The 72,089-nt window shown below is 47.2% G+C and overlaps 1 protein-coding gene across 1 annotated transcript; it reads left to right on the forward strand.

Annotated features, from left to right (window-relative positions):
• The first annotated feature begins 8,644 nt into the window (after positions 1–8,644).
• LOC140721612 (NACHT, LRR and PYD domains-containing protein 3-like) lies at positions 8,645–31,446 on the forward strand. The gene is made up of 5 exons (XM_073036423.1): positions 8,645–8,720; positions 8,830–8,895; positions 22,379–24,116; positions 29,867–29,953; positions 31,416–31,446. Exons 1-5 carry the CDS (start codon positions 8,645–8,647, stop codon positions 31,444–31,446), a joined length of 1,998 nt encoding a protein of 665 aa, XP_072892524.1.
• The last annotated feature ends 40,643 nt before the right edge of the window (positions 31,447–72,089 follow it).

A 72,089-nucleotide genomic window follows, 5' to 3' on the forward strand; every position in this document is an offset into this window, starting at 1 on the left:
GACCCCTGTATAAAGGCGATTGAGGCCTGATGCCCGGCCTCATTCTCCAGGATGTAGTGTTGTTCATTCTTCCAGTCAATAAAAGCCGATATCTCGCTTCTTACGTCTCAGAGTGAGTTATTGATGGTGCATCACTTGTAGAACCTGCAATTCATTATTTATTTCATGTTGAAAATTGAAACTAGTATGGAAAGTACTGAAGAGGACTTTACCAGGCGAATCATCGAGGGAAGATGATCGGGACACGGGAAGCAAGGTACCAAAGCAGGGTCAGATTGAGAGTGATGTCCCAATGGAATGCGGGCCGGCCGCAGAGGAGGAGGAGCAAATTCAGCCCAGAGACAGTGACGTCAGAGACACCGATCAGGACCCTGGAACCAGCACAAGTGAGGAGACTGCCTGTCGGCCCAGAGACAGTGACGTCAGAGACACCGATCAGGACCCTGGAACCAGCTCAAGTGAGGCGACTGCCTGTCAGCCCAGAGACAGTGACGTCAGAGACACTGATCAGGACCCTGGAACCAGCACAAGGGAGGCGACTGCCTGTCGGCTCGGAAGCTCATTGAACACAGAACTGTCAAGTCCCCAAGAAGGAACGGGTGAGTGAAATATGAGGGTGATGCGCTCACAGAATGCGGCAGGGTGGAGGGTAAAGGTGAGGCCTTGTTGGAGGGTTGGTCAGAGGAGAGGGAAAATGTGTGGGTGTGGTACATGTGGTGCACTGGGCAGCCGTTACCCCACTACAGGAAATGTACTACCTGTTCTGAGGATTTCCAGGATGTGAATTGGAGGAAATGCAGCTGTCCAGATGAGGAGAGTGTTTCCGGGATGTGAATCAGGGGAAATGTATTCGCCAGGATGGAGAGAGTAACTCCGGGAAGCGAATATTACCAACAGTCCCAACATTTATGCCCATCCAAATTTAAATAGGTGAATGGGTCTGATGGGGGATGGACTGGTTTATATTAAATGTGGTCCTTCTATTACGTAATGCCTAGAACATTGTTGGGTAGGCTTTAAGGCAAGTGTTACATTCAAGTCAAGTCAAGTCACTTTTTTATTGCCATTTCGACCATAACTGCTGATACAGTACATAGTAAAAATGAGTCGTTTTTCAGGACCATGGTGTTACATGACACATTACAAAAACTAGACTGAACTACGTAAAAAACAACAGAGGAAAAGAAAAAAAATACACACAACAACTACACTAAACTACACACCTATCTAGGACAGCATAAAGTGCACAAAACAGTGCAGACATTACAATAAATAAAAAACGTGACAATAGGGCAATAAGGTGTCATGCCAGGCGCTGGGTATTGAGGTTTCTGATAGCTTGGGGGAAGAAACTGTTACATAGTCTAGCCGTGAGATCCCGAATGCTTCGGTGCATTTTCCCAGATGACAGGAGGGAGAAGAGATTGTATGAGGGGTGCATGGATCCTTTATAATGCTGCTGGCTTTACGGATGCAGTGTGTGGTGTAAATGTCCGTAATGGTGGGAAGAGAGACCCCAATGGTCTTCTCAGCTGACCTCACTATACGCTGCAGGGTCTTGCGATCTGAGATGGTGCAATTTCCGAAACAGGCAGTGGTGCAGCTGCTCAGGATGCTCTCAATACAACCACATTAGAATGTGATGAGGATGGGGGGTGGGAGATGGACTCTTCTCAACCTTCGCAGAAAGTGGAGACGCTGCTGGGCTTTCTTTGCTATGGAGCTGCTGTTGAGGGGCCAGGTGAGATTCTCCGCTAGATGAACACCATGAAATTTGTTTTGTTCACATTCAGAGACAGGCTGCTGGCTCTGCACCAGTCCGTTAGCTGCTGCACCTCCTCTCTGTAAGCTGACTCGTCGTTCTTGCTGTGTGTTGCAGCACAGTCGTGGGTCAACAGAGTGAACAGCAGTGGTCTGTGCACACAGCCGTAGGGGGACTCCTTGCTCAGTGTGATGGTGTTGGAGATGGAGAATTAATCCAATTTTGTATCTGGAGGCAGGTTCAAGACACGGTTTTTTTGTTGAGTTGGGTGAGAGCGGTAGAGACGAGGGATATCTGAGTTCAAGCCTACATTTTCCTTTTTATATTCACAGAGCCAGAGTTTACAATCTCCGACCTCCTGGCACAGGGGGAGGAATATCGACTGTACCAACTGACAAAGTTCTACAGAGACAGACTCAAACAAGCAATTGAAGAAAAGGTTGAGGGACTGGGTTTGATGTTGGCAAAGGAGGGACATTTCAGCAGAGAAGAAAATGAGGTGAGTGCAGTTCGTGTATTGTCACAGATCTGCTGGTATCAGAGGGAATAGTGATCAACATTAATCTCCTGCATGTTTTAGGAGATCGACTTGGGAATGGAGACTTTGATCTCTGACTTGTCTCTCGCAGATCTGGTTTCAGTTTTTAAGGTGGGGAGCACTGGGAACTGCAGGTTTAGCATCACCTTTTCTTGTATCACCTGCTGTATTTATCAGTGTGAAGTAAGAGCAGTGGCTGCATATCTGGACTTCCAAAAGGCATTCGGTCTGAAACTAATTTCAAATCTTGGCTGAACCGTCGGGTAGCTTCACCTCATCTCATTAATCCAGGATGAGTATTAAACTGTCAATTGGGCCAACCGGCTTCACTGCGGTACCTGAGGCAAGGAAACCAGCTAACCACAGCTTGTCTTGGTTCCGTGAGTTCCCAAACTTGTCATAGTCACAGCAAAGTACAGTGCAGAAACAGGCCTTTTGGCCCATCTATTCCATGCCAGACTACAGAATCTACTTATTCCCATTGACCTGCACCGGGCCATGGCGCTCTATACGCTCATTACGCATGCATCTATTCAGAATTCTCTTAACCACTTGCATTACTTGCCCTGCTAGCTAGTTTCGCACTCTTACCACCCTCTGAGTAAACCGGTTTCACCTTTGTACCCTTTGAACTTTTCACCTTTCACCCTTTAGTGATAACCTCTTGTTGTAGTACCTCTTTACCTCAGTAAAAAATGCCTGCTTGCATTTATCCTATCTATATCCCAATGTAATTGTGTACACTTGACTGTTGGTTGATTGGGTGACTGTAGGTCTGACACGGTGGTCAGCAGCACAGGAGCGCCGCAGGGGACCGTGCTCTCTCCGGTCCTGTTCACCCGGTACACATCAGACTTCCAATATAACTCGGAGTCCTGCCATGTGCAGAAGTTCGCTGATGACACGGCCATCGTGGGGTATGTCAGGAATGGACAGGAGGAAGAGTATAGGAAACTGATACAGGACCTTGTGATATGGTGCAACTCAAACTACCTGCGTCTCAATATCACCAAGACCAAGGAGATGGTGGTGGACTTTAGGAGACCTACGCCTCATATGTGTGGAGCAGGTTAAGACCTACAATTATCTGGGAGTGCAGTTAGACGAGAAGCTAGACTGGACTGCCAACACAGATGCCTTGTGCAGGAAGGCACAGAGTCGACTGTACTTCCTTAGAAAGTTGGCGTCATTCAATGTTTGTAGTGAGATGCTGAAGATGTTCTATAGATCAGTTGTGGAGAGCGCTCTCTTCATTGTAGTGGCGTGTTGGGGAGGCAGCATTAAGAAGAGGGACGCCTCACGTCTTAATAAGCTGGTAAGGAAGGCGGGCTCTGTCGTGGGCACAGAACTGGAGAGTATAACATCGGTACTACGGTCAATCATGGAAAACCCTGAACATTCTCTGCATAGCACCATCCAGAGACAAAGAAGCAGTTTCAGCGACAGGTTGCTATCGATGCAATGCTCCTCGGACAGGATGAAAAGATCACTACTCCCCAATGCCATTCGGCTTTACAATTCAACCGCCAGGAGTAAGATATGTTAAAGTGCCGGAGTTAGGAATGAGCTTAAGTTACCATTCAATGTATTTAAATAGTTAAGTATTGTATGTAATTAGCTTTGCTACAATAAGTGTATGGGACATTGGAAAAAATGTTGAATTTCCCCATGGGGATGAATAAAGTATCTATCTATCTATCTATCTATCTATCATCTATCTATCTATCTATCTATCTATCTATCTATCTTCTATCAAATTTCCGCTCAGTCTTTCATGTCCCAATGAATAAAGTCCGAATCAGTTCTCTCTTTTCTTATAACTTAGGTCTTCCAGTCCAGGTAACATCCTTGTAATGTTTTTTTCTGTACTCTTCCGAACTTATTTCCATCTGTCCTGCAGGTAGGTGTGCAGAACTGCACATAGTATCCAAATTAGGCCTCTCCGACGTCTTATACAACATCATATCATACACGATATTTTCATTTACCAAGGTTAATGCGCTAAGAAACTTTCTTTCAGAGCCTATCAACATTTGCTGCCACTTTCAATGGCTTATGTACCTGTATTCCCGTTCACTTTGTTCTACCGGTCTCTCAGTAAGATCTACCCTGATTGGTCCATCCAAAGTGCTACATCTTGTACCTGTCTGCATTAAATTGCATCGGCCCCTTTTAAGCCCATTCTCCAGTTGGTCCAGATCTCACTGCAAGCTCTTGTAATCTACCTCTTTGTCCACTGCGCCTTCCCATTGTTGAAGTCAGCAGCAAATTTGCTGATGCTCTTAACCGTAATTTTATCCAGATCATTGATATAGATGACAAACAACAACAGGCACAGCACCGATTCCCGTGACACTGCACGAGCTACAGGCGCCAAACAGAAATGCAACAGTCTATAGTGACACTCCGGATTCTTTCCAAAAAGTTAGTGTCTAATCCAGTTTACTACTTTGTCTTGAATGCTAAGCAACTGAATCTTCTAGACCGACCTCCTATACGGGACCTTGTCAAATACCGTGCTGAAGTCCATGTAGATAATATCCACAACCTTGCGTTCATCAACTTTCCTGGTATCTTCCTCGAAAAACTCTGAGATTCATTAGATGTGAAAGATCACGCACAAAGCTGATATCTTATGACCACAAACATCAGTAGTTTGATCTAAAAGGGCAGACGAAAGCACAAAACATAAAATAAATCTGGTGACCAGCTGATATCTCATGATGCCAAAAAATCAACAGGTTGTCCTGAAAGGGAAGAAGATCAATAGGATTTCCTGAAAGGGAAGTGGCAAACAAACAAAAAATCTGCTAACTTGCTGAATATCTGACTAATGAGAGACAGGGTCACACCATTTCAGGTCACTCTCCTTGGAGCTCACAAACAGTGATTGTCTTGTCCTAGATCTGACCTATTCAGCAATGAGTGGTATTAGAAAACCAAGTGCGTTACACCCGCCAGCGACTCTTTTCTCGTTGGGATTCGTTGGCGCTGTCTGTAATGAATCACACAGGCATTATCCAAAGGCAAGAGGTAATCTGCCAATATGATGCTGATCTATAAATTCATCATCTGGAGACGTCTGCTTTACTGGTTAAATTTCTTTCACAACTGTAACTCCTCAGACCTGGCAGCAGTGAAACTGAGGGATTATTTTACAGTGCAGTGGACCATCAGGGAATTATGCCGATTTATTTCATAATTGTTGTCCATTATTCCCTACTGATATCAGTTCTAGGAGATCAATCATTCAAATCCGGGACACAGAACATAGAACATAGAACAGTACAGCACTGTACAGGCCCTTCGGCCCACAATGTTGTGCTTACCCTTAAACGCTGCCTCTCTTATTTCTCAGAGCGATGTCCTAAGCCCATCCATATTCAGTTAACTTAATTCCATCATAGGTGTATGTTGCTTGAAGACTAATCAATGTTTAATTCATAATTCATCTGTTAATCAGGAAACCCATGCCTGCATTCAGGAAGTCATTACCATTTTACGGTATGAGTGCCAGGCAGTAACCATCTCCATTATAAGATAGCCGCACTGACAATCTTCTTTTGTCTTTATACATCATGAGACCATAAGGCATCAGAACACAATTGGCCATTAGGCCCATCGATTCTGCTCCGCCATTACATCATGGGTGATGTACTATCCCTCTCAATCCCATTCTCCTGCCTTCTCCCAGCGAACTTTGCTGACCAGACTAGTCAAGAAGATACCAACCTCTGTTTTAAATATACTCAATGACCTGGTCTCCGCAGCTGTCAGTGCCAATGGATTCTGCAGTTTCACTACTCCTCGGCTAAATAATCTCCTCATTTCTGTTCCAAATGGACGTCCCTCTAATCTGAGGCTGTTCCGTCTGGTTCTAGACTCCCCCACTTAGAAACATCATCTCCACGTCCTCTCAATGCCTTTCGATATTCCACAGGTTACAATTAGATTCCCCCTCATCCTTCCACACTCCAGCCAGTACAGGTGCATCCAGGATCCATTCCCATCAAAATCTGGTTTAGTATCACAGGTTCTGTTAGTTTATATTCCTCTCTGGATTTTTCACAATGCCATCACATATTTTCTCTGATCAGGGGATCAAAATATGCGAGTGCGGTCTGGCCAGTGCTTGTTCTTATATTCTGATCCTCTCGAAATGAATGCCAGCTTTGTATTTGTCTTTCTGAACACCGACTCAACCTGCACGGAATCCTGCACCAGGTCTCCAGAGACTCTTTACAACTCCGATTTCTGAATTTTCTCCCAGATTCAAAAATAGTCTACGTCTTCATTATTTCTGCTAAAGTATATGGCCACGTACCTCACTATACTACATTCCAATTGCCACTGATGTGTCCATTTTTTCATCGGTCCATGTGGGACACCTGGTCAAAGGTCCTCGGGAAGTCCAAGTAAACAACTTGCACTGACTCTCTGTTGTCGACCCAGCATGCTGTTCTCTCAAAAAATTCCAACAGTTCTGTCAGGCAAGATTCCCTTCCATGGATGTTGGCCTTTTTCTTATCATGTGCGTCCAAATGCCCGGAAACCTTATCCTCAGTTATCGACTGCTGACATCTTCCCAAACGCTGATCAGGCTAACTGGCCTATAGTTTAAAATGATCAGTCCTCCGGAACCATTCCAAAATCTAGTGATTCTTGAGTGATCATTACTAATGTCTCCACAATCTCTTCAGCCTCCTCTTTCAGAAGCAATCGGGTGAGTTGATCTGGACTCATCTATCTTCAGAACTTTCAGCTTCCCAAGCGCCTTCTCCGCAATAATTGCAAATACACTCACTTCTGCCACCGGACATTCTCAAATATCTGGCACGTTCTAGTGTTTTTACAGTGAGGACTGACGCAAAATGCCGACCAATACCTTGCGGCATTTCCTTGTCCTCTGACAGTACCTCTCCACTGTCATTTTCCGGTGGTCCAATATCCACTCTCCTCTCTTTCAATCTTCATATACAGACGTACGTTTTGGTAAGCTATTTTACATCATTCTCCAGCCTGCCTTCCTATTTCATTTTTTCTCTATTTATGGCTTTTTAATTGCCTTCTGTTGATTTGTAAAAACATCCCAGTCCTCCAGCTTTCTACTATATTTTGTAATATTCTGTGCCCTCTCCTTTGCTTTTGTGCTGCTTTGACTACCTCGTCAGCCACGGTTGATCATCCTCTCTTTAGAATAATTCTTCATCATTATGATTGTTTGTCCTCCGAGAAACTTCAGCCATTCCTGCTCTGCCATTGTCCCTGTTAGTGTCATTTTCAAATTTATTATTGCCCAGCTCCTCTCTCATTCCGAGGTAATTCCTTTATTCTACTGTAGCACTGATACCTCTAACTTTACTTTCTCCCTTTCAACCTGCTGGCTGAGTTCTGCTATTTTATGATCACTGCCTCTTAAGGGTTTATTTAGCTGAAGCTCCCTAATCAAATCTGGTTCAATACACAACACAGAATCCAGATCCGTCTTTCCTATAGTGGGCTCAACCATAGGCTTCTCTCAAAAGCCATCTCATTGGCATTCTATAAATTCCCTCACTTGGGATTCAGCACCAACCTGATTTTCCAAAGCTACCTGGATATTGAAACTCCCCGTGACAATTTTAGCAGTGACCTTTTTCCATGTCTCTTCTCTCCTCCGTTGTAATTTGTAGCCCACATCCTGGCTACTGTTAACATGCCTGTATATAATTTCCTTCAGGGTCATTTTACCTACGCAGTTTCTTAACATCCACATCGTCTAATCCGACATCACCTCTTTCTCAGGACTTTTCATTTTTAATGACAGCAGTTTCAACCCAACACTTTCACCTACCTGCGTATCCTTTCGATTCAATATTTGTCGTTGGATTTAAGCACCCAACTATAAACTTTTGTCAGCCACGATTCAGTGATGCCCACCATCCATTTGTTTTTGCTCTCTCTCTCCCCTCTCTTCCGTTCTTGTTGTCACATCTTGTTGATGTAATGCTGCACATTGACAGATCAAGGAAATTAATCACATTGCATCTACTGTAGGGTGTCAGTAAATCCTTATTCTTACACACTATTGATTTAGAATTTCCTTCAGTTACTGTTTCTCTGTTAATGACTGAACCCAGAGAGGATGAGGCAACAGCCCAGTGACTGCATCTGTTCTGAAGCTACCGGGGCCATGAACAGATACTTTCCTGCACATTCTCCATGTCTGTCTGTCTGCTCCACAATAAGTCCATTGTTTCCTTTTGTAGAAAGTCACTGAACTGACAGAGAAGGGAAACCGGACAGAGAGTTCTAGACTCTTCCTCAGTTTGGTGAATGGCAAAGGCTCCCGGGCCCGGAAGGCGATGTGGGAATCCTTTGAGATATGGAGGACTGAGTTACCGAAGTTGGACAGAATACTGAAGGAAATACAGGAACTCGGTATGTTAAAACCACGCACTGAACACAAAGGCACATTGAGATAAACATTTTAGTTGTTTTAATTATTTTAGCTCTGTCTCCATGGATTTTTTTTTAAATATTTAAACAGGTCCTGATCCACAGGAATACATGAACATCGGCCAAGGTTTATCTGAATTACCCACTCAGCTGATAGGTGAGTGATGAAATGCACAGTTCAAACCACATCTCAAGTGTTAGTCTGTGACTTGGCAAAACCTGGGAATCAAAATTCGTCATTAATCATTCGCTGATCTCTGGATTCAAGTAACAATTCAAAGAATCTCTCTTTGCAACCTGAATATTCTACAATATATTTTTCTGTTAATCCAGCTGTTGGTTCTGATGAAGCCTTCACTCCAGGTCCTAACGCTCCGGGAATCCCAACACACCCCAGGCAGGCTCCTGATACACTGTATGACCCAGTCCAGGTGACTTTTCTATCTTCAGACCTTTCATCTTCCAAGCCCCTTTTCCTTTGTAATAGCACTACACGCAATTCTGTTTGCTGATGTTCTTTACCTTTTGCTATTCTGCCAGTGACTTGCACAGAGTTTGTCTGACATTTCCTTTTCACCCGTTACTGCAACTACAACAGCAGTTTCTAGTGGTCCGATATCGACCCTCTCCCTTTTTTTCACTCTTTATATATCTGGGGAAGAAAAAAAAGAACTTTGGTATCCTTTCTTATATTATTGACCATTTCCTTGCATTTCCTGCACATTCATGTATAACTAGGAGCATCTATAACATAGTTGCCTCCGACATGACCCTAGTCACTAGACTCTAGACACTAGAATACTACAGCACAGTACAGGCTCTTCCGCCCTGGATGTTGTGCTAACCCATGTATTCCTTTAAAAAGAGTACCAAACCCACACTACCCTGTGACCCTCTATTTTTCTTTCATCCATGTGTCTGTCCAAGAGGTTCTTAAATACCTTTAATGTTTTAGCCTCCACCACCATCCCTGGCAAGTTGTTCCAGGCACCCACAACCCCTTGTAAAAAACTTACCCCTGATGTCTACCCTAAACTTCCCTCCCTTAACTTTGTACATATGCCCTCTAGTGTTTGCTATTGGTGACCTGAGAAACAGGTACTAGCAATCCACCCTATCTATGCCTCTCATAATTTTTTAGACCTCTATCAAGTGCCCTCTCATCCTTCTACGCTCCAAAGAGAAAAGTCCCAGGTCTGCTAACCTTGCTTCACATGACTTGTTCTCCAAACCAGGCAATATCCTGGTAAATCTCCTCAGCACCCTCTCCATAGCTTCCACATCCTTCCTATAATGAGGTGACCGGAATTGAACACAATACTCTAAGTGCGGTCTCACCAGAGATTTGTAGATTTGCAACTTGGCCTCTCTACTCTTGAAATCAATACCCCTATTAATGAAGCCTAGCATCCCATAGGAGTTCTTAACTATCCTATCAACCCGTGCAGCGACCTTAAGGGATGTATGGATTTGAACCCCAAGATGCCTCTGTTCATTCACACTCTTAAGTAACCAACGATTAAACTTGTACTCAGCAGTCTGGTTTGTCCTTCCAAAATGCATCACCTCACACTTATCCGGATTGAACCCCATCTGCCACTTTTCTGCCCAAAGTTGCACCCTGTCTATATCCTCTTGTAACCTTCGACAACCTACAGCTCCATCCACAACTCCTCCAATCTTCATGTCATCCACAAATTTACTCACCCATTCTTCCACTTCAACATCCAGGTCATTTATAAAAAATCACAAATAGCAGGGGTACCAGGACAGATCACTGCGGCACTCCGCTAGTCACCGACCTCCAGGCAGAATACTTTCCTTCCATTACTACCCTCTGCTTTCTTCCTTTAAGCCAATTATTTATCCAAACAGCCAAGGTTCCACTTATCTCGTGCCTCATGATTTTCTGGATGAGTCTCTCGTGAGGGACCTTGTCAAATGCCTTGCTAAAATCCATGTAGACCACATCTACTACCGTACCTTCATCAATTGCTTTTTGTTACCTCTTCAAAAAACTCAATTAGCCTCATGAGGCACGACCTTCCTTTCACAAAGCCATGTTGACCCAGACAGTAAATTCCAGGCACCCACAACTCTGTTAAAAAACTACCCACAATTGCTGTAAATTTACCCCATCTCACCTTAACCAAATGCCCTCTGGTATCAGACAACAGTCATATGTAAAATAAGTAACAAACAAAATACAGGCTGTCGACCCAGACTCATATCTCTCAAACTTGTACACCTCAGTCAGATCTCTATTCTAACTCCAGAGTAAACAAACCAAGTTTATCAAACCTCTACTTGTAGCACATGTCACCGAACCCAGGCAACATCCTGATGAACCTGTTCTGCACCCTCTCCAATCCTTCCAAGACCTGGACAATCAGAAGTGAACACAATACTCCAGATGCTCCTTAAAACCATAAGACCTAGTAGCAGAATTAAGCCATTCGGCTCAGTGAATTTGCTCTTCAATTCCTCTCTACCCCATTATCCCAGTAAACGTTGACGCTCTTCCTAATCAGGAACATATCGACCTGCAATTTAAATATATCCAATGAAGTGTCTTCCTCAGCCGTCTATGACAATAATTTCACAGATTAACCACCCGCCAGCCAAGACATTTCTCCCAGTTTGTGTCCCCGGCAGCCAGGACAGTTCCCCACAGTTCTCAAGCATGTTAATATTCTGTATGAGCCTCCCATGTGGGACTTTGTCAAACACTCTACCAATATACAAGTAGACAATATCCATGTGTAACTGCATCCATCACCTTTGTCACCTTCTGGAGGAACTCAATCAAGCTGGCAAGATACAAACCCGACACAAAGAATTGCTACTGAACCCCAAACCACCTCATACATCTTCTCCGTCCTACTCCCATGGGGCAGAACATATAAAAGGCAGAAGGTATGTACCACCAGTCTCAACGACAACTTTATTCTGCATTTATAAGACTACTAAATGGTCACCTACTATGTTATTATTGGCTCTTAATAATAATAAGACAATTTTATATCTAAAATTATAGCATCGTACATCTCGTAACTAATAACAACTCAGGTAACAACTTAGATAACCACAATATACTCACAGCAGAGCAGACAGTATACCATTCGGGTTTGAACAACAGATAACAGATTATGTAATTCTATTTCAAACCCTGTGGAAAGCAGAAAACTTTCAGTGTTATATTGTCAATCAAAACAAAAACCACATCTGATTCTGTTCCTCGTGTGTTTAAGAGAAGTTCTAAATATATATAAAATTCATACAATATTTGTGAAATTTCTACAACTGATGAAGAATTCGCGTAAAATAATCATCCTATTAACAACCACAGAGGAACAACGACCACTATCAAAATAAATGGAGGGATTTTCCAAAGCGACTCACTAAGCCCACTATGGTTTTGTCTAGCTTTAAGCCCACTCATAATTTACTGAAACAGACAAAAATCAGGTATCTAATCAGAAAAAAATACGAATTATACCTTGACACAGCTATACATTGATGATTTGAAATTATTTGCTCTTGCATCAGTAAAGCTGAAACAAATAATTCAAATAATGGAACTAATTTCCAAATATATAAGCTTGAACTTTAGACTAAGAAAGTACAGAACATGATTAAACATAAAGAAAGGTGCAATAGAGCCGGTAGAATATCAAACAGAGCATCGGGATGCAATGCAACAGAATATGAAACGGATATTTAGGATATCAATAAGCAAAGAAAATAGATAATAGTGTGATAAAGGAAAACCTTCCAACAAAATTTACTTCAAGGCTGAAGAAAATCTGAATTTACTGCAAGGCTGAACAAACTTTGAATTTACATCAAGGATCAAGAAAATCTGCCAAGCAGAGCTGAACAGTAAAAATATAACGAAGGTAGTAAACACTCACTGTGCCCATATTGATGTATAATTTTGGTAAAATACCCTGGTCTGAAACAGATCTGGAAAATATGCAAAACAATAAGAACAAATAGCAATTTCTGGAAAACCCCATGTGCACTGAAGCGCACTTGGATTGATATCAACGAGGACAGTATGAGGATGATGAATAACAGATCTAAAAAATGAGACAACAGCCAGATAAAAAATTTCAGGATCAGGGTTAAAATCATGGACACATGCCGTGAAAATTGTTTTTCTGCGCCAGCAGCACGATTACAGTAAAGTGTGTGCAGTGAGTCTGTATTTATGTATACAATTGTGGAAATAGAATTGTATCAGCGTGAATTAATCAGTCTGATGGCCTGGTGGAAGAGGCTGTCACGGAGCCTGTTGGTCCTGGCTTTTACGCTGCGGTACCGTTTCCCGGATGGTAGCAGCTGGAACAGTTTGTGCTTGGTGACACTTGGGTCCAGAATGATCCTTCGGGCACTTTTTACCCCCTGTCTCTGAAATGACCTTAGTAGTAGGAAGTTCACATCTACAGATGCACTGGGCTGTCCGCACCACTCTCTGCAGAGTCCTGCGATTGAGAGAAGTACAGTTCCCATACCAGGCAGTGATGCAGCCAGTCAGGATGCACAAAATTGTGCCCCTATAGAAAATTGTCAGCATTTAGGAGCCCATCCCAACCGTTCTCAGCTATCTCAACCATCTGTTTTTCTGTTTTTCTTTTTTTTTTGTTCAGACTAGAGAATATGCCAGGCAGGATGTTGGAATGCTCCTCTTGCAGGATGTGGGAAGACAGGGAGACTTCTGGTGTCCCTGACAACGATACCTGCAAGAAGTGCATCCAGCTGCAGCTCCTAACAGACCGTGTCAGGGAACTGGAGCAGGAGCTGGATGACCTCCGTATCATTCGAAAGACTGAGCAGATTATAGATAGTAGCTTCCGGGAGGTAGTTACACCTAAGGAACAGGGCACAGGTAATTGGGTTACCATCAGGCGAGCGAAGGGGAAAGGGAAGTTAATGCAGGGTTCTTCTGTGATAGAGACAGAGGGATGAAGGGTGGGTGGTGGCTTTGCTAGTCAGGGAAAATATTACAGCAGTGTTTCGGCAGGACAGATTAGATGGCTTGTCTACTGAGGCCATATGGGTGGAGCTGAGAAACAGGAAGGTATGACCACATTAATAGGGTTGTATTATGGACTACCCAATAGTCAGCGAGAATTGGAGGAGCAAATCTGCAAAGAGATAACAGACAACTGCAGGAGACAGAAATCTGTGATTGTAGAGGATTTTAATTTTCCACACATTGATTGGGACTCCCATACTTTTAAACGTCTAGATGGGTTAGAGTTTGTAAAATGTGTTCAGGAAAGTTTTCTAAATCAATATATAGATGTACCAACTAGGGAGGTTGCAATATTAGATCTCCTATTAGGAAATGAGTTAGGGCAGGTGACGGAAGTGTGTAGGGGATCACTTTGGTTCCAGTGATCATAACATCATTAGTTTCAACTTGATCTTGGATAAAGATAGATCTGGTCCTCGGGTTGACGTTCTAAACCTGAAAAGGGCCAAATTTGAAGAAATGAGAAGGGATCTAAAAATCGTAGATTGGGACAGGTTGTTCTCTGGCAAGGATGTGATTGGTAAGTGGGAGACCTTCAAAGGAGAAATTTTGAGAGTGCAGATTTTGTATGTTCCTGTCAGAGTTAAAGGCAAAATGAATAAGAATAAGGAGCCTTGGCTATCGAGGGATATTGAAACTCTGATGAAGAAGAAGAGAGAGATGTATAACATGTATAGCAACAGGGAGGAAATAAGATGCTTGAGGAGTATAAAAAGAGTAAGAAAATACTTAAGAAAGAAATCAGGAGGGCTAAAAGAAGACATGAGGTTGCTTTGGCAGTCAGGGTGAACGATAATTTTAAGAGCTTCTAAAGGTATGTTAAGAGCAAAATGATAATAAGGGATAAAATTGGTCCTCTTGAAGATCAGAGTGGTCGGTTAGGTATGGAACCAAAAGAAATGGGGGAGATCTTAAATGGGTTTTTTGCATCTGTACTTACTGGAGAAACTGGAAACAAGGCAAAAAAGTAGGGAGGTCATGGAACTTATACTGATTAAAGAGGAGGAGGTGCTTGCTGTCTTGAGACAAATCAGAGTAGATAAATCCCCGGGACCTGACAGGGTACTCCCTCGGACCTTGAAGGAAACTAATGTTGAAATTGCAGTGGCCCTGGCATAAATATTATGTCGATATCCACGGATCGGGTGCCAGAGGATTGGAGAATAGCTCATGTAGTTCCGTTGTTTAAAAAAGGCTCAAAAAGTAAGTCGTGAAATTATAGGCCGGTATGTTTGACATCGGTAGTAGGTAAATTATTGGAAGGAATACTAAGAGATAGGATCTCCAGGTATTTGGATAGACAGGAACTTATTAGAAAAAGTCAATATGGCTTTGTGCGTGGTAGGTCATGTTTAACCAATCTATTAGAGTTTATCGAGGAAATTACCAGGAAAGTGGATGAAGGGAAGGCAGTGGATGTTGTATACATGGACTTCAGTAAGGCCTTTGACAAGGTCTCACATGGGAGGTTAGTTAGGAAGATTCAGTCGCTAGGTATACATGGAGAGGTAGTAAATTGGATTTGACATTGGCTCAATGGAAGAAGCCAGAGAGTGGTAGTGGAGGATTGCTACTCTGAGTGGAGGCCTGTGACTAGTGATGTGCCACAGGGATCAGTGCTGGGTCCATTGTTATTTGTCATCTATGACAAATGATCTGGATGATCATCTATGACAAATGATATGACAATGATCTGGATGAGAATGTGGCAAATTGGATCAGCAAATTTGCTGATGATACAAAGATTGGAGGTGTAGTGGACAGTGAGGAAGGTTTTCAAAGCTTGCAGAGGGATTTGGACCAGTTGGAGGAATGGGCTGAAAAATGGCAGATAGAGTTTAATGCGGACACGTGTGAGGTATTGCACTTCGGAAGGTCAAACCAAGTTAGAACATACAAGGTAAATGGTAGGATGAGGAGGGCAGTAGAACGGAGGGATCGGGGAGTATAGATACATAATACCCTAACAGTGGCGTCACAAGTAGATAGGGTCGTAAAGAGAGCTTTTGGTAAATTGGCCTTTATAAATCAAAGTACTGAGTATAAGAGTTGGAATGTAATGGTGAGGTTGTATAAGACATTGGTGAGACCGAATTTGGAGTATTGTATGCAGTTTTGGTCACCTAATTACAGGAAGGATATTAATAAGGTTGAAATAAGGTGCAGAGAAGGTTTACAAAGATGTTGCCGGGACTTGAGAAACTGAGTTACAGGGAAAGTTTGAATAGGTTAGGACTTTATTCCCTGGCATGTAGGAGAATGGGAGGTGATTTGATAGAGGTGGATAAAATTATGATGGGTATAGATAGAGGGAATACGAGCAGGCTTTTTCCGCTGAGGCAAGGGGAAATAAAAAACAGGTAATGGGTAAAGGGTGAAGGGGGAAACGTTTAAAGGGAACATTGGGGAAGGTGCTTCTTCACGCAGAGAGTGGTGGGAGTGTGGAATGAGCTGCCAGATGAAGTGGTGAATGCGGTCTCACTTTTGACATTTAAGAAAAACTTGGACAGGTACATGGATGAGAGGGGTTTGGAGGGATATGGGCCAGGTGCATGTCAGTGGGACTAAGCAGAAAAATGGTTCGGCACAGCCAAGAAGGGCCAAAAGGCCTGTTTCTGTGCTGGAATGTTCTATGGTACTGTCTGAGGTGAAAGAGGTGCTGTTGTGCCTTTTTTCACCACACAATTGATGTGTACAGACCACGTGAGATCCTCAGTGATGTGAATGCCGAGGAACTTAAAGCTGTTCACTCTCTCAACCCCAGATCCAATGATGTCAATAGGGGTTAGCCCGTCTCCATTCCTCTTGTCTTTGCAACATTGCATCCAGCTCCTTTGTTTTTGCGACATTGAGGGAGAAGTTGTTTTCTTGTCACCACTGTGTCTGTGTGGTGACTTCTTCTGTGTAGGCTGCCTCGTTATTATTTGAGATTTGGCCAATAAATATAGTATCCTCAGCAAATTTAATCAGCAGATTGGAGCTGTGGGTAGCGAAACAGTCATGCACATACAGAGAGTAAAGGAGGGAGCTTAGGACACAGCCCTGAGGGGCTCCTGTGTTGAGGGTCAGAGGGGTAGAGGTGAGGGAGCCCACTCTTACCACTTGCTGGTGATCTGACAGGAAATCCGGGACCCAGCTGCACAAGGCAGGGTGAAGGCCGAGGTCTCTGAGCTTCTTGTCAAGCCTGGAGGGAATGATGGTATTGAATGCTGAACTGTAGTCTAATAACATCATTCTCACATAAGCATCCCTCTTCTCCAGATGTTTAAGGAGGTGTGCAGAGCAGTGGCTATTGTGTCATCTGTTGATCGGTTGTGTCGGTAGGTGAATTGTAGGGGGTCCAGTGTGGGTGGTAACAAGCTGCAGATGCAGTCCTTCACCAGTCTCTCAAAACATTTGCTTATTATTGAGGTGAGTGCGACAGGACGCCAGACGTTCAGGCATGTTGCCTTAGTCGTTTTAGGTACAGGAACAATGGTGGATGATTTGAAGCAGGAGGGAACTCTACATTGGGAGAGGGTGAGATTAAAAATATCCGTAAATACACCTGCCAGTTGTGCCTCGCGCATCCTGAGTACCCGCCCTGGGACGCCGTCCGGTCCCGCAGGCTTGCGACTGTCCACTCGTTGGAAACACCTGCGAACTTCAGCCTCAGAGATGACCAATGTGCAGGTCGCTTTGTCGGCTCTCCTCGGGGTCTCAGTGTTGGCGATATCGAACCGAGCGTAAAGAGACTTCGATCCTCTGGGAGACAGGCAGCGATGTTGGCAGCACCACTGCACTTAGCTCTGAAGTCTGCATTGGGGTGCAGAGCTTGCCATAAGCTGTGTGTGTTGTTGGTGGAGAGCTGTGCCTGAATACGATCTCGGTATTGTCGTTTCGCTGCCTGGATGACTTTGCACAGATCGGAGCTGAATTTCTTGAGCTCCTGCTGATCACCGGCAATGTAAGCAGTCGGTCACATGGCAAGTGCTGTTCACACGGAACTGTTGATACAAATTGTGTGGTTTGGGAAGTCCTGATCGATTTCTGAAGGAAATCATCTCCCCTCTGTGACAATAACACACAACTGGGGGATGTTGTTATTACACAGCTGTGATAATAACAGCCGGGAACTCCCTTGGCAGCCGGAAAGGTTTACACAGCAGCACCAGGTACTCCAGATCTGGGGAGCAAAAGGGTTTGAGGGCATGGACATTCCGGGGTTCCACCAAGCATTAATGATCATGAAACATACCCTAAATCCTGTTCTCTTCCCAAATAGGGGTGTGTGTGTGTGTGTGTGTGTGTGTGTGTGTGTGTGTGTGTGTGTGTGTGTGTGTGTGTGTGTGTGTGTGTGTGTGTGTGTGTGTGTGTGGGGGGGGGGGGGTGGGGGGGGGTACTGGATGACGACACGATTGTTGGTGACGGTAGGGGCCAATTCTGGATCTGCAGACCCGGGAGCAGTTGGGACAGAGGGACAGCTGGGATGTAGGCGCTTGGGTAGTTGGATCCTTCTTGCATCCCCTCTTCTTTTCAGCAGTCGCTCTTCTGGGTTCCTCAAAATTCCTGGCTTTTCCGTGGATCAGCGGCTGCCATTCGTTGACCTCCATATTTACCTGAGAGAGCCTCTGCTTAATTTGGTCCTTGTACCTCCTGCGCGGGGCACCACGATCTCTCTTGCCCTGAGAGAGTTCTCCGTAGAGTACCGCTTTCGGTAACCTGGAGTTATCCTTGCGAGACATGTGTCCTGTCAGACGGTGGATCTGGCTGAGCAGCGAAGTGGCTTCAGGGCCTGGAAGTTGAACATATATAGCTGTGCGTGTCTGTGTGATTATATGAAATATTAAAATAAATTATTGTAGAAATAGAAATTTAAAAAGAGATTAGTGAGTCACTATCGATGGGTTCAATGTCCATTCAGAAACTGGATGGCAGAGATGAAGTTGATCTGAATCGTTGAGTGTGCGCCTTAATCCGATCCTGTACAGTAGTCCCCATGAAGCAGACGGTGATGCAGCCAGTTACAATGCTCTGCAAGTCACACCTGTAGAAATATTCGAGTGATGTTGGAAACTCCTGATGAACTATAGCCACTGTTGTGCCTTCTTTGTAGCTGCATCGATATATTGGGTCCAGGTTAGATACTCGGAGACATTGACAGCCAGGAATTTGGAATTGCTCACTCTTTCCACATCCGATCCCTCTGTGAGGACTGGTGTGTCGTGTTCCCTCAGCTTGCCTTTGCTGAAATCCACAATTAGCTCTTTTGACATACTTTCATAACGCAAGCAGGATTCAGCACTCCATACACGCATATGCAAATCTAATAAGGGGTACACATCACTGAACGTAAATGAAAACATAACCCATAAAAGAGAAGAAACTATCATAATAGTAGAAAACGTTAACCAATGGAAGAGTCTGACTCCCCACGGAGGACATCCACACGATCTGAGCCGATCAGATGTCGACAAGGAAGCGTCGAGCTCCTGGCTCAGAGTTGGAGACCTCTTCCCAGAAACAGAAGGGATCATTGTAGCAATACAGGACAAGGTTGTTGACACATGTAGTTATCAATAATACAGAATAAACGACCAATAGATTCAGGACGATAAATGCTGAAAATTACAAGAAAACTAGAAACAATCCAACACTTTACAACATCCTGCAGTAATTTAACTGAATCTCATGACTTGCACAAGCACAATCAAGTGGTGGACAACATTCCCAAAAAGCTTGCTTGAACTACAACTGATGAAAAACACGATAACTTACAATAAGTACAAGCCTGCTCCACTTTTAGGTTAGAGTCCTTCATATCATACTGCGTCTGATCATTATTTCAGATAGGATAATACATGATATGCGTTCCGATGTAATTTTACAGGATAAACAAGCAAAAGCAACTTTTGAAATATATATAGCCATTCCAAATACACATAACTTACAGAAATGAATTAGTAAAAAAAATACCAGAAATATGTTGAATTGAAAGGGCAAAATGAAAGACTATGGAACACGAACAGGGTATTATTTATCCCAATCGTAATATCAATAACTGGTATCATCCTAAAGGCTTTACAGAATAGTATTAATAAATTAGGCCCACACGGTGATACTTACGTAAATCTTCGAAAACCCGTAACACTATACACCACGAGAATAGTCTGAAATCTCCTATCAATTGAGACATGAGTATGCTTGGCTATGCCTGTACCTCAAGTTTTACCAGTTTAGGCTAAGATGATGATAATAATAATAATAATAATAATAATAATAATAATCATAATCATCATCATCATCATCATAATAATAATGACTTATTTATAAAGCACCTTTCATCCAGACGATGCCGTTCAAACCGCATCACAACGGGATAAAGTGCAAACTAGAAAATAAAAGACAAAATGTGTCAGTCCTAATATACACTTCAGACTTCTGCACAGTACTGTAGTTTGAGGTGTTGAATTCTACAGTTTAGGAACATAGTCCCAAAAAAACTCAAAGCTGACCTCCCAATGATCCTTTGGCCTTCTACCTTATCGTCTGCCTGCACTGCATTTTCTCGGCAACTGAAACACTGTTTCCCTGAACTATTCTGTTCCATTTTTCCTTGTACAACCTCATTGCACCGATGTGACGTAATGATCTATTTGGATCGCATGCAGAAAAGTTTTCCATTTTACAGTGGTGCATGTCACAATAATAAACCAATTTACCGATTCATTGTCAATAATACAGCGCCCCTTGGTTGCTTAAGATTGTTATAACCGGGGGGAGGGGGGGGGGTGACAGTGCGAATGAGCTGCCGCGACCTATTAAATGCTCCCAGTGGCGAGTAGCCTCTGTCCAGCTCTTGGCCTTCACGTGCGGTTTAGCCACTAATCCCGGTGGAAGCGTTTCTTCCCACAGGAGAAGGGGCAGAGGTGGGTTACTGGTGCCTTACAACCAGTCGCTTTGGGCAGATGGGGCTTGTCGGCCGTGATTGGCAGCTCACCCAGGAACAAGAAAACTCTGATCTCAAAACTCCACTGCCTTGTAACTGTAACCCCTCATGGGGAAGAGTTTGGGAGTAAACCCAATGGGAAAAGCCTGGAGCTGGAGTCCCTGAGTCAGTGTTAAATGGTGTTCAACGCAGACTGGCATCTCCTGCGACACCTCTGGTGCCAAGCTGTGTCAGTCTCTGCCGTTCCTTTGTGTACATCAGATGCATGGAGAGAGGAGCTTGCTACATCGGCAGAAGCTTCCTCTCCATATCGGAGTGTCCCGGCTTGCAGGGGCAGGACATCCATGGTCGACTCTGACAGACGGAGGCCTCATTAGACAGAGCCCCACACCCCCACAGCAAGACTGATGAGTAGCAGTTGCCAAGACCTCACCACCCTCTCCCACAGACACGATGTACATCACTGAGACAGACGCTTGTGGCTTCTTCCATTAACACAGATTCCATCTTTCCACCAATCCTCCATCACTGCGATTGAAAACTACCCATTTTCATTCTGTCATTCCGATGGGTTATCGATCCGCAACTTCACTGTGATTCTCCCCCAGACGCTGCCCGACTTGAGTATTTCCCGCGTATTCTGCTCCTGTTTTGATGCAAGAGCAGTGCACACCTGTGACTCCCCAGTGGCCAAAATGCACAGTGTCCTGCTCTCCATAGTTCCACACCAGATCAACATTAACATCGTCTGTTAATGAGGCAAACAATGCTTTAAGTATAGTGAAATGTTGTTGTAACGGGAGTGCAGTCAGGACTGCAATAGGATATTCAAGAATCAAAAACTTTATTGTCATTCCAACCGTACATCAGCTCTGCAGGGTAGAATGAGACAGCGTTTCCCAGGAGCAGAGCAACCATAACATTACAAACGCAACACTAAATAATAAACACAACAATAAATAATAAAACACAACAGCCACATGTCGCTTTAAATCAAGTTGTAAGTGTCCGGTGCAAGTTAAAAGTGTCCAAAGCAGAGTCAGGTAGAGCAACTATTTAGCAGTCTGACTGCCTGTGGGAGGAAGCTGTTTAGTAGCCTTGTGGTTTTAGTTTTGATGCTCCTGTAACGTTTACCTGATGGCAGAAGAACAAACAGTTCATGGAGAGGGTGTGAGGGTTTGTTAATGATGTACAGTGTCTTCTGGAGGCATCGACTCTGAAAGAGGTCTTGGACAGAAGGTAGGGAGACCCCAATAACCTTCTCTGCTCCCCTAACCACCCCCTGCAAGGCTTTTTTGTCAGCAGCACTGCAGCTGGAGTACCAGGTTGTGATGCAAAAGGTCAGCACACTCTCAACCATGCCTCTGTAGAATGTAGTTAAGATGTTAGTGGGGAGTGATGCTTGTTTAAGCTTCCTCACAAAGTGCAATCAGGGGAATGTTCACCTTCACAAATAACTAGAACCAGAACATGAGGATTGGACATTTTCAGGGACATCCATTGCTGTCAATTCTGTGTCTGTGAACAGAATTTTACTTTCTGTGCTAATATCCATGGAAGCATTGAATTTATCCATGTAATCTCAAACACTGAATGCTGAAATACCGTTATAAAGTTCTTTGTCAGATGAGCCATTTAACGTTTTGAATATGTTCTCTGTTCCCATGGAAGATGTTCAACAGAAACACAAGGAGACTCTGCGGGCACAAACTGAAACCCTGAGAGTGAACACGATCCTGATGACGGAGAAGGTGAAGGTTTTCCAGCTGGCTGATCGATACGCTGAGCTCACGGTCATTTCTACTGTTCGAGATCGGACACTGGTGGAACATGAGCTGCTGGCAAGAGGCAGAGACCATGAGGATTATAGAGAGAAACAACTCCGCAGACAGCTGGAAAAAATCCGTACTGATCAGTTATTCCAGAGCAGCTTTTCCCGGAGTAAATCCAAATCTAGGAATTCAGCAGCAGTGGCCGGAGTCCCGGGGATCGGGAAAACAACGATGGTACAAAAGATTGTTTATGACTGGGCCATGGGGAAAATATACCAACAGTTCCAGTTTGTCTTCAGTTTCAAATTCCGAGATTTAAACACCATTACTTGTAGAATAAACCTGAGGGAACTGATTCTGGATCAGTATCCTTACTTTGGGAATATCCTGAGAGAAGTCTGGAAGAACCCAGAGGGATTACTGTTTATATTCGATGGTTTAGATGAATTCAAACACAAAATCGATTTTGCGGACAGTCGGAGAGATACAGAACCCAAGCACCAGTGTCCAGATCCCGAGTGGAAGTGTGAAGTGTCTGACATTGTGTACAGTTTAATCCAGGGCAAGCTGCTCCCAGGGTGTTCAGTGCTGGTGACCACCCGTCCCACTGCGTTACATTTATTGGAAAAGGCGGATATCAGTGTCTGGGCTGAAATCCTGGGATTTGTTGATGAGGAACGGAAGGAATATTTCATCAGACATTTTGAAGATCAGACGGTGGCGGAAGCTGTTTTCAATTATGTGAAGGAGAACGAGATCCTGTACACCATGAGCTACAACCCCTCCTACTGCTGGATCCTCGCTCTGGCACTGGGCCCCTTCTTCACACAAAGAGTCAGGGACCCACAGCGAGTTCCCAAGACCATCACCCAACTGTACTCCTACTATATTTACAACATCCTGAAAAACCACGGCCGAGAGATTGAGAACCCCCGTGATGTGTTACTCAGGGTTGGTCAGATGGCCTTCAAAGGAGTGTCCGAGAAGAAGATTGTGTTTACAGATGGAGATTTGATCAACTACAATCTGCAGCCTTCCCAGTTCCTGTCCGGGTTCCTGATGGAGCTTTTGGAGAGAGAGGATTCTGCCCAGAGCGTGGTGTACACATTCCCACACCTCACCATCCAAGAGTTTGTAGCTGCAGTCGCACAATTCCTGACTATACATCCCGGGGAAATTCTGAAATTCCTCACTGATGCCCACAACACGACAGATGGAAAATTTGAGGTATTTCTCCGTTTTGTTGCTGGTCTCTCCAACCCAATGACAGCTCGGGGCCTGGTGGAGTTTCTGGGTCCATTTCATCATGAAACAACCTGCCGGGTGATTGACTGGGTGAAGGAGGAGTTTAAACAACAGAGTGGAAACACAGGGAGTGAAGCTGGTAAAAGGAGCCTCCTGAACACATTGCACTACCTGTTTGAGTCTCAGAATCGTGGACTGGCTCAGGCCGCACTGGGATCTGTGAAAACACTTTCATTCAGTGGAATGACACTGACCCCGATTGACTGCGCGGTCCTGTCTCATGTCATCGGACTCTGTGATACAATAAAACACCTCGACCTGGGGAACTGCCACATTCAGTGTGAAGGAATCAAGCGGCTGGGACCCAGGCTGCACAAGTGCCAGGAGTTGAGGTAACATGATTCATCTCTCACTCGGAACTGTGAAACTGTTTTATTATGTCATTTCAATGTAAAGGGATTTGGGTTAAACTGTGATAAATCAGATTGTGAAGAATTGTGACAAATGCCCAGGGGATCGGTCAGTAATTCCCCAAGGACGGGAGGGTTCTGTGGTTGCTTGTGAAGGGATGTTGGAGACTTCATCAGATCAGTGAACAACGACCATTGGTTTAATGGTAGTAAATCACAGGAATGGTCGTGTTTCCTGCTGCCTGTGACACGTCCATTGACAATGTTCCTTCTCACTGTTACTGACACCCAGACCGACTCTGACTGCAGCAGGTGGGTCAGAGATTCACACCCCCTTCCCGGTGAGGGATGAGAGACCGTCAGCAGACTGTCCCAGTGAGAAGGAAAGAAATACCATTGTGTGATTGTCCTCCCCTGCCCTTGATAGTGTGTGACTTTGCTCACTACCAGATACACAGAGAGCGAGGCCGCATCTCCTCTGGGTCTCTGTTCAGACCCAACACACACGTACAAAAATTTTCTGCATCCTCTCGTCTTGTAGGATTATCGTTTCCCCTTGGAATCCTCCTGTGGGAACTCTTATCCCAATCCCCCTTCGATTCTTAGGGATCTCGTCCCATCCCCATTCCTCCTGTCGGCTCTCTATTACACTTTCCTCATCCTCCAGTGGAATGTCTTTTCCCCACCCCCCTTCCTGCGGGATCTTTCTTCCCCATGCCCTTTCTTCCCGTGGGATCTCTCTTCCCCATTTCCCCCTCCTGTGGGATCTCTCTTCCCCATTCCCCTTCCTCCTGTGGGATCTCCCTCCCCCATCCCCGTTCCTCCTGTGGGTTCTCTCTCCCTCATCCCGCTTCCTCTTGTGAGATCCCTCTCCCCCATCCCCCTTCCTCCTGCGGGATCTTGCTCTCCCATCCCCCTTCCTCCTGCGCGATCTCTCTACCCCATTCCAATTCCTTCTGCGGGATCTCTCTAACCCATCCCCCTTCCACTTATGGGATCTCTCTCCCCCATCCCCCTTCCTCCTGTGGGATCTATCTACCCCATCCCCCTTCCTCCTGTGGGATCTCTCATCCCCCCTCCCCCTTCCTCCTGTGGGATCTCTCTCCCCTTGTGGGATCACTCTCCCCCATCCCCCTTCCTCCTGTAGGATCTGCCCCCCATCCCCCTTCCTCCTGTGGGATCTCTCTCCCCCTGTGTGATCACTCTCCCCCATCCCCCTTCCTCCTGTGGGATCTCTGTCCCCCATCCCCCTTCCACCTGTGGGATCTCTCACCCCCATCCCCCTTCCTCATGTGGGTTCTCTCTCCCCCATCCCCCTACCTCCTGTGGGATCTCTCTACCCCATCCACCTGCCCCCTGTGGGATCACTCTCCCCCATCCCCCTTCCTACTGTGGGATCTCTGTCCCCCATCCCCCTTCCACCTGTGGGATCTCTCACCCCCATCCCCCTTCCTCCTGTGGGATCTCTCTCCCCCTGTGGGATCACTGGATCACTCTCCCCCATCCCCCTTCCTCCTGTGGGATCTCTCACCACCATCCCCCTTCCTCCTGTGGGTTCTCTCTCCCCCATCCCCCTTCCTCATGTGGGTTATCTCTCCCCCATCCCCCTTCCTCCTGTGGGATATCTCTCCCCCATCCCCCTTCTTCCCGTGGGATCTCTCTTCCCCATCCCCCTTCCTCCTGTGGGATATCTCTCCCACATCCCCCTTCCTCCGGTGGGATCTCTCTTCCACATCTCCCTTCCCCTTGTGGGATCTCTCTTCTCCATCCACCTTCCTCCTGTGGGATCTCTCTCCACCATCCCCCTTGCTCCCGTGGGATCTCTCTCCCCTATCCCCCTTCCTCCTGTGTGATCATACTCCCCCATCCCACTTCCTCCTGTGGGATCTCTCTCCCCCATCCCCCTTCCTCCTGTGGGATCTCTCTCAACCTGTGTGATAACTCTCCCCCATCCCCCTTCCTCCTGTGGGATCTCTGTCCCCCATCCCCCTTCCACCTGTGGGATCTCTCACCCCCATCCCCCTTCCTCCTGTGGGATCTCTCTCCCCCTGTGTGATCACTCTCCCCCATCCCCCTTCCTCCTGTGGGATCTCTGTCCCCCATCCCCCTTCCACCTGTGGGATCTCTCACCCCCATCCCCCTTCCTCATGTGGGTTCTCTCTCCCCCATCCCCCTACCTCCTGTGGGATCTCTCTACCCCATCCACCTGCCCCCTGTGGGATCACTCTCCCCCATCCCCCTTCCTACTGTGGGATCTCTGTCCCCCATCCCCCTTCCACCTGTGGGATCTCTCACCCCCATCCCCCTTCCTCCTGTGGGATCTCTCTCCCCCTGTGGGATCACTGGATCACTCTCCCCCATCCCCCTTCCTCCTGTGGGATCTCTCACCCCCATCCCCCTTCCTCCTGTGGGTTCTCTCTCCCCCATCCCCCTTCCTCATGTGGGTTATCTCTCCCCCATCCCCCTTCCTCCTGTGGGATATCTCTCCCCCATCCCCCTTCTTCCCGTGGGATCTCTCTTCCCCATCCCCCTTCCTCCTGTGGGATATCTCTCCCACATCCCCCTTCCTCCGGTGGGATCTCTCTTCCACATCTCCCTTCCCCTTGTGGGATCTCTCTTCTCCATCCACCTTCCTCCTGTGGGATCTCTCTCCACCATCCCCCTTGCTCCCGTGGGATCTCTCTCCCCTATCCCCCTTCCTCCTGTGTGATCATACTCCCCCATCCCACTTCCTCCTGTGGGATCTCTCTCCCCCATCCCCCTTCCTCCTGTGGGATCTCTCTCAACCTGTGTGATAACTCTCCCCCATCCCCCTTCCTCCTGTGGGATCTCTGTCCCCCATCCCCCTTCCACCTGTGGGATCTCTCACCCCATCCCCCTTCCTCCTGTGGGTTCTCTCTCCCCCATCCCCCTTCCTCATGTGGGTTCTTCCTCCCCCATCCCCCTTCCTCCTGTGGGATCTCTCTCCCCCATCCCCCTTCCTCCCGTGGGATCTCTCTCCCCCAACCCCTTCCTCCTGTGTGATCACAATCCCCCATCCTCCTGTGGGATCTCTCTCCCCCATCCCCCTTCCTCCTGTGGGATCTCTCTCCCCAATCCCCCTTCCTCCTGTGGGTTCTCTCTCCCTCATCCCGCTTCCTCTTGTGGGATCCCTCTACCCCATCCCCCTTCCTCCTGCGGGATTTCGCTCCCCCATCCCCCTTCCTCCTGTGGGATCTCTGTCCCCCATCCCCCTTCCACCTGTGGGATCTCTCACCCCCATCCCCCTTCCTCCTGTGGGTTCTCTCTCCCCCATCCCCCTTCCTGATGTGGGATGTCGCTGACCCATCCCCCTTCCTCTTGTGGGATCTCGCTCCCCCATCCCCCTTCCTCTTGCGGGATCTCTCATCCCCATCCACCTTCCTCCTGTGGGATCTCTCTTCCCCATCCACCTTGCTCCTGTGAGATCTGTCCCCCATCCCCCTTCCTCCTGTGTGATCTCTCTCCCCCATCCCCGTTCCTCCTGTGGGTTCTCTCTCCCTCATCAAGCTTCCTCTTGTGAGATCCCTCTCCCCCATCCCCCTTCCTCCTGCGGGATCTTGCTCTCCCATCCCCCTTCCTCCTGCGCGACCTCTCTCCCCCATCCCCCTTCCACTTATGGGATCTCTCTCCCCCATCCCCCTTCCTCCTGTGGGATCTATCTACCCCATCCCGCTTCCTCCTGTGGGATCTCTCTTCCCCCCTCCCTCTTCCTCCTGTGGGATCTCTCTCCCCTTGTGGGATCACTCTCCCCCATCCCCCTTCCTCCTGTGGGATCTCTGTCCCCCATACCCCTTCCACCTGTGGGATCTCTCACCCCCATCCCCCTTCCTCCTGTGGGATCTCTCTCCCCCATCCCCCTTCCACCTGTGGGATCTCTCACCCCCATCCCCCTTCCTCCTGTGGGATCTCTCTCCCCCTGTGTGATCACTCTCCCCCATCCCCCTTCCTCCTGTGGGATCTCTGTCCCCCATCCCCCTTCCACCTGTGGGATCTCTCACCCCCATCCCCCTTCCTCATGTGGGTTCTCTCTCCCCCATCCCCCTTCCTCCTGTGGGATCTCTCTCCCCCATCCACCTGCCCCCTGTGGGATCACTCTCCCCCATCCCCCTTCCTCCTGTGGGATCTCTGTCCCCCATCCCCCTTCCACCTGTGGGATCTCTCTCCCCTTGTGGGATCACTCTCCCCCATCCCCCTTCCTCCTGTGGGATCTCTGTCCCCCATACCCCTTCCACCTGTGGGATCTCTCACCCCCATCCCCCTTCCTCCTGTGGGATCTCTCTCCCCCATTCCCCTTCCACCTGTGGGATCTCTCACCCCCATCCCCCTTCCTCCTGTGGGATCTCTCTCCCCCTGTGTGATCACTCTCCCCCATCCCCCTTCCTCCTGTGGGATCTCTGTCCCCCATCCCCCTTCCACCTGTGGGATCTCTCACCCCCATCCCCCTTCCTCATGTGGGTTCTCTCTCCCCCATCCCCCTTCCTCCTGTGGGATCTTTCTCCCCCATCCACCTGCCCCCTGTGGGATCACTCTCCCCCATCCCCCTTCCTCCTGTGGGATCTCTGTCCCCCATCCCCCTTCCACCTGTGGGATCTCACCCCCATCCCCCTTCCTCCTGTGGGATCTCTCTCCCCCTGTGGGATCACTGGATCACTCTCCCCCATCCCCCTTCCTCCTGTGGGATCTCTCACCCCCATCCCCCTTCCTCCTGTGGGTTCTCTCTCCCCCATCCCCCTTCCTCATGTGGGTTATCTCTCCCCCATCCCCCTTCCTCCTGTGGGATCTCTCTCCCCCATCCCCCTTCTTCCCGTGGGATCTCTCTCCCCCATCCCCCTTCCTCCTGTGAGATCTCTCTCCCCCATCCCCCTTCCTCCTGTAGGATCTCTCTCCCCCATCCCCCTTCCTCCTGTGGGATCACTCTCCCCAATCTCCCTTCCTCCTGTGGAATCTCTCTGCCCCATTCCACTTCCTCCTGTGTGATATCGCTCCCCCATCCCCCTTCCTCCTGTGGGATCTCTCTCCCCCATCCCCCTTCCTCCTGTGGGATCACTCTTCCCAATCTCCCTTCCTCCTGTGGGATCTCTCTCCCCCATTCCACTTCCTCCTGTGTGATATCGCTCCCCCATCCCCCTTCCTCCTTTGGGATCACTCACCTCCATCCCCATTCCTCTTGTGGGATCTCGCTCCCCCATCCCCCTTCCTCCTGTGGGATCTCTCTCCCCCATCCTCCTTTCTCCTGTGGGATCTCTCTCCCCCATCCCCCTTCTTGTGGGATCTCTCTCCCCCATCCCCCTTCCTCCTGTGGGATCTCTCTTAAATATCCGCTTCCTTCTTTGTCTTTCCATCCTTTACCTGAGGTGTCGTCTCTTCCTCCATCTCCCATCGACATTCCCCGATTCTCAAATCTTCCTCACTGTTTGACTTTCTCCCCTTCACCCCTGCCCTTTCCAACAGTTTCACGTCAGGAACACTTTTCTAACCATCAGGGAATGAGAGAGAATATGTGGAGTTTACAGGGTCACACCGACAGACGAAATTACTGACATTCGGTGAATTCATTGGAGCTGGGCAGTGAGGGACATTGACAGTGATGGGAATTATGATCAGTGAATTAATAAAGGGTTTAATGTTTCCTGAAATATCCGAGTGAGAGAAATTGCCTCAGACCCACGGTTTTAATCATTATGTTCATCAATCTGTCTATTTGTGTTTAGTCTCGGGGGGAATGACCTGGGAGATTCAGGAGTGAAACTGGTGTCTGCGGCTCTGAAGAACCCGGAGTGTAAAATACAGAAACTGTGGTAAGTACCAGTCTGTGGGAGATTGCGATTACAGTCACTGGGTGTCTGACACTGAACATTAATGTGATCAGTAATTGTGTTGCTGATAAACACTGGGGATTTGTACCGTCTCCTGTCTCTCTGTGTCCTTCACCCTCACTCTCTCTCATCTCCAGGCTGTGGGATGTCGGTCTCACAGATTCTGATGCCGAGGATCTCGTCTCCGTTCTCAGTACAAACCCATCACTGACGGGGCTGGACCTGATATCAAACTTGCTGACAGACTAGCCTTATAATCTTCCAGATTCATATCATTACCTAATTTTTGAACCTTTTGGAAGCTCTTCTTTTCTTCTTCACTAGATTCACAACGGCCTTTGGGCACCACGGATCTTGTACCCTACCATCCTTTCCATGTCTCATTGGAACGTATCTACTCAGAACCCCACGCAAATATCCCTTGAACATTTTCTACATTTCTTTGGTCCGTTTCCCTGAGGACATCAATTTCCAATTTATGCTTACAAGTTCCAGCCTGATAGGCTCATAGTTCTCCTTACTCCAGTTAGAGGTTTCCCTAACTTGCCTGTTCCTATCCCTCTCTAATGCTATGGTAAAAGAGATAGAATTGTGATCACTATCTCCAAAATGCTCTCCCACTGAGAGACCTGACACCTGGCCAGGTTCATTTCCCAATACCGGATCAAGTACAGCCTCTCCTCTTGTAGGCTTATATACATATTGTGTCAGGAAACCTTCCTGAACACACCTAACAAACTCCACCCCGTCAAAACCCCTCACTCTAGGGAGATGCCAATCAATATTTGGGAAATTAAAATCTCCCACCTCAACAACCCTGTTATTGTTACTCCTTTCCAGTATCTCTCCCTATCTGCTCCTCGATGTCCCTGTTCCTGTTGGATGGTCTATACAAAACACCCAGTAGAGTTATTGACCCCTTCCTGTTCCTAACCTCCACCCACAGAGACTGTAGACAACCCCTCCATGACGTCCTCCTTTTCTGCAGCCGTGACACTATCTCTGATCAACAATGCCATGCCCCCACCTCTGTGGCCTCCCTCCCTGTCCTTTCTGAAACATCTAAAGCCGGGCACTCGAAATAAACATTCCTGTCCCTGCACCATTCAAGTCTCTCTAATGGCCACCACATCATATCTCCAAGTACTGATCCACGCTCTAAGCTCATCTGCTTTGTTCACAACACTCCTTGTATTAAAATAGACACACCTCAAACCATCGGTCTGTGAGCGTCCCTTCTCTATCACCTGCCTATCCTCCCTCTCGCACTGTCTCCAAATTTTCTCTATTTGTGAGCCAACCTCCCTTTCCGCCATCAATTCATTTCAGTTCTCACCCCCTCCCAGCAATTCGAGTTTAAATTCTCCCCAATAGCCTTAGCAAACCTTTCCACCAGGATATCGGTTTCCCTGGCGTTCAAGTGCAACCCGTCCTTTTTGTGCAGGTCACAGCTGCTCCAAAGGAGGTCCCAGTGATCCAGAAATCTGAATCCCTGCCTCCTGCTCCAATCCCTCAGCCACGCATTCATCCTCCACCTCATTCTATTCCTGTACTCACTGTCGCGTGGCACAGGCAGTAATCCCGAGATTACTGCCTTTGCCGGCCCTGCTTCTCAACTTCCTTCCTAAATCCCTGTAGTCTGTTTTCAGGACCTCTTCCCTTTTCCTACCTATGTCACTGGTACCAATATGTACCAGGACCTCTGGCTGTTCTCCCTCCCACCGCAGGATATCTTGGACGTGTTCTGAAACATCCCGGACCCTGGCACCTGGGAGGCAAACGACCATCCGCGTTTCTTTCCTGCGTCCACAGAATCGTCTCTCTGGCCCTCAAATGACAGAGTCACCTATCACTACTGCCTTCCTCTTCCTTTCCCTGCCTTTCGGAGCCATAGGGCCACTGTTGCCTCCACCAGGTAGGCTGTGCCCACCCCTCTCCAGCAGTGCTTGAACAGGGGTACTTATCGTCAAGGGGAATAGCCACAGGGGTACTCTCTAGTACCTGCTTCTTGCCCTTCCCTCTCCTGACTGTGACCCACTTCTTCAGTCTCCCGTGGCCCCGGTGTGACCACCTGCCTGTAACTCCACTCTATCACCTCCTCGCTCTCCCTGACCAGACGAAGGTCATCGAGCTGCATCTCCAGTTCCCTAACTCGGTCCCTAAGGAGCTGCAACTCGACACACCGGGTGCAGATGTTGCCGTCCAGGAGGCTGGGAGTCTCCAGGATCTCCCACATCTGACACCGAGCACAGAAAACCAGCCTCACACACATACTCTCTGTCTGTATTGTAAACAGATAACCTACCTCTCCTCGACCCTTTATCGCCGAAGCCCCGTCGAGCCAAAGCCTTCCCACTCTGTCTCCCGCTCCTCTGACACTCGCTCCGTAAATCTGTCTTCCTTTTAAACTCTTCTCGCTCTTCTCACTGGCCGACCTGCACAGTCGTGCTGAAGGAAAAAATCAGTAATTGTGTTACTGATAAACACTGGGGATTTGTACCGTCTCCTGTCTCTCTGTGTCCTTCACCCTCACTCTCTCTCATCTCCAGGCTGTTCAATGTCGGTGTCACAGATTCTGGTGCCGAGGATCTCGTCTCCGCTCTCAGTAAAAACCCAGCACTGACGGAGCTGGACCTGAGTGTTAATAAACTGGGGGATTCAGGAGTGAAACTGGTGTCTGCGGCTCTGAGGAACCCGGAGTGTAAAATACAGAGACTGTGGTAAGTACCAGACTGTGGGAGATTGTGTTTACAGTCACTGGGTGTCTGACACTGAACATTAATGTGATCAGTAATTGTGTTACTGATAAACACTGGGGATTTGTACCGTCTCCTGTCTCTCTGTGTCCTTCACCCTCACTCTCTCTCATCTCCAGGCTGAGGGATGTCGGTCTCACAGATTCTGGTGCCGAGGATCTCGTCTCCGCTCTCAGTACAAACCCATCACTGACGGAGCTGGACCTGAGATCAAACTCCCTGACAGACCGATCTGTCCCCGCTCTCCGCCGCCTCATACGGACCCTCCCGAGTCTGAAGCGGATCCGGTGAGTGTTTGTGTTAATGTTCAATGTGATAAAATATCAGCGGATCCGCGGGTTTTCTGGTGATATTTGTCAGTGAGTGTTGTTGAAACATTAACCCCGGTCCCCTGTTACTGACACTGTTGTGTAATCTGTTCATTTCATCTTTATTCTCCCATCTGTTTCAGGCTGGTGGGGAATGAGTTCAGTTGGACCGGGGAGAAGGAACTGAGATCTCTGCAGGAACTCAGACCCGGACTGAGAGTGACCGAGTGAACATCTGAATGTGTGAACATCCCCGCCCGCGGGATGGGGACATTTGGCCGACTCCCCGCCCTCCCCTTTAACTCCCGCCCTTACCTTTAACGGCCGCGCGCCGGGGCTGATTCGCAACGGTTTTAACGGAACCGGCTCGGGCCCCGCGCTGTGTGCGTCGCTCGCAGCGGTCCCGCAGTGACGTGTTTCCGCCTGCTGTCCGGCGGGGCAGCTTCCGCCGGATGTGCGTGTGCGAGACTCCCCACGTGACACCCCGGGGAATTACCCGGACAGGAAGAGCCCGGGAGTCCGCGGCTCAGTCTGGGACACCGGAGTCCCGGGGTGGGGGGGATGATCCCGGGAGAGAATCCTTTTGCCCCCTTTGCTGAGGACGGTGCATTCGGCAGCCAGGCCGATATAATGATGTTAAATGGACAAATCCCTCGGCAGTGACCCTGGATCTGCAGCGATCCCGGACACGGCACTGAAGTGTGATTTTATAATCATCGGTTCCCCGATGCAGAGTGACGGTGAGAAACGGGACTGATTATTCAACCGGTGTGAGATTCAAAATTAAGATGTGCGTTTCTGAAAGAGTTCTGGGTTAAAGTCAGAGGACAAATGTGATTTAATTATGTCTGGGTTAAAGTCAGAGGACAAATGTGATTTAATTATGTCTGGGTAAAAGTCAGAGAACAAATGTGATTTAATTATGAATGCAGAAGCCCTGACAAGATTAACTGTTTGTGGAATCATTGAAGTCCTGAGATATGGACTATTGTTTTACAGAAATGTGTAAAAAAACAACTCCAAATATGGAATGGGAAAACACTGTGTACCTCCCGAGTCAGGGAGGGGAGGGGTAAGGAAGAAGGATAAAACCTGCTGCCCTGTAAGGTTCGGGGTTCCCTTCTCTGAGGGGGCCCAGCTCTGCAGAACTGTTAATAAACTTTGTTTCCTTGAATTTGTCTTGAAGCCATTATTCGGGAGCGTGGCTCGTTTCTGACAACTGGTCACTCCTTGTCGCCGGTCAGTTAATTGTGTGTGACTGTGAGCAGATTATTTATTCCCGCACGTTAGCAGCTCACACATTGTTTCATTTATATTTCTCATAAAAAATCAATAAACCACTATCTTCCTGACTTGTGTCGGACTCGAGTTTTATTTGAGGTTTCTGTTGCCCTCCACACCCTGTGCACTGCAACAGTGGGTCGGAGCTCCTCACACTGACACAGTAGCGTCTCAGCTCCAGGCTGAGGGAGGTCGGACAAGCAGAGACTAGGAGCCCAGGATCTCATCTCCACCAGATAAATAGATAGATACTTTATTCATCCCCATGGGGAAATTCAACATTTTTTCCAATGTCCCATACACTTATTGTAGCAAAACTAATTACATAAAAATAATTAACAGTAAACATATGATATGCATCTAAAATCACCCTCTCAAAAAGCATTAATAAATAGCTTTTAAAAAGTTCTTAAGTAGTTTACTTAATACATTGAGTCCTAATCCCGGCACTTTAACATATCCTACTCCTGGCGGTTGAATTGTAAAGCCGAATGGCATTGGGGAGTATTGATCTCTTCATCCTGTCTGAGGAGCATTGCATCGATAGCAACCTGTCGCTGAAACTGCTTCTCTGTCTCTGGATGGTGCTATGTAGAGGATGTTCAGGGTTTTCCATAATTGACCGTAGCCTACTCAGCGCCCTTCGCTCTGCTACCGATGTCATACTCTCCAGTTCTGTGCCCACGACAGAGCCCGCCTTCCTTACCAGCTTATTAAGACGTGAGGCGTCCCTCTTCTTAATGCTGCCTCCCCAACACGCCACCACAAAGAAGAGGGCGCTCTCCACAACTGACCTATAGAACATCTTCAGCATCTCACTACAAACATTGAATGACGCCAACCTTCTAAGGAAGTACAGTCGACTCTGTGCCCTCCTGCACAAGGCATCTGTGTTGGCAGTCCAGTCTAGCTTCTCGTCTAACTGCACTCCCAGATACTTGTAGGTCTTAACCTGCTCCACACATTCTCCATTAATGATCACTGGCTCCATATGAGGCCTAGGTCTCCTAAAGTCACCACCATCTCCTTGGTCTTGGTGATATTGAGACGCAGGTAGTTTGAGTTGCACCATATCACAAAGTCCTGTATCAGTTTCCTATACTCTTCCTCCTGTCCATTCCTGACACACCCCACTATGGCCGTGTCGTCAGCGAACTTCTGCACATGGCAGGACTCCGAGTTATATTGGAAGTCTGATGTGTACAGGGTGAACAGGACCGGAGAGAGCACGGTCCCCTGCGGCGCTCCTGTGCTGCTGACCACCGTGTCAGACCTACAGTCTCCCAACCGCACATACTGAGGTCTATCTGTCAAGTAGTCCATGTTAATGGGTTTCACGGCCTCACATCAGACCTCCCGGCTCCGGACCTGCTTCAATACTCACCGAAAGGAAACTCTTGGTGTCGCCCCGCAGAGAATGATCCGTCCCCGGCTCCCCGCCCCAAGGGGCGAGGGTGAGGACCCCCTCCCGATCCCGCTTCAACAAAGAACGAAAAACACCACCACCCTTCCCGGACTGAGCATGCGCGATGTCGTCAGCTCGTCGCCGGGTAAGTGGGCGGGGCCTCGGAACGAAGCTGCTGATCCATGGCTCTCCTGTGCTTTCAACCCCAGTGTTACCCCCCTCCCGCCATCCCCAACTCAATTTGACAGAATTAGAGAAAATGTATCAATTTTGATTCCTTTCAATGAGGCTGGTGACATGACTTCTATTATTCTTTATGTAAATAAGTGCCATTGGGCATCACCCCTGAATGGACTTGTTCCACCATCCTCGTGTTAAGACTCTTCCATCTGAGTAGCTCGCCCACCTCTTCCATTTTCAAACACATCACCCTGAAAGTCTTCTGTATACAAAGGAATCAATGTTCCACTCTACGAAACTAGTCCTTGGAATGTAACAGTTGGTCCAGATGTGATCTGATTCAAACAAATTATCATTTTGTTTGCTCAATCCTCTTAACCTTCTGTTACTGAAATCTAACTTGCTTACTCTGTTTCATAGTTTTGACAAAGGACATGGACATTAACTCCAATTCTCCTTGCAACACGGAAAATGCTGGAGGAATTCAGTGGGTCAATTAACATCATAGAGGGAAACAGACAGTCGATGCTTCAGGTCGAGACCCTTCAGCCTTTAAATTTCTGCAGCACTAAGGATGCTTTACAGAATACCTTTCTAGGCAAAATTAATGTTTATCTGGATAGTCAGCTTACCCTGTGATTTCCTCATCTCCTTTGTAGCTAAAGCACGACTCCCATGCTGAATGCTGCTTACATCAGTGGTCACATTGTTAACCCTCAGCTCTTGCCCCAGCGACTTCCGACCATAAGCGTTTTCACCAAGTCCTCCATTGACATCGTCTCTGCCTGTAAAGAAAATCACATTGCTCAGATAAGAAAAAAAGCAGCAACCTTCTTTCTACTGATTCTTGCCATTAAAATTATAGTTGTGCCAAATTGAGACGTACAATACAGCACTCGAAAACTATTCAATTGAACATTAACCTTATGGCTTGTAAATCAATCCCACTACCATTCTGGGAGAGAAAAGTATATCTGCACACATTGGAGTATGTTTTTTCCCTAAGAAAGGGATACTCATTGCTGGCACCAGGAACTGTTGACTATCTGTAAAACTGCTTTCTAAAAGGAACTATCCTTAACAAAGAAGCTTCTGCTATAAACAATTTAAAAAAAAAATACCAGATTTTTAATTCTTCTTTCAGGCCTTCAAGCAAATACTGTTAGCTCTTGAATTGAAAGTATTGGAACATAGATCAATACAGCACAGTACAGGCCGCAATGTTATGCAATCCTTTTAACCCAATCCAAGATCAATCTAACCCTTCTTTCTCACATAGCACTCCAGTTTTCTTTTATCCATGTGCCTATGCACATGAATGTCTTAAATGTCCTGAATGTATCAGCCTCCATCATCATCCTCAGCAGTGTGTTCTGCGCACTGAGCACCGTGTTAAATTAAAAAAGGCGCTGGCTGTCCACTATCTCTGCCCTTTATCTTACACACCTATCAAATTGCATTTCGTCCTCCTTCGCCCCATACAGAAAAGCCTTAGCTTACCAAACCTTTCCTCATTAGACATGCTCCAATCCAGGCAGCATCCTGGTAAATCTCCTCTGCATCCTCCCTTAAGGCTTCCACATCCTTCTAATGATAAGGTGACGGGTCTGAACACAAGACTCCAAGTGAAGTCTAAATAGTTTTACAGAGCTGCAGCGTCACGGCTCTTGAACTCAAATCACCCGGCTGATGAAGGCCAACACACCATATGCCTCCTTATTAACCTTATCAACTTGTGTGGCAACTTGAAGGGATCTATAGATGCGGACCACAAGATCCTTCTTTCCTCTACGCTGTCAAGAATCCCGGTAATACAGATTCAACTTTGTATCACTTCACACTTGGCAAGGATGAATTCCAGCTTCAATTCCACCTGCCATCTCTCAGCCCATCTGTACATCCTATCAGTGCCCATTGTACTTTATGACGAGCTTCTACACCATCTACAACATTATCAACCCTTGTTATCAAACTTACTAACCCACCCTTCAACTTTGACATCCAAGTTGTTTATAAAGATTACAAAAGAGCTGGGGTCCCAGAATAGATCCCTGTGGAAGGCCTCTAGTCACAGACCTCCAGGCAGAATACACTCTGTGTATTACCATCCTCTGTCTTCCATGGGCAAGCTAATTCTGCATACATGCAAAGCTTCCCTGGATCCCATGCCTACTGATTTTCTGACCTAACATTGGAAAGCTTATTGAATGCCTTACTGAAATCCATATGCACAATTACTGCCCCATCTTCAGTTTGTAACTTCCACAAAGCAGTAAATCAAGCTCGTGATTTCCAACCTGCTTCACTCAAAACTATGCTGATTATCCCTAATCAGCCTGTCCTCCTCCAAATGCTCACAAATCCTGTCTCTAAGAATCCTCCCCCCATTAGTTTGCCCAGTACTGACGCAAGTCTCACTGGTCTGCAATTCCCAGGGTAATCCTTATTACCTTTCCTGAAGAAAAGGAAACATTTGCCACCCTCTGGTACAACTTCTAGTACTACGCCAGTGGCCGAGGATGCAAAGATCACTGCCAGTGATATGAATCTCCTCTTTCACTCCCATAGTAACTTGTGGTACAATCTATCCAGCCCCAGAGACTTACCTACCCTGATATTTTTTTTTAAAGTTCCAAGACATCTTCTTTCTTAACCTTCATATGTTCCAGCACATTGAACTGTTCCTCACTGACTTCACATTTATCAAGATTCCCCTCACTGAAGCAAAATACTTAATGACCTCCCCCAACTCCTCTGACTCCAGCATGTTTCTTCGCTCTTCCCTGATCAGTCCTGCCGTCACTCTAGCCATCCTCTTTTTCATATACTTGTAAAACATGGGGTTTTACCATAAGACACGGGTGTAGAATTAAGCTATATGGCCCATCGAGCCTGCTCCGCCATTCAATCCTGGCTGATCCTTTTATTTCTCCTCTACTCCGCCCCACTCCCCAGCCTTCTCCCCGTAACCTTTGATGCCTTGTACACCCAACAACCTGGCCTCCACAGCTGCTTGTGGTAATAAGTTCCACAAATTCACCACCCTCTGGCTAAAGAAATTTCTCTGAATCTCGGTTTTAAATGGATCCCCAGCTATCTTGAGGCTGCGTCCTCTTGTCCTTGACTTCATCATTGTAAACATCCTTTCCACATCTACTCTGTCAAGGTCTTTCAACATTCAATGAGATCCCCCCCCCACCCTTCTAAATTCCAGCAAGTACAGACCCAGAGCCATCAAACGTTCCTTGTACAATAACCCCTTCATTCCTGGAATCACCTTTGTGAACCTCCTCTGAACCTCTCTAATGCCAGTACATCTTTTCTTAAATGAGCCCAAAACTGTTCATATTACTCAAGATAAGGCCTCACCAGTGCCTTATAAAGCTTCAGCATCACATCCCTGCTCATGTTCTAGACCTATTGAAATGAATGCTAACATTGCATTTGCCTTTCTCACCACCGACTACCTGCAAGTTAACCTTTAGGGTGCTCTGTACAAGGACTCCCAAATCCCTTTGCATCTCAGATGGTTGGATTTTCTCCCCATTTAGAAAACACTCTGCACATTTATTTCCTCTACCAAAGTGCATGACCAGGTGCAACACGTCACTTTTGTACAGGTCATAACTCCCCCAGAATAGATCCCAATGATCCAAGAATCTTAACCCTGCCCCCTGAACCAGCTTCTCAGCCATGAATTTATCTGGCAAATCATCCAGTTTCTATGCTCGCTGGCACGTGGCACAGGCAGCAATTCAGAAATTACTGCCCTGGAAGTCCTGCCTCTCAGCTTTTCACCTAGCTCTCTAAATTCTCTTTTCAGGACCTCTTTGCTTTTCCTTCCTACGTCATTGGTACCTATAAATACCGAGACATCTGGCTGCTCTCCCTCCCTTTCCAAATGACACAATGTGAGTCATCCCTGACTCTGGCACCTGGGAGGCAACGTACCATTACAGTGTCCCGTTCACGTTCAGAGAATCTCTTGCCTATTCTCCTGACTACTGACACTCTCCCACGTCACCACCACTCCTCTCTTCTCCCTCTTTCCCTTCTGCACCACAGATCTATGCTCAGTGCTAGCAGTCTGGTTTCTGTGGCATTCCCCTTGGAGGTCATACCCCACAACAGTATCCAAAGTGTGTTACTCATTGAGAGGAATGGCCACAGGGGTGCTCGGCGCTAACTGCCTATTCACTTTTCCATTTCTCCTGATAGTCACCCAACTACTTGCCTTCTGCAACTTTGGAATGACCACTTCCCTGCAAATCTGATCGATTATCTTCTCACTCTCCCATACAAGCAAGTCATCCAGCTGCTGTTCCAGATCCCTAGCATGGTCTTCAAGGAGCTGCAGCTGGATGCACTTCATGCAGAAGTAGCTCCTTGGGAGATCGAGTCTCTCAGGACTCCAACACCTAACAGGAACACACAACAGCCATTTATTACACTATGTACAGTGAGGGGAAAAAAGGGAACCTTAACAGAAGCTTACCCAGAGCCAACGCCTCTTTCGAGCTGGTCTTTCCTTAATCCTAAGCCTTCAAGTCCCCTCCTAGCACTGTTAAATCACTTCTTGAGCTCTTTCTTAGCTACCTTAACTGATCTTTGTTTTCTAAACCTCAAGTACTCTTCCTTCTTCCTTGACTAAATGCTCCATTTCTCTTGTCAACCATGATTCTTTCATATTATCATCCTTTACCTGCCTCATAAGGACAAACCTATCTAGAACCCTACGCAAGTGCTCCCTAAAAAATATTCAGATTTTCAATATACATTTGCTTGAGAACATCTGTTCTCAATTTATGCTCTCAAGTACCTGCTTAATACCATTGTAATCAACCCTCCCCCATGAAATACTTTCCCATACTGTCTGCTCCTATTCTTGTCCAAGGCCAGCTAAAGGTCATAGAGCTGTGATCACTCCTGAAATCCTCACCCATCAAGAGAGTCGTCACCTGACCAGGTTCACTGCCTAGTCTAGATCCAGTATGGCCTCTCCTCTAGTTGGCCTGTCCACATATCACAACACTTTCCTGGGCATACCCAACAAATTCTGCCCCTCCTACATCTCTTACAACAGAAGTGCCAATCAAAATGAGGGAATCTGATTTCTCCCACGACTTTTCCCTGTTAATTTTATATCTTTCTAAAATTTGCCTACCAACCTGCTCCTTAGTGTCTACTGGGGGACCTATGGAATACTTGCAAAAGGATGATTGCTCCATTCCTGGTTCTGTTACCCACACAGACTCTGTAGATGATGCCTCGTGTCGCTCTCCCTTTATGTAGCTATGATATTTTCCCTCATTTGAAGTGTTCTCCCCAACTTCAATTCCCTCCCTCCCTGTCCTTTTTGACCCCAGAAAACGTGTTCTGAGAGGTTGGTGACCAAACATACCAATCGCTGCCTAAGCAGTGACTTAGATCCATTCTAATTTACCTTTCACCACCACAGGTCCATAGCAGAAGCCATTTCATTAGCTCTTCACTTACTACAGTTTTGCATTCAATACTATTAACCCCTCAAAACAAATCAATTTGCTTCAAGACCTAGGCCTCAACACCTACTTGTGCAACTGTTTATTATTTACTGTAATGCCAGTACTGTTTTTGTGCACTTTATGCAGTCCAGTGTAGGTCTGTAGTCTAGTATAGCTTTCTCTGTGTTTTTTTTATTTACGTAGTTCAGTCTAGTTTTTTGTACTGTGTCATGTAAACCATGGTCCTGAAAAACGTTGTCTCATTTTTACTATGCACTGTACCAGCATTTATGGTTGAAATGACAATAAAAGTTGACTTGACTTGAATCGAATCCTCAATTTCCTCACTTGCAGACCCTAGTCAGTTCAGATTGGCAACATCTCCTCCACAATCACCATCAACACTGGTGCACTTCAAGGCTGTATGATTAGTTCCCTGCCCTACTCACTTTATACTGGGAGGCCAAGCAAAGCTTCAATGCCAGATTTAAGTTTGCTGATGACACCACTGTCCTTGGGCAAAGCAGCATATAGGAGGGAGATTAGACACAGCTGACTGGTGCCCACAACAACAACTCTCATTCAACGTCAGCAAGACCAGGGAGCCGAGGAAACCGATGTCCAAGAGCCTGTCCTCATTGGAGGATCAGAGGTGAAGAGGGTCAGCAACTTCAAATTCCTTAGTGTTATCATTTCAGAGGATCTGTTCTGGGTCCAGCATAGCATGCAGTGCCATTACAAAGTACAAAGAAATGCCTCCACTTCCTTAGAAGTTTGCAAAGATTTGGTATCTAAAACTTTGAAAAACTCCAATAGATGTGAGGTGAAGAGTATATTGACTGGTTGCATCAAGACCTAGAATGGAAACACCAATGTACAGAAAAAGCCTACCAGAAGTAGTGGATACCTTGAACCTGCCTGTCCAGGTGGACCCATTGTCTCAGATTGCTCCTGCCCCACAGAACTCATTTCTGCATACCTTGATACCTTGAACCTGCCTGTCCAGGTAGACCCATTGTCTGAGATTGCTCCTGCCCCACCTAACTCATTTCTGCATACCTTGATACCTTGAACCTGCCTGTCCAGGTGGACCCATTGTCTGAGATTGCTCCTGCCCCACCCAACTCATTTCTGCATACCTTGATACCTTGAACCTGCCTGTCCAGGTGGACCCATTGTCTCAGGTTGCTCCTGCCCCACCCAACTCATTTCTGCTTACCTTGATACCTTGAACCTGCCTGTCCAGGTGGACCCATTTCTCAGATTGCTCCTGCCCCACATAACTCATTTCTGCATACCTTGATACCTTGAACCTGCCTGTCCAGGTGGACCCATTGTCTCAGATTGCTCCTGCCCCACAGAACTCACTACTGCATACCTTGATACCTTGAACCTGCCTGTCCAGGTAGACCCATTGTCTCAGATTGCTCCTGCTCCACCAAGCATGCGCGTCACCAGGTAAGTGGGCAGATATATATCCACCCAACTCATTTCTGCATACCTTGATACTGTCTTATCCCCCCCTTGTTCAATCCCTTCCCACCTATGTCCGTGACACTTCTCACGCTTTGAATTTTTTCAATGGTTTTAAGTTCCCTCGCCCCCTCCGCCTCATTTTCTCCATGGACGTTCAGTCCCTATATACCTCCACCCCCGACCAGGAAGGTCTCAAAGCTCTCCGCTTCTTTTTGGATTCCAGTCCTAAACAATTCCCCTCTACAACCATTCTCCTCCGTCTAGCGGAATTAGTTCTTACTCTCAATAATTTATCCTTTGTCTCCTCCCACTTCCTCCAAACCAAGGGTGTAGCCATGGGCACCCGCCTGGGTCCCAGCTATGCCTGCCTTTTTGTTGGTTATGTGGAACAGTCCATGTTCCAAGTCTATACGGGTATCCATCCCCCTCTTTTCCTTCGCTACATCGACAACTGCATTGTGTCTGCCTCCTGCACGCATGCTGAGCTCGTTGACTTCATTAACTTTGCCTCCAACTTTCACCCTGCCCTCAAATTTACCTGGTCCATTTCCGACACCTCCCTCCCCTTTCTTGATCTTTCTGTCTCCATCTCTGGAGATGGCTTATCTACTGATATCTACTATAAGCCTACAGACTCTCACAGCTACCTGGACTATTATTCTTCTCACCCTGTCTCTTGCAAAAATGCTATCCCCTTTTCGCAATTCCTCCGTCTCCGCCGCATCTGCTCTCAGGATGAGGCTTTTCATTCCAGGACGAAGAAGATGTCTTCCTTTTTTAAACAAAGGGGCTCTGACGGTGGTGTCAGAAAAGAGGATGCTGTCCAAGTTGCATGCCATCTTGGACAATGACTCCCATCCACTCCATAATGTAATGGTTAGGCACAGGAGTACATTCAGCCAGAGACTTATTCCACCGAGATGTAACACTGAGCATCATAGGAAGTCATTCCTGCCTGTGGCCATCAAACTTTACAACTCCTCCCTCAGAGTGTCAGACACCCTGAGCCAATAGGCGGGCCCTGGACTTATTTCCACTGGGCATGATTAACTTATTATTATTTATGGGTTTATATTGCAATATTTCTTCACTATTCTTGGTGGTGCGTCTGTAACGAAACCCAGTGTCCCTCGGGGTCAATAAAGTATGTCTGTCTGTCATCACCTCTGCTCTGAAACGCATCTCTCCCATTTCCCGCACATCTGTCCTCACCCCATCTGCCCACCACCCGACTCAGGATAGGGTTCCCCTTGTCCTCACCTACCACCCCACCAGCCTCCGGGTCCAACGTATAATTCTCCGTAACTTCCGCCACCTCCGACGGGATCCCACTACCAAGCACATCTTTCCCTCCACATTCCCTTTCTGCTTTCCGCAGGGATCGCTCCCTATGCGACTCCCTTGTCCCCCCATCCCTCCCCACCGATCTCCCTCCTGGCACTTATCCTTGTAAGCAGAACAAGTGCTACACCTGCCCTTACACTTCCTTCCTCACCACCATTCAGGGCCCCAGACAGTCCTTCCAGGTGAGGCGACACTTCACCTGTGAGTCGGCTGGTGTGGTATACTGCGTCCGGTGCTCCCGGTGTGGCCTTTGGTGAGACCCGACGCAGACTGGGAGACCATTTCGCTGAACACCTACGCTCGGTCTGCCAGGGAAAGCAGGATCTCCCAGTGGCCACACATTTTAATTCCACGTCCCATTCCCATTCTGATATGTCAATCCATGGCCTCCTCTACTGTCAAGATGAAGCCACACTCAGGTTGGAGGAACAATAACATATACCGGCTGGGTAGCCTCCAACCTGATGGCATGAACATTGACTTCTCTAACTTCAGTTAATGACCCTCCTCCCCTTCTTACCCCATCCCTGATATATTTAGTTTTTTTTTCCCACCCTCCTCCTTCTTTTCTCTCTTTCTGCCCGTCACTCTACCCGTTCTCCATCTCCCTCTGGTGCCCCCCCTCCCTCTTTCTTTCTCCCGAGGCCTCCCATCCCATGATCCTTTCCCTTCTCCAGCTCTGTATCCCTTTTGCCAATCACCTTATAGCTCTCAGCTTCACCCCACCCCCTCTGGTCTTCTTCTATCATTTCGCATTTCCCCCTCCCCTCGTACTTTCAAATCTCTTACTATATTTCCTTTCAGTTAGTCCTGACGAAGGGTCTCGGCCCGAAACGTCGACAGAGCTTCTCCCTGGAGATGCTGCCTGGCCTGCCGTTTTCCGCCAGCATTCTGTGTGTGCTGCAGATGCTGCGGATCCGCGGTAAAACGGGATCACGTGACGGGTGGAGGGTCCCCCACGTGACCCGGTGACTCCACTCCTCGCCCCTCACACGCTGCCCGACCTCCCCACCGCATCTCCCGCATTATTCCATGTTTACACCGGGTACATGTTTAACATTTTCCCTCCGTATATTCCCGTCCCATCCCTCCACCTCCCTGGGTCACTGTTACGGGTTCGAATCCCGTTCCGATCCGACCGACATTTTAGATCCAGAACAGAATTGTGCAGGTTTCATGTAAATCAGTCTATGTTTATAAACACTAATTTCTATTCACATTCCTCCTGCCTCACTGGACAGGAACACTGAAACATCAAGTGAGAAACAGCAGGAGGTGGCCATTCCGCCCCTCTAACTATCAACAAGATGGCGGCTGCTCTCCCATCTCGGCCACATGTTTCTGCCGGATCCTCATTTCCTCCATCCCTTCGGTCCCCACACATCTGCCGGCCTCTGTTTTACGTGGGGACGATCACCGAGTATTCACCGCCCTCTGTGGTGGGGATTTACAGACATTCAACACCCTCGGAGTGGAGGCATTTCCCCTCATCTCAGTCCCGGACCGTCCACTCCTGTTTCAGAGACTGGGATCCCTGGTTCAGCCGGTAATGATGTTGTGAATTTCAATGTGTTCACCTCTCAGTCCCCGATTCTCTAAATGAAAGGGTTATCGCATTTGATCTTTCTTCATATGATGACCCCACCACTCCAGGGATCAGTCTGGTGAATCTTCATCGCACTCCCTATAACAAATACTCTCTTTGTTCATCCTCTATGGAATTAATTTCCACCATCTGCAGCCCCGTGTTGCCCCGACCACTCACCTCCCACCCCTGTCACTGTTTCCACCTCCCCACCTCCCCACTCACCTGGATCCATCTCTCTCTCCCCAGCTCTTGCCCCATCCCCACCCCTCACCTCTTTCCTCGGACTATTGCCCGTCCACTCTCAGTCCAGAGGGAGGGTCTCGGCCCGAAGTGTTGACGGTCCATTTCCCTCCACAGATGCTGCCCGACCCTCCGGCAGTTTGTCCTTTGGTCTGTATAACCCAGGTTAGTGTGGGGATCGGGATTTTACACCATATTCCAGGTACAATCCCAACAAAACACAAATAATTGTCACTCTGCCCGACCCTCCCGCAGTTTGTCCTTTGGTCTGTATAACCCGTGTTAGTGTGGGGATCGGGATTTTACACCATATTCCAGGTACAATCCCAACAAAACACAAATAATTGTCACTCTGCCCCGACCCTCCGGCAGTTTGTCCTTTGGTCTGTATAACCCGTGTTAGTGTGGGGATCGGGGTTTTACACCATATTCCAGGTACAATCCCAACAAAACACAAATAATTGTCACTCTGCCCCGACCCTCCGGCAGTTTGTCCTTTGGTCTGTATAACCCGTGTTAGTGTTGGGATCGGGATTTTACACCATATTCCAGGTACAATCACAACAAAACACAAATAATTGTCACTCTACCCGACCCTCCGGCAGTTTGTCCTTTGGTCTGTATAACCTGTGTTAGTGTGGGGATCGGGATTTTACACCATATTCCAGGTACAATCCCAACAAAACACAAATAATTGTCACTCTGCCCCGACCCTCCGGCAGTTTGTCCTTTGGTCTCTATAACCCGTGTTAGTGTGGGGATCGGGATTTTACACCATATTCAAGGTACAATCCCAACAAAACACAAATAATTGTCACTCTGCCCCGACCCTCCTGCAGTTTGTCCTTTGGTCTCTATAACCCGTGTTAGTGTGGGGATCGGGATTTTACCCCATATTCCAGGTACAATCCCAACAAAGCACAAATAATTGTCACCCTGCCCCGACCCTCCGGCAGATTGTCCTTTGGTCTGTATAAGCCGTGTTAGTGTGGGGATCAGGATTTTACACCATATTCCAGGTACAATCCCAACGAAACACAAATAATTGTCACTCTGCCCCGACCCTCCGGCAGTTTGTCCTTTGGTCTGTATAACCCGTGTTAGTGTTGGGATCGGGATTTTACACCATATTCCAGGTACAATCACAACAAAACACAAATAATTGTCACTCTACCCGACCCTCCGGCAGTTTGTCCTTTGGTCTGTATAACCTGTGTTAGTGTGGGGATCGGGATTTTACACCATATTCCAGGTACAATCCCAACAAAACACAAATAATTGTCACTCTGCCCCGACCCTCCGGCAGTTTGTCCTTTGGTCTGTATAACCCGTATTAGTGTGCGGATCGGGATTTTACACCATATTCCAGGTACAATCCCAACGAAACACAAATAATTGTCTCTCTGCCCGGACCCTCCGGCAGTTTGTCCTTTGGTCTGTATAACCCGTATTAGTGTTGGGATCGGGATTTTACACCATATTCCAGGTACAATCCCAACAAAACACAAATAATTGTCACTCTGCCCGACCCTCCGGCTGTTTGTCCTTTGGTCTGTATAACCCGTGTTAGTGTGGGGATCGGGATTTTACACCATATTCCAGGTACAATCCCAACAAAACACAAATAATTGTCAATCTGCCCGACCCTCCGGCAGCTTGTCCTTTGGTCTGTATAACCCGTGTTAGTGTGGGGATCGGGATTTTACACCATATTCCAGGTACAATCTCAACAAAACACAAATAATTGTCACTCTGCCCCGACCCTCCGGCAGTTTGTCCGTTGGTCTGTATAACCCGTGTTAGTGTGGGGATCGGGATTTTACACCATATTCCAGGTACAATCTCAACAAAACACAAATAATTGTCACTCTGCCCCGACCCTCCGGCAGTTTGTCCTTTGGTCTGTATAACCCGTGTCAGTGTGGGGATCGGGATTTTACACCATATTCCAGGTACAATCTCAACAAAACACAAATAATTGTCACTCTGCCCCGACCCTCCGGCAGTTTGTCCTTTGGTCTGTATAACCCGTGTCAGTGTGGGGATCGGGATTTTACACCATATTCCAGGTACAATCCCAACAAAACACAAATAATTGTCACTCTGCCCGACCCTCCGTCAGTTTGTCCTTTGGTCTGTATAACCCGTGTTAGTGTGGGGATCGGGATTTTACACCATATTCCGGGTACAATCTCAACAAAGCACAAATAATTGTCACTCTGCCCGGACCTCCGGCAGTTTGTCCTTTGGTCTGTATAACCTGTGTTAGTGTGGGGATCGGGATTTTACACCATATTCCAGGTACAATCCCAACAAAACACAAATAATTGTCACTCTGCCCCGACCCTCCGGCAGTTTGTCCTTTGGTCTGTATAACCCGTGTTAGTGTGGGGATCGGGATTTTACACCATATTCCAGGTACAATCCCAACAAAACACAAATAAATGTCACTCTGCCCCGACCCTCCGGCAGTTTGTCCTTTGGTCTGTATCACCCGTGTTAGTGTGGGGATCGGGATTTTACACCATATTCCAGGTACAATACCAAAGAAACACAAATAATTGTCACTCTGCCCCGACCCTCCGGCAGTTTGTCCTTTGGTCTGTATAACCCGTGTTAGTGTGGGGATCGGGATTTTACACCATATTCCAGGTACAATCACAACAAAGCACAAATAATTGTCACTCTGCCCCGACCCTCCGGCAGTTTGTCCTTTGGTCTGTATAACCCGTGTTAGTGTGGGGATCGGGATTTTACACCATATTCCAGGTACAATCACAACAATACACAAATAATTGTCACTCTACCCGACCCTCCGGCAGATTGTCCTTTGGTCTGTATAACCCGTGTTAGTGTGGGGATCGGGATTTTACACCATATTCCAGGTACAATCCCAACAACACACAAATAATTGTCACTCTACCCGACCCTCCGGCAGATTGTCCTTTGGTCTGTATAACCCGTGTTAGTGTGGGGATCGGGATTTTACACCATATTCCGGGTACAATCTCAACAAAGCACAAATAATTGTCACTCTGCCCGGACCTCCGGCAGTTTGTCCTTTGGTCTGTATCACCCGTGTTAGTGTGGGGATCGGGATTTTACACCATATTCCAGGTACAATACCAACGAAACACAAATAATTGTCACTCTGCCCCGACCCTCCGGCAGTTTGTCCTTTGGTCTGTATAACCCGTGTTAGTGTGGGGATCGGGATTTTACACCATTTTCCAGGTACAATCCCAACGAAACACAAATAATTGTCACTCTGCCCCGACCCTCCGGCAGTTTGTCCTTTGGTCTGTGTAACCCGTGTTAGTGTGGGGATCGGGATTTTACACCATTTTCCAGGTACAATCCCAACAAAACACAAATAATTGTCACTCTGCCCGACCCTCCGGCTGTTTGTCCTTTGGTCTGTATAACCCGTGTTAGTGTGGGGATCGGGATTTTACACCATATTCCAGGTACAATCACAACAAAGCACAAATAATTGTCACTCTGCCCCGACCCTCCGGCAGTTTGTCCTTTGGTCTGTATAACCCGTGTTAGTGTGGGGATCGGGATTTTACACCATATTCCAGGTACAATCACAACAATACACAAATAATTGTCACTCTACCCGACCCTCCGGCAGATTGTCCTTTGGTCTGTATAACCCGTGTTAGTGTGGGGATCGGGATTTTACACCATATTCCAGGTACAATCCCAACAACACACAAATAATTGTCACTCTACCCGACCCTCCGGCAGATTGTCCTTTGGTCTTTATAACCCGTGTTAGTGTGGGGATCGGGATTTTACACCATATTCCGGGTACAATCTCAACAAAGCACAAATAATTGTCACTCTGCCCGGACCTCCGGCAGTTTGTCCTTTGGTCTGTATAACCCGTGTCAGTGTGGGGATCGGGATTTTACACCATATTCAAGGTACAATCCCAACAAAACACAAATAATTGTCACTCTGCCCCGACCCTCCGGCAGTTTGTCCTTTGGTCTGTATAACCCGTGTTAGTGTGGGGATCGGGATTTTACACCATATTCCAGGTACAATCCCAACAAAACACAAATAATTGTCACTCTGCCCCGACCCTCCGGCAGTTTGTCCTTTGGTCTGTATCACCCGTGTTAGTGTGGGGATCGGGATTTTACACCATATTCCAGGTACAATACCAACGAAACACAAATAATTGTCACTCTGCCCCGACCCTCCGGCAGTTTGTCCTTTGGTCTGTATAACCCGTGTTAGTGTGGGGATCGGGATTTTACACCATTTTCCAGGTACAATCCCAACGAAACACAAATAATTGTCACTCTGCCCCGACCCTCCGGCAGTTTGTCCTTTGGTCTGTGTAACCCGTGTTAGTGTGGGGATCGGGATTTTACACCATTTTCCAGGTACAATCCCAACGAAACACAAATAATTGTCACTCTGCCCCGACCCTCCGGCAGTTTGTCCTTTGGTCTGTATAACCCGTGTTAGTGTGGGGATCGGGATTTTACACCATATTCCAGGTACAATCCCAACGAAACACAAATAATTGTCACTCTGCCCGGACCCTCCGGCAGTTTGTCCTTTGGTCTGTATAACCCGTATTAGTGTTGGGATCGGGATTTTACACCATATTCCAGGTACAATCCCAACAAAACACAAATAATTGTCACTCTGCCCGACCCTCCGGCTGTTTGTCCTTTGGTCTGTATAACCCGTGTTAGTGTGGGGATCGGGATTTTACACCATATTCCAGGTACAATCACAACAAAGCACAAATAATTGTCACTCTGCCCCGACCCTCCGGCAGTTTGTCCTTTGGTCTGTATAACCCGTGTTAGTGTGGGGATCGGGATTTTACACCATATTCCAGGTACAATCACAACAAAGCACAAATAATTGTCACTCTGCCCCGACCCTCCGGCAGTTTGTCCTTTGGTCTGTATAACCCGTGTTAGTGTGGGGATCGGGATTTTACACCATATTCCAGGTACAATCACAACAATACACAAATAATTGTCACTCTACCCGACCCTCCGGCAGATTGTCCTTTGGTCTGTATAACCCGTGTTAGTGTGGGGATCGGGATTTTACACCATATTCCAGGTACAATCCCAACAACACACAAATAATTGTCACTCTACCCGACCCTCCGGCAGATTGTCCTTTGGTCTGTATAACCCGTGTTAGTGTGGGGATCGGGATTTTACACCATATTCCAGGTACAATCCCAACAAAACACAAATAATTGTCACTCTGCCCCGACCCTCCGGCAGTTTGTCCTTTGGTCTGTATAACCCGTGTTAGTGTGGGGATCGGGATTTTACACCATATTCCAGGTACAATCACAACAATACACAAATAATTGTCACTCTGCCCCGACCCTCCGGCAGTTTGTCCTTTGGTCTGTATAACCCGTGTTAGTGTGGGGATCGGGATTTAACACCATATTCCAGGTACAATCCCAACAAAACACAAATAATTGTCACTCTGTCCGGACCCTCCGGCAGTTTGTCCTTTGGTCTGTATAACCCGTGTTAGTGTGGGGATCGGGATTTTACACCATATTCCAGGTACAATCCCAACAAAACACAAATAATTGTCACCCTGCCCCGACCCTCCGGCAGTTTGTCCTTTGGTCTGTATAACCCGTGTTAGTGTGGGGATCGGGATTTTACACCATATTCCAGGTACAATCCCAACAAAACACAAATAATTGTCACTCTGCCCGACCCTCCGGCAGTTTGTCCTTTGGTCTGTATAACCCGTGTTAGTGTGGGGATCGGGATTTTACACCATATTCCAGGTACAATCCCAACAAATCACAAATAATTGTCACTCTGCCCGACGCTCCGGCAGTTTGTCCTTTGGTCTGTATAACCCGTGTTAGTGTGGGGATCGGGATTTTACACCATATTCCAGGTACAATCTCAACAAAACACAAATAATTGTCACTCTGCCCCGACCCTCCGGCAGTTTGTCCTTTGGTCTGTATAACCCGTGTTAGTGTGGGGGTCGTGATTTTACACCATATTCCAGGTACAATCCCAACAAAACACAAATAATTGTCACTCTGCCCGGACACTCCGGCGGTTTGTCCTTTGGTCTGTATAACCCGTGTTAGTGTGGGGGTCGTGATTTTACACCATATTCCAGGTACAATCCCAACAAAACACAAATAATTGTCACTCTGCCCGACCCTCCGGCAGTTTGTCCTTTGGTCTGTATAACCCGTGTTAGTGTGGGGATCGGGATTTTACACCATATTCCAGGTACAATCCCAACAAAACACAAATAATTGTCACCATGCCCGACCCTCCGACAGTTTGTCCTTTGGTCTGTATAACCCGTGTTAGTGTGGGGATCGGGATTTTACACCATATTCCAGGTACAATCTCAACAAAACACAAATAATTGTCACTCTGCCCCGACCCTCCGACCGTTTGTCCTTTGGTCTGTATAACTCGTGTTAGTGTGGGGATCGGGATTTTACACCATATTCCAGGTACAATCCCAACAAAACACAAATAATTGTCACTCTGCCCCGACCCTCCGGCAGTTTGTCCTTTGGTCTGTATAACCCGTGTTAGTGTCCCGACCCTCCGGCAGTTTGTCCTTTGGTCTGTATAACCCGTGTTAGTGTGGGGATCGGGATTTTACACCATATTCCAGGTACAATCTCAACAAAGCACAAATAATTGTCACCATGCCTGACCCTCCGGCAGTTTGCCCTTTGGTCTGTATAACCCGTGTTAGTGTGGGGATCGGGATTTTACACCATATTCCAGGTACAATCCCAACAAAACACAAATAATTGTCACTCTGCCCCGACCCTCCGGCAGTTTGTCCTTTGGTCTGTATAACCCGTGTTAGTGTGGGGATCGGGATTTTACACCATATTCCAGGTACAATCCCAACAAAACACAAATAATTGTCACTCTGCCCGACCCTCCGGCAGTTTGTCCTTTGGTCTGTATAACCCGTGTTAGTGCGGGGATCGGGATTTTACACCATATTCCAGGTACAATCCCAACAAAACACAAATAATTGTAACTCTGCCCCGACCCTCCGGCAGTTTGTCCTTTGGTCTGTATAACCCGTGTTAGTGCGGGGATCGGGATTTTACACCATATTCCAGGTACAATCCCAACAAAACACAAATAATTGTCACTCTGCCCGACTCGCCGGCAGTTTGTCCTTTGGTCTGTATAACCCGTGTTAGTGCGGGGATCGGGATTTTACACCATATTCCAGGTACAATCCCAACAAAACACAAATAATTGTCACTCTGCCCCGACCCTCCGGCAGTTTGTCCTTTGGTCTGTATAACCCGTGTTAGTGTGGGGATCGGGAATTTACACCATATTCCAGGTACAATCCCAACAAAACACAAATAATTGTCATTCTGCCCGACCCTCCGGCAGTTTGTCCTTTGGTCTGTATAACCCGTGTTAGTGTGGGGATCGGGATTTTACACCATATTTCATGTACAATCCCAACAAAACACAAATAATTGTCACTCTGCCCGGACACTCCGGCAGTTTGTCCTTTGGTCTGTATAACACGTGTTAGTGTGGGGATCGTGATTTTACACCATATTCCAGGTAAAATCACAACAATCACACAAATAATTGTCACACTGCCCCGACCCTCCGGCAGTTTGTCCTTTGGTCTGTATAACCCGTGTTAGTGTGGGGATCGGGATTTTACACCATATTCCAGGTAAAATCTCAACAAAACTCAAATAATTGTCACTCTGCCCCGACCCTCCGGCAGTTTGTCCTTTGGTCTGTGTAACCCGTGTTAGTGTGGGGATCGGGATTTTACACCATATTCCAGGTACAATCCCAACAAAACACAAATAATTGTCACTCTGCCCCGACCCTCCGGCAGTTTGTCCTTTGGTCTGTATAACCCGTGTTAGTGTGGGGATTGGGATTTTACACCACATTCCAGGTACAATCTCAACAAAGCACAAATAATTGTCACGCTGCCCCGACCCTCCGGCAGTTTGTTCTTTGGTCTGTATAACCCGTGTTAGTGTGGGGATCGGGATTTTACACCATATTCCAGGTACAATCCCAACAAAACACAAATAATTGTCACTCTGCCCCGACCCTCCGGCAGTTTGTCCTTTGGTCTGTATAACCCGTGTTAGTATGTCGATCGGGATTTTACACCATATTCCAGGTACAATCCCAACAAAACACAAATAATTGTCACTCTGCCCCGACCCTCCGGCAGTTTGTCCTTTGGTCTGTATAACCAGTGTTAGTGTGGGGATCGGGATTTTACACCATATTCCAGGTACAATCCCAACAAAGCACAAATAATTGTCACTCTGCCCGACCCTCCGGCAGTTTCTCTTTTGGTCTGTATAACCCGTGTTAGTGTGGGGATCGGGATTTTACACCATATTCCAGGTACAATCCCAACAAAGCACAAATAATTGTCACTCTGCCCGACCCTCCGGCAGTTTGTCCTTTGGTCTGTATAACCCGTGTTAGTGTGGGGATCGGGATTTTACACCATATTCCAGGTACAATCCCAACAAAGCACAAATAATTGTCACTCTGCCCGACCCTCCGGCAGTTTGTCCTTTGGTCTGTATAACCCGTGTCAGTGTGGGGATCGGGATTTTACACCATATTCCAGGTACAATCCCAACAAAACACAAATAATTGTCACCCTGCCCCGACCCTCCGGCAGTTTGTCCTTTGGTCTGTATAACCCGTGTCAGTGTGGGGATCGGGATTTTACACCATATTCCAGGTACAATCCCAACAAAACACAAATAATTGTCACTCTGCCCGGACTCTCCGGCAGTTTGTCCTTTGGTCTGTGTAACCCGTGTTAGTGTGTGGATCGGGATTTTACACCATATTCCAGGTACAATCCCAACAAAACACAAATAATTGTCACTCTGCCCCGACCCTCCGGCAGTTTGTCCTTTGGTCTGTATAACCCGTGTTAGTGTGGGGAGCAGGATTTTACACCATATTCCAGGTACAATCCCAACAAAACACAAATAATTGTCACTCTGCCCGACCCTCCGGCAGTTTGTCCTTTGGTCTGTATAACCCGTGTTAGTGTGGGGATCGGGATTTTACACCATATTCCAGGTACAATCCCAACAAATCACAAATAATTGTCACTCTGCCCGACCCTCCGGCAGTTTGTCCTTTGGTCTGTATAACCCGTGTTAGTGTGGGGATCGGGATTTTACACCATATTCCAGGTACAATCTCAACAAAACACAAATAATTGTCACTCTGCCCCGACCCTCCGGCAGTTTGTCCTTTGGTCTGTATAACCCGTGTTAGTGTGGGGGTCGTGATTTTACACCATATTCCAGGTACAATCCCAACAAAACACAAATAATTGTCACTCTGCCCGGACACTCCGGCGGTTTGTCCTTTGGTCTGTATAACCCGTGTTAGTGTGGGGGTCGTGATTTTACACCATATTCCAGGTACAATCCCAACAAAACACAAATAATTGTCACTCTGCCCGACCCTCCGGCAGTTTGTCCTTTGGTCTGTATAACCCGTGTTAGTGTGGGGATCGGGATTTTACACCATATTCCAGGTACAATCCCAACAAAACACAAATAATTGTCACTCTGCCCGGACCATCGGGCAGTTTGTCCTTTGTTCTGTATAACCCGTGTTAGTGTGGGGATCGGGATTTTACACCATATTCCAGGTACAATCCCAACAAAACACAAATAATTGTCACTCTGCCCCGACCCTCCGGCAGTTTGTCCTTTGGTCTGTATAACCCGTGTCAGTGTGGGGATCGGGATTTTACACCATATTCCAGGTACAATCCCAACAAAACACAAATAATTGTCACTCTGCCCCGACCCTCCGGCAGTTTGTCCTTTGGTCTGTATAACCCGTGTTAGTGTGGGGATCGGGATTTTACACCATATTCCAGGTACAATCCCAACAAAACACAAATAATTGTCACTCTGCCCGGACTCTCCGGCAGTTTGTCCTTTGGTCTGTATAACCCGTGTTAGTGTGGGGATCGGGATTTTACACCATATTCCAGGTACAATCCCAACAAAACACAAATAATTGTCACCCTGCCCCGACCCTCCGGCAGTTTGTCCTTTGGTCTGTATAACCCGTGTTAGTGTGGGGATCGGGATTTTACACCATATTCCAGGTACAATCCCAACAAAACACAAATAATTGTCACCCTGCCCCGACCCTCCGGCAGTTTGTCCTTTGGTCTGTATAACCCGTGTTAGTGTGGGGATCGGGATTTTACACCATATTCCGGGTACAATCACAACAAAACACAAATAATTGTCACTCTGCCCCGACCCTCCGGCAGTTTGTCCTTTGGTCTGTATAACCCGTGTTAGTGTGGGGATCGGATTTTACACCATATTCCAGGTACAATCCCAACAAAACACAAATAGTTGTCACTCTGCCCGACCCTCCGGCAGTTTGTCCTTTGGTCTGTATAACCCGTGTTAGTGTGGGGATCGGGATTTTACACCATATTCCAGGTACAATCCCAACAAAACACAAATAATTGTCACTCTGCCCGACCCTCCGGCAGTTTGTCCTTTGGTCTGTATAACCCGTGTTAGTGTGGGGATCGGGATTTTACACCATATTCCAGGTACAATCTCAACAAAACACAAATAATTGTCACTCTGCCCCGACCCTCCGGCAGTTTGTCCTTTGGTCTGTATAACCCGTGTTAGTGTGGGGATCGGGATTTTACACCATATTCCAGGTACAATCCCAACAAAACACATATAATTGTCACTCTGCCCGACCCTCCGGCAGTTTGTCCTTTGGTCTGTATAACCCGTGTTAGTGTGGGATCGGGATTTTACACCATATTCCAGGTACAATCACAACAAAACACAAATAATTGTCACTCTGCCCCGACCCTCCGGCAGTTTGTCCTTTGGTCTGTATAACCCGTGTTAGTGTGGGGATCGGGATTTTACACCATATTCCAGGTACAATCCCAACAAAACACAAATAATTGTCACTCTGCCCCGACCCTCCGGCAGTTTGTCCTTTGGTCTGTATAACCCGTGTTAGTGTGGGGATCGGGATTTTACACCATATTCCAGGTACAATCACAACAAAACACAAATAATTGTCACGCTGCCCCGACCCTCCGGCAGTTTGTCCTTTGGTCTGTATAACCCGTGTTAGTGTGGGGATCGGGATTTTACACCATATTCCAGGTACAATCCCAACAAAACACAAATAATTGTCACTCTGCCCCGACCCTCCGGCAGTTTGTCCTTTGGTCTGTATAACCCGTGTTAGTATGTCGATCGGGATTTTACACCATATTCCAGGTACAATCCCAACAAAACACAAATAATTGTCACTCTGCCCCGACCCTCCGGCAGTTTGTCCTTTGGTCTGTATAACCCGTGTTAGTGTGGGGATCGGGATTTTACACCATATTCCAGGTACAATCCCAACAAAGCACAAATAATTGTCACTCTGCCCGACCCTCCGGCAGTTTCTCTTTTGGTCTGTATAACCCGTGTTAGTGTGGGGATCGGGATTTTACACCATATTTCCAGGTACAATCCCAACAAAGCACAAATAATTGTCACTCTGCCCGACCCTCCGGCAGTTTGTCCTTTGGTCTGTATAACCCGTGTTAGTGTGGGGATCGGGATTTTACACCATATTCCAGGTACAATCCCAACAAAGCACAAATAATTGTCACTCTGCCCGACCCTCCGGCAGTTTGTCCTTTGGTCTGTATAACCCGTGTCAGTGTGGGGATCGGGATTTTACACCATATTCCAGGTACAATCCCAACAAAACACAAATAATTGTCACCCTGCCCCGACCCTCCGGCAGTTTGTCCTTTGGTCTGTATAACCCGTGTCAGTGTGGTGATCGGGATTTTACACCATATTCCAGGTACAATCCCAACAAAGCACAAATAATTGTCACTCTGCCCCGACCCTCCGGCAGTTTGTCCTTTGGTCTGTATAACCCGTGTCAGTGTGGTGATCGGGATTTTACACCATATTCCAGGTACAATCCCAACAAAACACAAATAATTGTCACTCTGCCCGGACCATCGGGCAGTTTGTCCTTTGTTCTGTATAACCCGTGTTAGTGTGGGGATCGGGATTTTACACCATATTCCAGGTACAATCCCAACAAAACACAAATAATTGTCACTCTGCCCCGACCCTCCGGCAGTTTGTCCTTTGGTCTGTATAACCCGTGTCAGTGTGGGGATCGGGATTTTACACCATATTCCAGGTACAATCCCAACAAAACACAAATAATTGTCACTCTGCCCCGACCCTCCGGCAGTTTGTCCTTTGGTCTGTATAACCCGTGTTAGTGTGGGGATCGGGATTTTACACCATATTCCAGGTACAATCCCAACAAAACACAAATAATTGTCACTCTGCCCGGACTCTCCGGCAGTTTGTCCTTTGGTCTGTATAACCCGTGTTAGTGTGGGGATCGGGATTTTACACCATATTCCAGGTACAATCCCAACAAAACACAAATAATTGTCACCCTGCCCCGACCCTCCGGCAGTTTGTCCTTTGGTCTGTATAACCCGTGTTAGTGTGGGGATCGGGATTTTACACCATATTCCAGGTACAATCCCAACAAAACACAAATAATTGTCACCCTGCCCCGACCCTCCGGCAGTTTGTCCTTTGGTCTGTATAACCCGTGTTAGTGTGGGGATCGGGATTTTACACCATATTCCGGGTACAATCACAACAAAACACAAATAATTGTCACTCTGCCCCGACCCTCCGGCAGTTTGTCCTTTGGTCTGTATAACCCGTGTTAGTGCGGGGATCGGGATTTTACACCATATTCCAGGTACAATCTCAACAAAACACAAATAATTGTCACTCTGCCCCGACCCTCCGGCAGTTTGTCCTTGGTCTGTATAACCCGTGTTAGTGTGGGGATCGGGATTTTACACCATATTCCAGGTACAATCCCAACAAAACACAAATAATTGTCACTCTGCCCGACCCTCCGGCAGTTTGTCCTTTGGTCTGTATAACCCGTGTTAGTGTGGGGATCGGGATTTTACACCATATTCCAGGTACAATCACAACAAAACACAATAATTGTCACTCTGCCCGACCCTCCGGCAGTTTGTCCTTTGGTCTGTATAACCCGTGTTAGTGTGGGGATCGGGATTTTACACCATATTCCAGGTACAATCTGAACAAAACACAAATAATTGTCACCCTGCCCCGACCCTCCGGCAGTTTGTCCTTTGGTCTGTATAACCCGTGTTAGTGTGGGGATCGGGATTTTACACCATATTCCAGGTACAATCCCAACAAATCACAAATAACTGTCACTCTGCCCCGACCCTCCAGCAGTTTGTCCTTTGGTCTGTATAACCCGTGTTAGTGTGGGGATCGGGATTTTACACCATATTCCAGGTACAATCTCAACAAAACACAAATAATTGTCACTCTGCCCGACCCTCCGGCAGTTTGTCCTTTGGTCTGTATAACCCGTGTTAGTGTGGGGATCGGGATTTTACACCACATTCCAGGTACAATCTCAACAAAACACAAATAATTGTCACTCTGCCCCGACCCTCCGGCAGTTTGTACTTTGGTCTGTATAACCCGTGTTAGTGCGGGGATCGGGATTTTACACCATATTCCAGGTACAATCTCAACAAAACACAAATAATTGTCACTCTGCCCCGACCCTCCGGAAGTTTGTCCTTTGGTCTGTATAACCCGTGTTAGTGTGGGGATCGGGATTTTACACCATATTCCAGGATCAATCACAACAAAACACAAATAATTGTCACTCTGCCCGGACCCTCCGGCAGTTTGTCCTTTGATCTGTATAGCCCGTGTTAGTGTGGGGATCGGGATTTTACACCATATTCCAGGATCAATCACAACAAAACACAAATAATTGTCACTCTGCCCGGACCCTCCGGCAGTTTGTCCTTTGGTCTGTATAACCCGTGTTAGTGTGAGGATCGGGATTTTACACCATATTCCAGGTACAATCCCAACAAAACACAAATAATTGTCACTCTGCCCGACCCTCCGGCAGTTTGTCCTTTGGTCTGTATAACCCGTGTTAGTGTGGGGATCGGGATTTTACACCATATTCCAGGTACAATCCCAACAAAACACAAATAATTGTCACTCTGCCCCGACCCTCCGGCAGTTTGTCCTTTGATCTGTATAGCCCGTGTTAGTGTGGGGATCGGGATTTTACACCATATTCCAGGTACAATCCCAACAAAGCACAAATTATTGTCACTCTGCCCGACCCTCCGGCAGTTTGTCCTTTGGTCTGTATAACCCGTGTTAGTGTGGGGATCGGGATTTTACACCATATTCCAGGTACAATCACAACAAAACACAAATAATTGTCACTCTGCCCCGACCCTCCGGCAGTTTGTCCTTTGATCTGTATAGCCCGTGTTAGTGTGGGGATCGGGATTTTACACCATATTCCAGGTACAATCCCAACAAAACACAAATAATTGTCACCCTGCCCCGACCCTCCGGCAGTTTGTCCTTTGGTCTGTATAACCCGTGTCAGTGTGGGGATCGGGATTTTACACCATATTCCAGGTACAATCCCAACAAAACACAAATAATTGTCACTCTGCCCGACCCTCCGGCAGTTTGTCCTTTGGTCTGTATTACCCGTGTTAGTGTGGGGATCGGGATTTTACACCATATTCCAGGTACAATCCCAACAAAGCACAAATAATTGTCACTCTGCCCCGACCCTCCGACAGTTTGTCCTTTGGTCTGTATAACCCGTGTTAGTGTGGGGGATCGGGATTTTACACCATATTCCAGGTACAATCCCAACAAAACACAAATAATTGTCTCTCTGCCCCGACCCTCCGGCAGTTTGTCCTTTGATCTGTATAACCCGTGTTAGTGTGGGGATCGGGATTTTACACCATATTCCAGGTACAATCCCAATAAAACACCAATAATTGTCACTCTGCCCGACCCTCCGGCAGTTTGTCCTTTGGTCTGTATAACCCGTGTTAGTGTGGGGATCGGGATTTTACAACATATTCCAGGTACAATCCCAACAAAACACAAATAATTGTCACTCTGCCCCGACCCTCCGGCAGTTTGTCCTTTGGTCTGTATAACCCGTGTTAGTATGGGGATCGGGATTTTACACCATATTCCAGGTACAATCACAACAAAACACAAATAATTGTCACTCTGCCCGACCCTCCGGCAGTTTGTCCTTTAGTCTGTATAACCCGTGTTAGTGTGGGGATCGGGATTTTACACCATATTCCAGGTACAATCCCAACAAAACACAAATAATTGTCACTCTGCCCCGACCCTCCGGCAGTTTGTCCTTTGGTCTGTATAACCCGTGTTAGTGTGGGGATCGGGATTTTACACCATATTCCAGGTACAATTCCAACAAAACAGAAATAATTGTCACTCTGCCCGGACCATCGGCCTCCACTACTGTCAAGATGAAGCCACACTCAGGTTGGAGGAACAATAACATATACCGGCTGGGTAGCCTCCAACCTGATGGCATGAACATTGACTTCTCTAACTTCCGTTAATGCCCCTCCTCCCCTTCTCACCCCATCCCTGATATATTTAGTTTTTTTCCCACCCTCCTCCTGGTACAATCCCAACAAAACACAAATAATTGTCACTCTGCCCGGACACTCCGGCAGTTTGTCCTTTGGTCTGTATAACACGTGTTAGTGTGGGGATCGTGATTTTACACCATATTCCAGGTAAAATCACAACAATCACACAAATAATTGTCACACTGCCCCGACCCTCCGGCAGTTTGTCCTTTGGTCTGTATAACCCGTGTTAGTGTGGGGATCGGGATTTTACACCATATTCCAGGTAAAATCTCAACAAAACACAAATAATTGTCACTCTGCCCCGACCCTCCGGCAGTTTGTCCTTTGGTCTGTGTAACCCGTGTTAGTGTGGGGATCGGGATTTTACACCATATTCCAGGTACAATCCCAACAAAACACAAATAATTGTCACTCTGCCCCGACCCTCCGGCAGTTTGTCCTTTGGTCTGTATAACCCGTGTTAGTGTGGGGATTGGGATTTTACACCATATTCCAGGTACAATCTCAACAAAGCACAAATAATTGTCACGCTGCCCCGACCCTCCGGCAGTTTGTCCTTTGGTCTGTATAACCCGTGTTAGTGTGGGATCGGGATTTTATACCATATTCCAGGTACAATCCCAACAAAACACAAATAATTGTCACTCTGCCCCGACCCTCCGGCAGTTTGTCCTTTGGTCTGTATAACCCGTGTTAGTATGTCGATCGGGATTTTACACCATATTCCAGGTACAATCCCAACAAAACACAAATAATTGTCACTCTGCCCCGACCCTCCGGCAGTTTGTCCTTTGGTCTGTATAACCCGTGTTAGTGTGGGGATCGGGATTTTACACCATATTCCAGGTACAATCCCAACAAAGCACAAATAATTGTCACTCTGCCCGACCCTCCGGCAGTTTCTCTTTTGGTCTGTATAACCCGTGTTAGTGTGGGGATCGGGATTTTACACCATATTCCAGGTACAATCCCAACAAAGCACAAATAATTGTCACTCTGCCCGACCCTCCGGCAGTTTGTCCTTTGGTCTGTATAACCCGTGTTAGTGTGGGGATCGGGATTTTACACCATATTCCAGGTACAATCCCAACAAAGCACAAATAATTGTCACTCTGCCCGACCCTCCGGCAGTTTGTCCTTTGGTCTGTATAACCCGTGTCAGTGTGGGGATCGGGATTTTACACCATATTCCAGGTACAATCCCAACAAAACACAAATAATTGTCACCCTGCCCCGACCCTCCGGCAGTTTGTCCTTTGGTCTGTATAACCCGTGTCAGTGTGGGGATCGGGATTTTACACCATATTCCAGGTACAATCCCAACAAAACACAAATAATTGTCACTCTGCCCGGACTCTCCGGCAGTTTGTCCTTTGGTCTGTGTAACCCGTGTTAGTGTGGGGATCGGGATTTTACACCATATTCCAGGTACAATCCCAACAAAACACAAATAATTGTCACTCTGCCCCGACCCTCCGGCAGTTTGTCCTTTGGTCTGTATAACCCGTGTTAGTGTGGGGAGCAGGATTTTACACCATATTCCAGGTACAATCCCAACAAAACACAAATAATTGTCACTCTGCCCCGACCCTCCGGCAGTTTGTCCTTTGGTCTGTATAACCCGTGTTAGTGTGGGGATCGGGATTTTACACCATATTCCAGGTACAATCCCAACAAAACACAAATAATTGTCACTCTGCCCGACCCTCCGGCAGTTTGTCCTTTGGTCTGTATAACCCGTGTTAGTGTGGGGATCGGGATTTTACACCATATTCCAGGTACAATCCCAACAAAACACAAATAATTGTCACTCTGCCCGGACCATCGGGCAGTTTGTCCTTTGTTCTGTATAACCCGTGTTAGTGTGGGGATCGGGATTTTACACCATATTCCAGGTACAATCCCAACAAAACACAAATAATTGTCACTCTGCCCCGACCCTCCGGCAGTTTGTCCTTTGGTCTGTATAACCCGTGTCAGTGTGGGGATCGGGATTTTACACCATATTCCAGGTACAATCCCAACAAAACACAAATAATTGTCACTCTGCCCCGACCCTCCGCAGTTTGTCCTTTGGTCTGTATAACCCGTGTTAGTGTGGGGATCGGGATTTTACACCATATTCCAGGTACAATCCCAACAAAACACAAATAATTGTCACTCTGCCCGGACTCTCCGGCAGTTTGTCCTTTGGTCTGTATAACCCGTGTTAGTGTGGGGATCGGGATTTTACACCATATTCCAGGTACAATCCCAACAAAACACAAATAATTGTCACCCTGCCCCGACCCTCCGGCAGTTTGTCCTTTGGTCTGTATAACCCGTGTTAGTGTGGGGATCGGGATTTACACCATATTCCAGGTACAATCCCAACAAAACACAAATAATTGTCACCCTGCCCCGACCCTCCGGCAGTTTGTCCTTTGGTCTGTATAACCCGTGTTAGTGTGGGGATCGGGATTTTACACCATATTCCGGGTACAATCACAACAAAACACAAATAATTGTCACTCTGCCCCGACCCTCCGGCAGTTTGTCCTTTGGTCTGTATAACCGGTGTTAGTGTGGGGATCGGGATTTTACACCATATTCCAGGTACAATCCCAACAAAACACAAATAGTTGTCACTCTGCCAGACCCTCCGGCAGTTTGTCCTTTGGTCTGTATAAACCGTGTTAGTGTGGGGATCGGGATTTTACACCATATTCCAGGTACAATCCCAACAAAACACAAATAATTGTCACTCTGCCCGACCCTCCGGCAGTTTGTCCTTTGGTCTGTATAACCCGTGTTAGTGTGGGGATCGGATTTTACACCATATTCCAGGTACAATCTCAACAAAACACAAATAATTGTCACTCTGCCCCGACCCTCCGGCAGTTTGTCCTTTGGTCTGTATAACCCGTGTTAGTGTGGGGATCGGGATTTTACACCATATTCCAGGTACAATCCCAACAAAACACAAATAATTGTCACTCTGCCCGACCCTCCGGCAGTTTGTCCTTTGGTCTGTATAACCCGTGTTAGTGTGGGGATCGGGATTTAACACCATATTCCAGGTACAATCACAACAAAACACAAATAATTGTCACTCTGCCCCGACCCTCCGGCAGTTTGTCCTTTGGTCTGTATAACCCGTGTTAGTGTGGGGATCGGGATTTTACACCATATTCCAGGTACAATCCCAACAAAACACAAATAATTGTCACTCTGCCCCGACCCTCCGGCAGTTTGTCCTTTGGTCTGTATAACCCGTGTTAGTGTGGGGATCGGGATTTTACACCATATTCCAGGTACAATCACAACAAAACACAAATAATTGTCACGCTGCCCCGACCCTCCGGCAGTTTGTCCTTTGGTCTGTATAACCAGTGTTAGTGTGGGGATCGGGATTTTACACCATATTCCAGGTACAATCCAACAAAACACAAATAATTGTCACTCTGCCCCGACCCTCCGGCAGTTTGTCCTTTGGTCTGTATAACCCGTGTTAGTATGTCGATCGGGATTTTACACCATATTCCAGGTACAATCCCAAAAAAACACAAATAATTGTCACTCTGCCCCGACCCTCCGGCAGTTTGTCCTTTGGTCTGTATAACCCGTGTTAGTGTGGGGATCCGGATTTTACACCATATTCCAGGTACAATCCCAACAAAGCACAAATAATTGTCACTCTGCCCGACCCTCCGGCAGTTTCTCTTTTGGTCTGTATAACCCGTGTCAGTGTGGGGATCGGGATTTTACACCATATTCCAGGTACAATCCCAACAAAGCACAAATAATTGTCACTCTGCCCGACCCTCCGGCAGTTTGTCCTTTGGTCTGTATAACCCGTGTTAGTGTGGGGATCGGGATTTTACACCATATTCCAGGTACAATCCCAACAAAGCACAAATAATTGTCACTCTGCCCGACCCTCCGGCAGTTTGTCCTTTGGTCTGTATAACCCGTGTCAGTGTGGGGATCGGGATTTTACACCATATTCCAGGTACAATCCCAACAAAACACAAATAATTGTCACCCTGCCCCGACCCTCCGGCAGTTTGTCCTTTGGTCTGTATAACCCGTGTCAGTGTGGGGATCGGGATTTTACACCATATTCCAGGTACAATCCCAACAAAACACAAATAATTGTCACTCTGCCCCGACCCTCCGGCAGTTTGTCCTTTGGTCTGTATAACCCGTGTTAGTGTGGGGAGCAGGATTTTACACCATATTCCAGGTACAATCCCAACAAAACACAAATAATTGTCACTCTGCCCCGACCCTCCGGCAGTTTGTCCTTTGGTCTGTATAACCCGTGTTAGTGTGGGGATCGGGATTTTACACCATATTCCAGGTACAATCCCAACAAAACACAAATAATTGTCACTCTGCCCGACCCTCCGGCAGTTTGTCCTTTGGTCTGTATAACCCGTGTTAGTGTGGGGATCGGGATTTTACACCATATTCCAGGTACAATCCCAACAAAACACAAATAATTGTCACTCTGCCCGGACCATCGGGCAGTTTGTCCTTTGTTCTGTATAACCCGTGTTAGTGTGGGGATCGGGATTTTACACCATATTCCAGGTACAATCCCAACAAAACACAAATAATTGTCACTCTGCCCCGACCCTCCGGCAGTTTGTCCTTTGGTCTGTATAACCCGTGTCAGTGTGGGGATCGGGATTTTACACCATATTCCAGGTACAATCCCAACAAAACACAAATAATTGTCACTCTGCCCCGACCCTCCGGCAGTTTGTCCTTTGGTCTGTATAACCCGTGTCAGTGTGGGGATCGGGATTTTACACCATATTCCAGGTACAATCCCAACAAAACACAAATAATTGTCACTCTGCCCGGACTCTCCGGCAGTTTGTCCTTTGGTCTGTATAACCCGTGTTAGTGTGGGGATCGGGATTTTACACCATATTCCAGGTACAATCCCAACAAAACACAAATAATTGTCACCCTGCCCCGACCCTCCGGCAGTTTGTCCTTTGGTCTGTATAACCCGTGTTAGTGTGGGGATCGGGATTTTACACCATATTCCAGGTACAATCCCAACAAAACACAAATAATTGTCACCCTGCCCCGACCCTCCGGCAGTTTGTCCTTTGGTCTGTATAACCCGTGTTAGTGTGGGGATCGGGATTTTACACCATATTCCGGGTACAATCACAACAAAACACAAATAATTGTCACTCTGCCCCGACCCTCCGGCAGTTTGTCCTTTGGTCTCTATAACCCGTGTTAGTGCGGGGATCGGGATTTTACACCATATTCCAGGTACAATCTCAACAAAACACAAATAATTGTCACTCTGCCCCGACCCTCCGGCAGTTTGTCCTTTGGTCTGTATAACCCGTGTTAGTGTGGGGATCGGGATTTTACACCATATTCCAGGTACAATCCCAACAAAACACAAATAATTGTCACTCTGCCCGACCCTCCGGCAGTTTGTCCTTTGGTCTGTATAACCCGTGTTAGTGTGGGGATCGGGATTTTACACCATATTCCAGGTACAATCCCAAAAAAGCACAAATAATTGTCACTCTGCCCCACCCTCCGGCAGTTTGTCCTTTGGTCTGTATAACCCGTGTTAGTGCGGGGATCGGGATTTTACACCATATTCCAGGTACAATCACAACAAAACACAAATAATTGTCACTCTGCCCCGACCCTCCGGCAGTTTGTCCTTTGGTCTGTATAACCCGTGTTAGTGTGGGGATCGGGATTTTACACCATATTCCAGGTACAATCTCAACAAAACACAAATAATTGTCACCCTGCCCCGACCCTCCGGCAGTTTGTCCTTTGGTCTGTATAACCCGTGTTAGTGTGGGGATCGGGATTTTACACCATATTCCAGGTACAATCCCAACAAATCACAAATAACTGTCACTCTGCCCCGACCCTCCGGCAGTTTGTCCTTTGGTCTGTATAACCCGTGTTAGTGTGGGGATCGGGATTTTACACCATATTCCAGGTACAATCTCAACAAAACACAAATAATTGTCACTCTGCCCGACCCTCCGGCAGTTTGTCCTTTGGTCTGTATAACCCGTGTTAGTGTGGGGATCGGGATTTTACACCATATTCCAGGTACAATCTCAACAAAACACAAATAATTGTCACTCTGCCCCGACCCTCCGGCAGTTTGTACTTTGGTCTGTATAACCCGTGTTAGTGCGGGGATCGGGATTTTACACCATATTCCAGGTACAATCTCAACAAAACACAAATAATTGTCACTCTGCCCCGACCCTCCGGAAGTTTGTCCTTTGGTCTGTATAACCCGTGTTAGTGTGGGGATCGGGATTTTACACCATATTCCAGGATCAATCACAACAAAACACAAATAATTGTCACTCTGCCCGGACCCTCCGGCAGTTTGTCCTTTGATCTGTATAGCCCGTGTTAGTGTGGGGATCGGGATTTTACACCATATTCCAGGATCAATCACAACAAAACACAAATAATTGTCACTCTGCCCGGACCCTCCGGCAGTTTGTCCTTTGGTCTGTATAACCCGTGTTAGTGTGAGGATCGGGATTTTACACCATATTCCAGGTACAATCCCAACAAAACACAAATAATTGTCACTCTGCCCGACCCTCCGGCAGTTTGTCCTTTGGTCTGTATAACCCGTGTTAGTGTGGGGATCGGGATTTTACACCATATTCCAGGTACAATCCCAACAAAACACAAATAATTGTCACTCTGCCCCGACCCTCCGGCAGTTTGTCCTTTGATCTGTATAACCCGTGTTAGTGTGGGGATCGGGATTTTACACCATATTCCAGGTACAATCACAACAAAACACAAATAATTGTCACTCTGCCCCGACCCTCCGGAAGTTTGTCCTTTGGTCTGTATAACCCGTGTTAGTGTGGGGATCGGGATTTTACACCATATTCCAGGATCAATCACAACAAAACACAAATAATTGTCACTCTGCCCGGACCCTCCGGCAGTTTGTCCTTTGATCTGTATAGCCCGTGTTAGTGTGGGGATCGGGATTTTACACCATATTCCAGGATCAATCACAACAAAACACAAATAATTGTCACTCTGCCCGGACCCTCCGGCAGTTTGTCCTTTGGTCTGTATAACCCGTGTTAGTGTGAGGATCGGGATTTTACACCATATTCCAGGTACAATCCCAACAAAACACAAATAATTGTCACTCTGCCCGACCCTCCGGCAGTTTGTCCTTTGGTCTGTATAACCCGTGTTAGTGTGGGGATCGGGATTTTACACCATATTCCAGGTACAATCCCAACAAAACACAAATAATTGTCACTCTGCCCCGACCCTCCGGCAGTTTGTCCTTTGATCTGTATAACCCGTGTTAGTGTGGGGATCGGGATTTTACACCATATTCCAGGTACAATCACAACAAAACACAAATAATTGTCACTCTGCCCGGACCCTCCGGCAGTTTGTCCTTTGATCTGTATAACCCGTGTTAGTGTGGGGATCGGGATTTTACACCATATTCCAGGATCAATCACAACAAAACACAAATAATTGTCACTCTGCCCCGACCCTCCGGCAGTTTGTCCTTTGATCTGTATAGCCCGTGTTAGTGTGGGGATCGGGATTTTACACCATATTCCAGGTACAATCCCAACAAAGCACAAATTATTGTCACTCTGCCCGACCCTCCGGCAGTTTGTCCTTTGGTCTGTATAACCCGTGTTAGTGTGGGGATCGGGATTTTACACCATATTCCAGGTACAATCACAACAAAACACAAATAATTGTCACTCTGCCCCGACCCTCCGGCAGTTTGTCCTTTGATCTGTATAGCCCGTGTTAGTGTGGGGATCGGGATTTTACACCATATTCCAGGTACAATCCCAACAAAACACAAATAATTGTCACCCTGCCCCGACCCTCCGGCAGTTTGTCCTTTGGTCTGTATAACCCGTGTCAGTGTGGGGATCGGGATTTTACACCATATTCCAGGTACAATCCCAACAAAACACAAATAATTGTCACTCTGCCCGACCCTCCGGCAGTTTGTCCTTTGGTCTGTATTACCCGTGTTAGTGTGGGGATCGGGATTTTACACCATATTCCAGGTACAATCCCAACAAAGCACAAATAATTGTCACTCTGCCCCGACCCTCCGACAGTTTGTCCTTTGGTCTGTATAACCCGTGTTAGTGTGGGGATCGGGATTTTACACCATATTCCAGGTACAATCCCAACAAAACACAAATAATTGTCTCTCTGCCCCGACCCTCCGGCAGTTTGTCCTTTGATCTGTATAACCCGTGTTAGTGTGGGGATCGGGATTTTACACCATATTCCAGGTACAATCCCAACAAAACACAAATAATTGTCACTCTGCCCGACCCTCCGGCAGTTTGTCCTTTGGTCTGTATAACCCGTGTTAGTGTGGGGATCGGGATTTTACAACATATTCCAGGTACAATCCCAACAAAACACAAATAATTGTCACTCTGCCCCGACCCTCCGGCAGTTTGTCCTTTGGTCTGTATAACCCGTGTTAGTATGGGGATCGGGATTTTACACCATATTCCAGGTACAATCACAACAAAACACAAATAATTGTCACTCTGCCCGACCCTCCGGCAGTTTGTCCTTTAGTCTGTATAACCCGTGTTAGTGTGGGGATCGGGATTTTACACCATATTCCAGGTACAATCCCAACAAAACACAAATAATTGTCACTCTGCCCCGACCCTCCGGCAGTTTGTCCTTTGGTCTGTATAACCCGTGTTAGTGTGGGGATCGGGATTTTACACCATATTCCAGGTACAATTCCAACAAAACAGAAATAATTGTCACTCTGCCCGGACCATCGGCCTCCACTACTGTCAAGATGAAGCCACACTCAGGTTGGAGGAACAATAACATATACCGGCTGGGTAGCCTCCAACCTGATGGCATGAACATTGACTTCTCTAACTTCCGTTAATGCCCCTCCTCCCCTTCTCACCCCATCCCTGATATATTTAGTTTTTTTCCCACCCTCCTCCTGGTACAATCCCAACAAAACACAAATAATTGTCACTCTGCCCCGCTTGCAGGGCAACAGTCTGCCGGTGTTTGCCCCCCAATGTGGTGAATCCCTCCGCTCGACACCACCGTGGGCTCAGACATTTCCACAGATGAGCCCCTCCTGTCCCCCCCGGGACAAACATCCTGTCCGCCCCCTCTCTCACCATCTTCACCCTCTCAATAAAATCCCCCCCTCCCTCCCCGGGGAGCCGGCATCAAACCGACGGGCCGAGCGGTCTCCTCCTACCTCCCGGCGACACATCGGACTCCGGCCGCGGGAGACGCTTCACAAACGCCCCAACTTCCCTCGGAGGGAAATGGAAATAAATCAGAAAGCGGACATTTTCTTTGAGCTTTTCTCCGAGCGGGAGACGGACTCAGCGGGGGTAACGCCCACTCGGCCTGTCCGCCTCCGCGACTGGTTGTAACCGGTGATTGACATCGCTTCGCACCAATGGGAGTAGCGCAGCTCCTGAATCCTCTGTCGACAGCGGTGCGGGAGGGGCTGGTCACGTGATTATTAGCCCAGCCGTTCAACCGATAAAGCTCGAGCGCAGCAGCGCGTGGGTGACGTAAGACACCGCGCACGTGAGGGCAGATCCCGGTTTCGGGAGCCCGTGTGTGACGTCAGGCGCGTGGGGGGGGGGGAGGAGCTGTGTGACGTCACCTGTGGGAGAGCGCTGGCATTTAATGGACCTTTCAGTGGGACAACAACATTAATGACGGGTTTCATCACTGAATCCAGTGTTGTGGGATGTAAAGTCCCCTGTTATGTGTCCGGCTGTGCCGTGTTGTTGGTGGAGTGGGCAGCGTGGTGTTTGTCTCGATTCGGGTCACAACACCAGAATTGCCAGCGGGGTCCCCACACAGTGTATTAGTCAACAGAAAACCTCTCGTCCCTGCAGTCTTTGTCTCCTGGTAAACTCAACACCCTGACAGTGTGGACCATAGATACCCCTTCCTCTCAGAGTCAGGGAATCACTCAGACAGCTGATCGCTGAGAGGAATTATATTTATTGGTCATTAAATTTCACCCAGATTCGTTTGGACGGATTTGATGTGGAGTTCGGGGTTGACACAGTGAAAGGGCCGGATGGCCGAACTCTCTCCGTTGTCCAAACATCCTTCCAGGTGAGGCGACACTTCACCTGTGAATCTTCCGGGGTCGCCTATTGTGTCCGCTGCTCCCGATGCGGCCGCCTCTACACTCGTGACACCGGCTCCTCCGCAGTTATGCGGGGTAGGGTTGTTTTTTTTTGGGGGGGGATCAATATTATAGTTCCCTTTTGTCTGGAGGGGTGGGTTTGGGGGTTGATGATCAGGATGACGTTCTGCTTTATGCGGGGGGTGGGGTGGGAGTCTGATTTTTCTCCCTGAGCGACTTTCATGCTCTTTCTTTGTTTCGTGGTTCTCCGGAG

Source organism: Hemitrygon akajei, unplaced genomic scaffold (assembly GCF_048418815.1).
Source record: "Hemitrygon akajei unplaced genomic scaffold, sHemAka1.3 Scf000058, whole genome shotgun sequence".
NCBI lineage: Eukaryota > Metazoa > Chordata > Chondrichthyes > Myliobatiformes > Dasyatidae > Hemitrygon > Hemitrygon akajei.

Excerpts from the sequence above, each read along its gene's own strand:
- LOC140721612 (XM_073036423.1), top strand. The coding sequence starts at position 8,645 with ATGTGGGAATCCTTTGAGATATGGAGGACTGAGTTACCGAAGTTGGAC. Across the intron at positions 8,896-22,378 it reads ATTACCCACTCAGCTGATAG|ATGTTCAACAGAAACACAAG; the intron begins GTGAGTGATGAA and ends TTCCCATGGAAG. Across the intron at positions 29,954-31,415 it reads TGTAAAATACAGAAACTGTG|GTCACAGCTGCTCCAAAGGA; the intron begins GTAAGTACCAGT and ends CTTTTTGTGCAG.